The following is a 72,089-nucleotide window of genomic DNA, read 5'->3' as shown; positions in this document are numbered from 1 at the left end:
TTTTTTTAATCTTTTTATTTATTTATTTTTAATAAAAATATCTTTATTTAAACACCTTAATTACAAACATGATTGTTGTTGGGTTTCAATCATAAAAAAATCACCCCTCCTTCACCAGTGCAACATTCCCATCACTAATGTCCCCAATCTCCTTCCTCTTCCACCCCTACTCCCGCCTGTATTCAAGACAGGCACTCTACTTCTCTCACTCATTAACATTGTCACCATAGTTGTCAGTGTAGTTATTTCTCTAACCGCACTCACCACTCTTTGTGTTTTTATTAAAACCTATAGATGAGTGAGACTATTCTGTGTCTCTCTCTCCCTCTGACTTATTTCACTCAGCATAATAGATTCCAGTACATTCATGCATAAGAAAACTTTATGACTTCATCTCTCCTGAAGGCTGCATAATACTCCACTACATAATACATAATATTCCGTTGTGTATTTGCATCACATTTTCTTTAAATCTTATTTTTTTAAGTCTTATGTTTTATTGTTTACTAAACCTTTCTAATTTTGAACTGAAATTTACAAATCACCTTATATTGACTTAGTACTACATGGAGTATATATGATAGTCCTATTATTACAGAACTGTCATGGAATCAAGACAGAAAGAACTGGTTTTTCTAATTCTTTCCATCAAAAATGGCACAGAGGTGGGGCCAGAGTGGTGGCACAGTGGTAAGGAGTTTGCCTTGCACAAAGCTGACCTAGGACGAATTTTGGTTCAATCTCCGGTGTTCCATATGGTCCCCCGAGAATTTCCAGGAGCAATTTTTAAACACAGAGCCAGGAAAAACCCCTGAGCATCACCGAGTGTAGTCCAAAAACCGAAAAAGAAATGGCAGAGGGGTAGGTAGCACAGCAGGTAGAGCGTTTGCCTTGCTTTGCATTCCATATTTTGACTATTAATTCAATTATAAAAGATAATATCATACAATGTACTGCAATATAGATGTATCTTAATTAAGAATATCAAGTTGACTGATCTCCCTGCTGTCCCATCAAACGCAGTCAGTTCCTCCTCCAAAGTCTTTCCATCCTCAGCCCTGTTCGCCCCAGTGTCTCTCAATCCATCTTAGGTTTCTCTGCAGAGAAAGGAACCCTGTGGCTTCTTCCATCAAACTCAGAGAGTGCCACCTTCAAAGTCTTTCCCCCAAGTTGCTTCCATGTCTACCATCATTCCTGATCTCCCTGATTTCTTTTGTTCCATCTCAGATTTGTCTGCAGAGAAAGGGATCCTCCAGTCCCTTCCAGGAACCCTCCTCTTCCCTAATCATGAGTACGCTAGCAATTCCACATGAAGACATTTCAATTTATCTCAGTTATTTTCAGGCAGATTAGACCTAGCACTTCTTTATCTTATAATATATACAACTCAAAACTCAGTTGAACAAAACAATGAATTAGTTGGCAATATTTTATCATACTTAGATAACTTCACGTGTTTAGGAAAATAACCTCTACACCAGCTATACCTCTAGCTACCTTTCATACCAATTCAATATATCACTTTGCTCCAGCATTACAACCTACTAAATGCAAAGTAAAATTAAAAAAAATTAAAGAAGACAACTGCAATTGGGGATATAGAGAGAATCCTGGCAAATTTCCAAGCCCACTAAAACACCTGAGCATTATAGATGAGGACCTAAAATCAACACTTAAGGTTTTAACAATAGAAATCAAGGAGTCACTAGCCTGAGAAACTAAGCAATTTATAAATGAAAAACTTAACCAACTCAAAGGAGAAATCTTCCAAAAGATGATAAAATCCATGCAAATGAAACCAAAGGAACTAAAAACCATGTTAATTACAAACCAGCATTGATAAAGAAGTCAAAATAGAGAGATAAAACAATGGAAGAAATTGTAATGTACTTAGTGAACAAAGGCAAAAGAAATAATTTATTAATTATAGGTATACCAGAAAGATAGAACAAGGAAAAGGGAAGAACAAGTAATGATGGAGATGATAGCAGAAAGAGATGATGGTAGACATGGAAGCAACTTGGGGGAAAGACTTTGAAGGTGGCACTCTCTGAGTTTGATGGAAGAAGCCAGAGGGTTCCTTTCTCTACAGAGAAACCTGAGATGAATTAAGAGACACTGGGGAAAACAGGACTGAGATGGAAAGAGGCTGCTATACAAATCAAAGAAGCAAAAAGAGCACCAAACAAAATAGAACCTAACAGAACAACAACAAGGCATATAGTGATCCAAATGATAAAAAAAAAAAAAAGAGTTTTGTTTTTGATTTTTGCTTGCATAGGCACAGTAAGTATTGGGGAAATTAGAAAAGAAATTCCCTTGGCCTAAGAGATACAGGGTTTCTCCACCCTTGAAGCATACTGTCATTTGGATCAACTACAGGCTCCAGATATATTCATTGTCAAACCCCCAGATCTTTTTATGGTGCCAGGAAACATTCTGCTCAGTTGTGGTTGTCAAAGTCAATCCTGTGTAATTAGAGATCTTGACTTTGCACAAATCCTAGTATAAAGTCTAGGATAGAGTTTTCCTTTATGGTTCCAGAAGTTCTGCTCAGTCCCAGTTGTTGTAGTCAGTCTTCTGTAATTAGAGATCTTGATTTTTGCACAAATCAATGGATGAACTGTCTTCTGATTTCATCTCACTGTTAGGAAATAAGGTAGGGCAATCTTCCCTTAGATCAACTTGTTGCTATTTCCTCATGGTCAGGATGTCATAGGAACCTAGATGGTAGATACTTCGAATATCATCGATGCCAGGGTAAAACGAGGAGAAGTGATCAAATCAAGCAGAAGAGGAGAAACTCAAAGCCTTTACTCTCTTATACCACAAAGAAACTTGCAACAACAGAAACAGCTGTTTAGATCGAACAAGTGTTCAATCAACCTCTCACTACAAAGGCTTATAATAATGTTCTAATGTTTTTATTTTGGTTTCTTTTGGTTTTGGGCCAAATCCGGTAATGCTGGGGGATTACTCCTGGCTATGCGCTCAGAAATCGCTCCTGATAGGGGGCCGAAGAGTTAGCACAGCGGTAGTGCATTTGCCTTGCAAGCAGCCGATTCAGGACAAACGGTGATTTGAATCCCAGCATCCCATATGGTCTCTCGAGCCTGCCAGGAGCGATTTCTGAGCATAGAGTCAGGAGTAACCCCTGAGCACAGTCGGGTGTGACTTATAAACCAAACAAAACAAACTAACAGAAAAAAGAAATCGCTCCTGGCTTGGACCATATAGGAAGCTGGGGGATTGAACCACGGTTCGTCCTAGGTTAGCATGTGCAAGGCAAACTTCCTACAGCTTGCACCACTGCTCTGGCTCCAATGTTCTAATGTTTTTATCCACAGAATCGGGTGCAGAATATGATTGGAAGCCAGGGACTTCCACTGCCATGATTACTATTAGTATGTTTTAATGCCTTAGTTTTATTATAATAAAAATAACTCTTCAATTTCTTTTCCACAGGTTTTTGGAGATATAAGTTGGATACCCTAATTTTGCAATTCAATGCTCTAACATATTAGACTCCATATTACAGTGCTCATTATGACAATGTCTTGATAAAAATACTCCAATTTGACTATGTCTTCTACTATGACATAAAGCTTATGGCCATTGAGACCACTGAAATAGGCAATTGCACACTATAGACTTATGTTACAGATCCCACTCATTGAGTATGTTTTTACAAATTAGTATTTTGCTTTTTCTTTTCCTTCTCTCCTTTCTCTTTTTTAATTTAAGATATGCTATTATATCATAATGTGCATACTATCAGTTTCTTTTCAGGAAAGGAACCTCAATGCACAAGTGATGGTGGATGATAGTATATAGGGTAGACTCCTCTTATAGTGCTCACTACCATATTGTTTAGTACTCTAAAATGTATGTCTATCCTAAAATGTTCCATGCACAATCTAACCCTGAAAGCTTCATTTAGAGGAATTCACCTCTACAATTGATGGAGTGCCTAGAAATTAGAAAACTTTTTCCCTCTGAGGTGCCCGCCCAATTAATTTTTTCTTAAATTTTTCTTCTTTTATTTTTCTTTTTTCTAATCTATTTTTTATTTTTCTTAATTTAGATATTTTATAAATGCTCTGACCCATCCCATAATGGTCAGGCCTCCAACTATAACCTATAAATAGATCTCTAATGTCTGTCTATAAATGGGCATGAGTTGTAAGCAGTGGATTCCAGCATAGATATTTTTATTAAAAATTTTAGGCAAGCTGTGGGCTTTGGCACATGAAGACATTGTAAACTGCCTCCTCTTCTCTGCTGTGTCCTGGATCTTGAACCACCTCACTGAGATCATTCCCTGAAGGCATGTCTTCAGAGATGAGCTGTCCTCTCCCACAATGGCTTTGCTTCAAAGCTACGCACCTATCGCACATATCGGTAGGCAATGAACCCCAGAGCAACAAGTAGAAAACACCACACTACAAGTGTGACAATTGGGAAACAATACAGACCAACACCATGCATAGAGACTGAAGATGGCAGCTCTGATGGCCCAAAAAGTGCCAACCACCTATTTAGCCTCTCAGACAAGGAGTTTGGAGAAGAAATATGAAAATCTTCATAGAAATCAAAGAAAGCATGAATTGAGCTGAATGAACCACAGATTTAATCAAGAGGATATAAAGATAAAAATAAGAAAACTCTAAACTGAAATAACAGAACTTAACTTGGTAGAAGAAATGAATACCTCGCTGGAAAGCCTCTCCAACAGAGTAACAGCAGCTGAAAGAGAATCAGTGAGCTGGAAGATAAGATGCACAACTCCATACAAGGGAACAGATTAGAAAAGAGACTTAAAGTGATCAGACAATAGAAAAAGTCCTCAGTAAATGTGAACAGATGAAAACAGAAGTCTTTGAAAAATCAGCATAAAAATCACTGGAGTCCCAGAACCCCAGAAAAAAAAATCACCAGGAAGAATCAACAGTCAAGGACATCATTACAAAGAAACTCCCAGAGTTAAATACTGCATGCAACCAAATCCTGAATGCCCAAAGAGTAACAGCTAAAAGAGATCCAAAGAAAAGCACCCCAAGACACATCCTAGTCACAATGACAAACCCCACAGATAGCAATAGAATACTGAAAGCAGCAAGATCAAAAAGAAAAATTACTTTCAAATGAGCATTTTGGGGCTCTGTCAAGAGGCCCCCTGACGAGTCCAATGCAAGGATGGAGAGTCCCATCCAGCCAGTAGCCTGTGAGGCCAGACTTGGGAAGATGAGGGAAAACTGCGAGCCACAGACCACTCACAAGTAAGTATTGTCTGACAATATTGTCATTTATTGAAGGCAAATATAGGGTTTTTAAAGGCAAAATTTAGGAGGGAAATAAAGTGTGGTAATACAGCATTACATTAATAGGCATTACAGCAACTAGATGGTAGGTGAATACAGTGGTCACAAGGTACATGGCATTATTAATTCAGATGGTATGTAAGAATAGTAGTTACAATGCTCATGGCATTATTAAATCAGACGCTATGTGAAGATAGTGGTTGCAATGCTTATGGCATTACTAACATACATAATTTGTAAGGACAGATTGTTTTGACCTGGATGACTTTCTCCTCAGCTCATCCTGCAATCATAACAGCAGGTAATACAAGTCTCTGAACAGAGACATTCTTTTATATTCAATGCAAGCTTGCAGGAATCCCCGTATTTGCCAGCTTCCTTCCCGCCCCACATCTCCATCTTTTTTCTTTATAAGAACCTAGTGAGTTATGCAGGAGGGATTGGGGAACTATGGGGTTTGTGTCTGTATTAGGTCATTCCAGTGATTCCTAAAGGATGTCCCAGAATCTTACACATCATTGACTACCAAACCAGGTTATGGGTTTCTGCTGACATAACTTAAGTCGCAGGCTGTCCATTTTCGGTTTGTACTGTTAACTCATTTACTACATTAGCAAGCAGTACAACGGTGTAAAAATGGCTCTTAATTATATCTGTGGGAAGTGAGGCCAAGAAATAAGGGGATTTCTGCAAGCTGGCCTTGAAAATAAAAAAAAAAAAAAACTCTCTTGTTATAGACTTGTGTCCCTGCTGCTTTGAGTGCAGGAGAAAGTCATTCATGTCAAACAACCTGTCTAGGCTAATAGTGCCATAAGCTTTACAACCCTATCTTTACATACTTACTGACTTAATGATGCCATGAGCATTGCTACTCTATCTTTACATTCTTCCTGATTTAATGATGCATGAGCATTGTAACCGCTATCACTGCATACCATCTAATCAATGATGCCATCCATGTACTTTATGACTGTTGTCTCTGCATACAATCTTGTTGCTGATTACAGCATTAGTCTAAACTGTATTTCCCACATTCTGTTTCCCGTCTAAAGTTTACCCTTAAAGTCTTGTCCTGACCTTCAATAAATGACAATGCTCTAACAATGCTTCCCTGCGAGTGGTCTATGGTTTGTAGTCTTCTGTTCCTTTCCCAAACCTACCCTCCGAGGCTATGGGCTGGAAGAGACCCTTACCCACCTTTGCATTGGTGGGCCATCAGAGGTCCTGGAGCCAAAACTCTACAATGGCCACCAGATGATTTAAAATACAAGGTCCAAAAGTAATAATAATCAAAAAATAACTGTCCTGCCAATGGAGATAAAAGGGAAGTAATCAAAGGGAACCAATTAAACTAATTTTGATACCAAGATGATCCTACCTCCAACCTTGATTTTGAATCTATATTTGTTCTAACAATTCAGATATGTTTCTTGTAAATAGTAGAATATTGGATTCAGCTTGTTTTGTTTGTTTGTTTTGGGGTCACACCAGGCAGCGCTCAGGGGTTACTCCCGGCTCTATGCTCAGAAATCGCTCCTGGCAGGCTCAGGGGATGCTGAGATTTGAACTATCGTCCTTCTGCATGCACGGCAAATGTCTTACCTCCATGCTATCTCTTCGGCCCCTTGAATTCAGCTTTTTGATACATTTTGCCACTCTGTGTCTCTTAACTGGTATATTTAGTCCACTGAGATTGAGAGAGATAATTGTCATGGGACTTAATGTCATCTTTATATAAGAGTTTGCTGTGTTTGTTGGTCTGTCTTGTCTTAATGTAGACCTTTTATTTTTTTATTCTCTCTCTCTTTATTTTTTAATTTTTTATTTAAGCACCATGATTACAAACATGATTATAGTTGGATTTCAGTCACAAATAGAACGCCCCCTTCACCAGTGCAGCACTCCCACCCCCAATGCTCCCCCTCCCTCCTTCCCATCCCCTGCCTGTATTCGAGACAGGGCATTCTACTGCAGTTATTTTTTTTTTTAAGTTCAGTAAGCGTTTTTTTTTTTACTTTCTTAAAGGATAAGTGTTTTTAAAAAAATACAGTAGTAAAGATGTGAAAGTGGCAATTGCTGTTGTTTGCATAGGTCCAGCAAAATATGGGAAAACGGGGGGGGGGGGGGGAATCCTTGGCCTGATTATAAGAAGGCCTCACCCCAGAAGTTTATTGACATAAGACCGACTCGGCTCCAGGCATACCAGTCTGTTCAACCCCTGAGTTGGTCTCGGTGAAACTTTTTTTCACTTTAGCTGTTGTTGGTGTCAGGTTCCTGTATTTAAAGATTCTGGATTCTGTGCATTTCCTTCATCAAAGTCAGGCTGATGTGGAGCATCCTCTAGTTTCACCTAACCATTAGATGAGCAGAGACCTGCCCTGCAAGCAGGTTGTTGCTAATTCTTCTGGGTATTGAGAGCCTTTTAGTTTTTATTCTAAGGCCAGACCAAGTTGCTTCTATTTCTGAAGTTTCGCTGTCCTCATAATATGCATGTGATCTCTTCCCTCCCCATGATGAATCCAGAAAGGAGGCTGTCTCCTCTTCTCTCCTCCTAGATCGTGATACACACCTCAAATAGACCCTGAGACACACACACACACACACACACACACACACACACTCTCACTCAGTTGTTCATACCTACCTATAAAATGTGAGCTCTTTATTTGATTTTGGGGCCACAGATGGTGGTGCTCAGTCTTAGTTCTGGTTATTTTCTCTGATATTACTCCTGGTATTGCTCAGTGGACCATATGGGACACAGGAAAATGAACCCATGTCACCCACATGCAAGGCAATCACCCTTCCTGCTGTATTCCAGTCTAATGTGAGCAGTTTCAAGAGACAGCACTGAGGGATGGCTCTAGCCTGGCACACACCTAACCTCAATCCCAATCTCAGGCACTAGATTCAGTCCCCTAAGCACCATGTGGAATGAACTTTAAACAGGAGTACCTCCTGACACTCTTAAGTAAAGCCCAAAGCTCCCCTGAGAAAATGCAAGACTTTTAAGAGCCAGGATGGGCCACTGCATGTATGAATTTGTTTTTGATTCTCTTGAATTTTGACTCTTCAATCTAGAAGTTGAATGAACACACATGAGCTCCCTGACTCCATTGGCTCCCAGAGTGTTTACACCCCCGTGGATTGGTTATTACACATAGTTCCTGATGTCATGCCAGGTGAGGAGAGCAGTGCAGGTTCAGCCCCAGCAGAACACTCGTGAATGCACATTGTTATTATGCTCCAGAGCCCCTACCGTATTTTCCAGCATATAAGACGACTTTTGAAACGAAAAAAGTCAACTAAAAATCGGGGATCGTCTTATACGCCAAATATATCCTGAAAAACATTTTGATATGCCGCAAGACGAAGTCTGGATATTGCCACGAAACGAATTTTCCAACCCGATCCTGCACCAATCACTGCAAGGCTGCTCGGACAGCCTCTCTAACTCAGCCAATCCAAGCAGGCTTTTGATGCATGCAAATTATATAATATTCTGTACCCAAATCTACACTGTAAAAAGCCTGCTCAGATTGGCCAGAGTCAGAGAAGAAGTCTATTACAGTATAACCTTTGAGCCTTTGCTTGTTGTGATTGGCTCACTGTGATACATACAGTTGTAGCACAGGAACATTCTGTCTTATACAACAAATATAGACCTAAACCTATGTTTTAACTGTAAAATTAGGGGGTCATCTTATACTCTGGAAAATATGGTACTAAGCGCAAGTCTCCATGTAATCCCTACCCTGAGGACTTTGGGTTTAATTAGAAGCAGACAATAGTGCAAAAGGGCTGGAGTGGGTCTCAAGAAAACACAATGGGGTGTTGTTATGGAGCCTGAACATTGTGGAGGGGAGGGTTGAGAGAGAGTAAGAGAAAATGATTCTGGTCTTTAGGGTTATGAGGGATGTTAGGTTTGGTTTAGGGGCCATGCCTGATGGTGTGTAGAGGCTGTTCCTGACTCAGTGCTCAGAGGCCCATGCAGGATCAACTAGATCTTTGAACTGTCTTCTGGCCTAAGGGTTGAATGTGGGACCAGAGAGCCAGAGGCACCTTAAGGCATAGCCAGAGAGCCAAAGAGTTGGTTTCTCTGGAACACCACTTCTTAAACTGGGGGGCTGTTACACTCTATGGGGTCTCCTCTCATGCATCTCCTCTCATGACACATTGGACCAGAGTGAAAGTCTTTGGCTACATAACAACCAAAAACTGCATCAAACCCAACTTGATGCCAGCACAATTACTGGGCTGAGTAGCTCAAGAGAGAAGGGGCAGCTGATGGGAAAATCTGGAGGGAAAGGAAGGAAGGGGTGATTGGAAAGTCACAAGAGGAGAAACTGCAAGGCTGCTGGGATGCAGGGACCTTCCCAGGGAAGCATCAGACACCAAGGCCATATTAGGGCTGTTCTCCCCAATTCCTGACTTTCTCTGGGAGCATTTTTTTCAGCCTGCTCTCCCTTTGAGCTGCCTTTGTACCCAAGTTAGTTCTTGGGAATAGTCTGTTTCTCCTGGAGAAGGTCCTGGTGCCAGGAATTCTGCCTCCCTCAGGGACCAGGAAGGGTGGTGAGAAGACAAAGAACATGGCAGGGTCACAGCACTGGGGTTGCTGGTGCTGAGCATACAGTCAGCATCTGCAGTCTCCTCAGAGTCTCAGGGTTGGGAACTGAGACATTACTAGGTCTGGGCAGGGAAGATGCTGCATCTGCAGAGCCCTGGGCAGCCACACCCCTTTTTCTGGGATCTGCTGCTGGGATCATGGGCTTCAGGGCTGACTCATTCCTCAGGACTGGGCATGAGCCAAGAAATCAGGATTCTCGAGGTCACACATACTGCCCTTGGCCATGCCAGCTCAGCAGAGGTCCTCAGCAAGGATTGAGGAGCACAGTGGAGACCTTTCTGTAGGGCTGCACAGAAATGCATTCCTCTGTGCAGGAATGCATTCTTCGTCCAAGCATGTGCTTTCAAGCAGGCTGCCTGCCTCTCTGAAGGCTGTGGGCAAGTCCTTCTCCAGTTAAGAGTGCAGGAAGGGGCTGGGGCCTAGGCAGCTGGAAGAGTACATGTCTTACATGTTTGAGGCCATGGGTTCTATTCCCAGCACCACTATATCTAAACTAGAACCCCCAACCACTGCTGAGAGTGACCCCCACATCTAAGAGCAAAAGTGAGCAACACAAGGAAGATTCATACATGCACATTATGCCCAGGCATATATTCTTATACCTATGCACACATTTGTTGATGAGCACTTATGCTTATTCACATGTGCACATAATCCCATGCGTGAACATGCACCGCACTCTCCTATGCAGATATGCCCAGGCATACATATGCGTACATATCTATGCATGCTCACATACAAACATTCCTGGACACATGTAAATATATATGCTAGTATACTTGCTCATGTGTAATTAAGTGTACATGTGTGTATACATGCATACAAACATACATACCCATACCTATGCACACAGCATAGGCAGGTTTGTCTGTTCCTGATATGGTATTTGGGGGGGTTGGGAGGTTGGTCTTTGGCTCATACTGGGCAGTGCTCAGTGTTTACTCCTGGCTTTGTGCTCAGAACTTACTCCTGCTAAACTCCAGGAACCATATGGGATGCCAGAGATCGAACCCAGGTCAGCCACATGCAAGGCAAATGCTCTCCCTGCTGTGCTCTGGCCCCAGCTTTTGAGTTTTGTGGCAGCCCTCCTCACCATTGTTCCACACTTGCTACAAAGTCAGCCTTAGACATATGGCCTCTGTCCCCCTCCACCCCCAGTTCTGACTCACAGTCCTGGAATCAGCTCCTATTCTGAGTGGCAGGCAGGCAAGGGCACCTTTGTTCTGATATTTCCAACTTTGTTCCTGGTTCCAGGACAAGGTCTCAAATCACTGAGCACTCCCTGCGCAATTGGCAAGTCTTTGTTCTAGTGAGAGGCTCTGGCTGCATGATAGCATAAGAATGGGACTACTGCCTGGAAACACAGAGTCATGCAACACACACACACACCTCTTCTTCCCATCCTGTCTGCATTCTCAAGAGAGAGGCACTGGGGGTTGACTGGCTCCATCACACTAAAGCAAGAAAGGTGCCATCAAAATCCAAAAACTGGAACTGGGGTGTTTGAACCAGGGGACTGAACACATGCTTTGCATCTGGGTTCCATCCCCATCACTGCTTGGTCCCTGAGAACCAACCTAGGAGTGATCTCAATGACAGTGCTCAGGGGCTTCTGAGCTAGTGGATGTGCCCAGCTCCCTCAGGGCCAGAAATTCTGGTGGGACCCTCCAACTCACATCTCCCTTCGAACACCCAAACACACATCAGTACCCTGTCATTTCCTGATCATGGACCTAAGCAGGATCCTAAGCTCTGATTGACCTGGGCTATAGTGGGAAGCCCTGAGCTGTGGCTGACTCAACCAGGTCAGCGGGGACAAGTCCCATAAGTCTCTGGTGACTGATCAAGGAACATTTGTAGGACTCAGCCCTTCCTCTCACAGGCTCTGATGCTGATTGAGCCCCACTTTCTAGTATCAGAATCAAATTCAATTCTAGGACACCCTGTGAGTGGGAAGAGGGGAAAAGTGTCTGAGAGGGTGGGAATACACACATGAGCATCAGAAGTATAATGAGAGGGTCAGAAAACTGTTCAAAGGATTGAGTACAGGCTTTCGCGTGAAAGGCTGGGGTTTCTCTCTGGTATACATGTGCCCCTGAGTACTACTGTGAAGAGTAGCCCCTGTACACCATTGAGTGTGGCCCCCAAACTCCCGCAACCCAAAGAAATGTCATTTTTCTTTTGGAGATTGGGGGCATTTGGCCACACCTGGCAGGCTGTGAACCTTGATGGCTGCATGCAAGACAACACCCTCCCTACACTACAGCCTTTGCCTTCTCCATCACAGCCTGGCTGCCACTTCTCTCCACAGGGTGCCCCTTTTCCCCAGGGCTGGGGTCTCTCCTCTGCCAGGCATCCTGATCAACTTTCCCCCACATGCCCAGATCCTGCTTCTTCTGCTGGGGATCCTGGTACTCACCACCTCTATCACAGACACAGCTGTTTAGGATGGCACATGTGGACACAGCCCTGGGTGAGGGGGGTGCTGAGGTGTATGGGGACACAAGAGCAAACACTATAAGACAAGATGTGAGTGTTCAATCCTTAGCACTTTATTAAGAGTGGGCTATTGGCCCCGCAGCAGCCAACTCTCGCGTATACACAGTATACACATCTGGCCGGAACCCACCGGCCTTCTGTGGTCCATGGAATGCAAAAGAACCCAACTCCAGATGCTCCATCAATGACAGTGTCTAGAGCCTCCTGGAGACCCTCCCGAAGCTTTCCCCTGTCCTCAGCTCTCTTTGCTGCTCTCTCCTCCAATCAGTGCACATAAAAGCCACAGAAGTGGGTCCTTCAGGTCCACGGTCCATGGAAGAAGTTGCTAGTGCCTTCCAAAATGTTCTTCTCCCACAAACATGAGTGACCACCTGACACTTTGGATTCCAACACCCAAAACTAGGCTTAGAAGCTTGGCCCTGCAGAGCTGGATGGATGCGTCTGACGGTTGCACAGAGCAAGGCCGTCGAGTTGTCTAGGTCATTTTTCTTTTCCAAGGAAAAAGAAACAGAAAATCCTAGTGACATGAAAGGGCATGGAGTCCCAGCTTGGATCAAGAACAAAATGGAGAGCCAGGCAGGTGTCCCCCCGCTCCCCGTATAAGGCCCTGGGTTCCACCTCCATTACCCCCAAGATAAGAACTTGCTAAGTTGTTCATCCTTGAGAAAAGAATAAAGCCAACTGGGCTCTGGTCATACTTCCTGCCCCACCCATGTCCCTGTACAGAGCACCCCAATTACATACTCTTCCCAGAACACTGGAGCACCAAGCACAGGATACAGTGCTGTGTCAATTATGGACTCCCTGAGGACCCCCTCTACCCCCACCATGCAGGCTGGTCTAGCACCCCACATGCTCTGGGCATTAACCCCACCTCTGAGGCTGTCTGGTTAACCAGGAATGAACAAGATAAGAACCAACACTTAGAAACATGATACAAACAACATGTGTGAAAAATAAAAGTGTAATGGCACTACAGACAATGACTTGGATTGGACAAACTAGTTTGCCTGGAGCCTAGAGTTGGTCTTATGCCAGGAAACTTCAGGGGTAGGGTCTTCTTGTATTTAGGCCAAGGCGTTTCCTTTCCATGTCCCTCATATTTTGGTGGGCCTATGCAAACAATAATTGCCACTCTAACACCGTTTTTACTGTGCTCCTTTGACTCTAATCCTTAAGAAAAACAATCCATTAAACTTTTTTTTTTTTTTTTTTTTTTTTTGGTTTTTGGGCCACACCCGGTGACGCTCAGGGGTTACTCCTGGCTATGCGCTCAGAAGTCGCTCCTGGCTTGGGGGACCATATGGGACGCCGGGGGATCGAACCGCGGTCCGTCTCCTAGGCTAGCGCAGGTAAGGCAGGCACCTTACCTCGAGCGCCACCGCCCGGCCCCAATGAAGAAATTGCTCCTGGCAGGCATGGGAGATCATATGGGACCTCAGGATTCGAACCAACCACCTTAGGTCCTGGATTGGCTGGTTGCAAGGCAAACGCCGCTGTGCTATCTCTCCAGCGCCATTAAACTTTTGAGGTTAACGTAAACTAATATGAATGTGCATGGAAATGTAAAAAAGTACTTTGCCTTCAATGTTTAAGGAGTTACATAAGTTTTATGTCTTTAGATTGCTGCTAAGAAATATTATGTACTACAATCTGGGGACTTGAGGGACAAAGTAATTGTACATGGGTTCTGTTTTATTTTTCTTAATGTTCTTTGGCTGAAAGTTCAAAGTTAAGATATCAGCAATGGGACTACTGAAAATTTTGTTTATGGGTGATTGTCCTTCCACTGTAACTTTACCTTGTCCTCTGTCTTTGTATCTTTGTTCTCATAATTAAAAATAAAAAATTAATTAAAAAAAAAGAAAGAACCAACACTTAGCTGTCACCTCCTGGAGTCCAGGCCTATCACCTGCACCCCAAGATGGACCATCTGGTACCCCACAGAACCAAGGCTCTCCAGCCCCCAACAGTTTCACCTCACAGCTTTTGGAGCCCGTCTAAGTTTCTGCTCCGCTAAAACACGGCTGATATGGAAGTTTCCAGCAATTCCTGTTGGGGGCTGCCCAGAGCCCCTGAATGGGAAGCAATACTGTGCTCCTCCAAAAATCTGTCCCCAAGCACCTTGGGACAGAGACCCTGTGTGTGTCTAGAGCCTCAGCGGTGGCAGTTTATGGGGTACACTGCCACCCCTATAGAAGTGTAGCTCAGTGCACAGATGACAGCAGCTGATGTCAGGGGGAGTTGCTGAGCACCGGGATCCCCACACCCCAGGAGCCAGAGCAGCTTCCAGAGAGCAGAGCCTGAGGTAGCAAACAGTGAACCCACGTCCAGCTGCAGAACTGCAGGGCTCATGGGCAACACCCAGCATGCCCCAGGCAAGTGGGAACACTGAAGGGCCCTCCTCTCCATTCCCATCAGTGCCCTGGGTGTAGCACCTCCCGGATCACCTCTCACACCCCTGCATTAGCCTCTAAGACCCTCCCAGGCTGCAGCCCCTCCCCAACACTCGGATCCCTTGAAAAGACAAAAGAGCCCTGGTGCGCCTCAACTTCCACGGTCCACACCCCATGCCATACCCCAGGGTCCACAGATCCAGGGAGCAGAGGGCCCAGCTAGTCCAGAAGAGGAGAAATCTCATGGATCCTTGTCCCACAGCCCCAGCAGTCCATGAAGCCGCCAGCTCCATGCCCATTAGGAGTCACAGGGACACCCGGGCCAGATTTGGTTCTGCAGCAGCCTGAATTCTCCCGTGCCAGGTGCAGTCCCTGAAGTTCGACCCGAACAGTCTGTCCTCCAGGTCCCTCTACAACTGGGCCCACGATCCTCTGCCCAGCGCCATCACCCTCAGCTTCACCCAAGACTGAGCTCTGGAGGAGTCGGGCATGAGGTAGACTGAGCCTGAGTCCTCGGCATCCCCCCATGTGGCTGGGAAGAAGGGGCCTCTCACCCCACCCTGGTCCATGTCCCTGCAGGAGGGAAGCACCATGGCCCTCTGCCCTCTGCACCCGTCAGGCTCCTGGCAGCAGCCAGGGACACTGAGTCTGGGAAGGAGCACGGTGGCTCAGCACGGCCTTAGGAGGCAGAAGTCCAGCTCCTGAGGTTTCCTGCGTAGGTTGCATTGGTCACGGGCCAGCAGCCTCCCACCAGGGCCCAAGCATTTGAGTGGGCGCCGCTTAAAACCACGGCCACAGCTCTTGGAGCAGGGCGACCAGGCCCCCAGCTCCCAGGCTGGGCAGGGCTCCCCACAGGCCCGCGTATCCACCGGCCGGTGGGCTGAGTTGCAAGCTGAACCCGCACGCTGGCCTGGGGGGCCCCGGCAGTCCACTGGCCTCCGCTGCAGGCCACTGCCACAGCTGCTGGAACAGGGACCCCAGCTGCCGGCCACCCAGCGTGCTGGTATATGCTCCTCTGGCTGCTCCACGCGGTTGGACAGGCTGTTGTGGAGCTGCGGGGGGTCCCGGGGTGGCTTGGGCAGGGCGGCCTTGTCCTCGCGTGGATCCTTGGGCAGGTAGAAGGAGTAGCGTACACGGGGTGGAGTCATCTTCCCCACCGACAGCACCTCAACCGTGAGGGGTTCAAGGATGGGCCGTGATGCCTGCAGGCTCTCCACTGCTGTGCCGCTGCCACTGTACCGCATCAGGCTGCCCTTCACTAGCAGGTCCCGCTCCACAGCCGACACCACAAAGTGCCCATTGAGCAGGTACTTGCCTTGGCTGTTCTTCAGGGCCAGGTAGTTGTCATCGCCGATCAGACCCTTATAGCCTCGCTGTCGGATATCAATGCTGGAGGCTCCGGCGGGGATGGACACCACGAAATTGTAGCCGTGCCTGCCATGCAAAGCAGAGGGCGCTTAGCAGACCTGCCCGACCTTGAGAGCCCGGCTCCCCTCTTTCCTAGGTTTGGTTTGGTTTGGTCAGCAGTGCTCAGGGCTGACTTCTGGCTCAGTGCTCAGGGATCACTCCTGATGGGGCTTGTGCATTATCAGGAAACTGATGAGAGTCAGCCATGAGCAAGATAAGTGTCTTACGCCCTGCACTACTTCTCTAGCCCTTCCCTCATTTTTGTGTGTAGCCGTGAAGGCAGATGGGGCCCCTGAGGTGCTGAGGGGATAAGGGACAGGTTTCCTGTGTCCAGTTCTGGGGAGAGGGCAGAATACCAGGGATCTAACCAAAAGCCTCATACTTGCAAGGTCTGTGCTCTGTCATCTGAGCCACACCCTGGCTCCCTGCTCTCCCTCTTACGCTTTTCATTTTTTGAGTTTTGGGGCTCTATCCCGCGGTGTTCAGGCCTTACTTCTGACTCTGAACTCAGGAATCACTCCTGGAGGACTCAGGGGACCGTACAGCATGCCAGTGGTCGAATGTAGGTTGGCTGTGTACAGGGTAAAGGCCCAACTCACTATACTATCGCTCTGGCCCCAATCCCCTCCTAAGTTATGACATTCCCTCACACTCAGGAATGAGTCATGAAATGGCATAGGACATGTGAATCAGGCTGATCCTTCAGCCATGTGTGGAGAGGCCTGGGGACCCCAAATTGCAAGGTAGGGCACAAGACTGTGCTCAGGTCACCTCCAACAAAATCCACCTGTGTCTGGATCTTTTCTTTGCATTCTCTGGGGGTTTCAGAGAATTGGAGCCAAAATCACCCCCAAATGTGGAGAGAAAGGAACTCTCATTCACTGCTAGTGGAAATGCCATCTAGTCCAGCCTTTATAGAAAATATGGAGATTCCTCAAAAAAACAATGGAAATTGAGCTCCCATATGATCCAGCTATACCACTCCTAGGGATATACCCTAGACACAAAAACACAATACAAAAATGCCTTCTTCACACCTATATTCATTGCAGCACTATTTATAATAGCTGGAATCTGGAAACAATCCAGATTCCCTTCAAGGGATGAATGGCGAAAGAAACTATAGTACACAATAGAACACTAAGCAACCATCAGGAAAACTGGTCATAAAATTTTACTATACATGGATGAACATGGGAACTATTATGCTGAGTGAAATAGTCAAGGGGAGAGAGATAGACACAAAATAGTCTCACTCATTTGTGGGATTTAAGAAAAATAAAAGACATTATTATAATAATGCCCAGAGACAATAAAGATGAAGGCTGGAAGGACAGGCTCATGATATGAAGTTCACCACAAAGAGGGTTAAGTGCAGTTAGAGAGATGACTACACTAACAACTATCATGACATTGATAATAAATGAGAGAAGTAGAATGCCTGTCTTGAATACAAGCAGGGGGTGAGGAAGGCAGTAGATGGAGGTTGGTGGTGGTGGGAATGTTGTACTGGTGAAGGAAGGTGTTCTTTTTATGAGTGAAACCCAACTACAATCATGTTTGTAATCATGGTGCTTAATAAAGTTTTTTTTTTAATCACCCTCAAATCTACTCAGTTTCTCCATCTATAAGATGAATTGGGGGCTGCAGAATCACAAAAGTTGTGTCCATGAAGAGGATCATAGAAGAGAGGGTAGCAAGCGGGGAAGGCATCCCAGACTAGACTGGGAGATACCTTCAAGTATAGATTCAAGGGCCTGCAGCTGGGAGGAGCAGTTCTCAGCACTCTGGACTCTAATGTGGCCACATGGCCCATGTGCATCGACACACAGATTGATTCCCTGGGGATGCATCAAGAAACCTTGTCCTTTCACAAGGAAGCAAGGGACCCCTTTCGTCCCATCTGGCCCTGCCTTTGCAATGGGAATAGCCTAGAAGCCCACCCTTATGCCAACTCCAGGGGAGTTACCTCCAGGGGAGTTACCCCCAGGGGGTCAGCAGAGGGTGCTGTGTCTGAGAGGCAGATGGGGTTCCTGGACTCCCCAAAACACTCTCTCCAGGGAGACCTTGGGCTCTGCCCACTCAACTTCCTCCAGAACTAGGTTAGTCCCTGTCCAGGATCACAGTGACCTGAGCAGAAAAGAGACATGCTGGACTCTGCAACATATGAGCCTTTGATGATGTTGCAGGCTACAGAATCAGGGAAACTCCATGATGGAAGACCTGGGCTCAGCACTCCAGGATTGCCAAAGTTACAAAGAGACATCTCCTTAGTGGATGCTGACCCACCTGTCAGGAAGAGGTCCCATAAGAGGTAGCTAAGCTTCAGTATGAAGAGAGCTCCCAAGTGGTTCCCAGGGGGCCAAGGGCCTCTCCATATTTCTCTGTCAAGCAGGTCAATACAAGGACACTGGGATGTTGTTCGGCTCAGGCCCTGAAGTTCTAAAAATTACCATGTCAACCTTTTTAGTGCTCCTATGCCTCCAGGTTTGCATTCAGTGATGCTCAGTGGATCACACAGTTGCTGGGGCTCAGTGCAAGGCGAGTACCTAAACTGTTCCCTTAGTATATATCTGGCCCTGAGAGGGCATTTCTGATGCACAGGGTACTACTACTCAGAATAGTATCTAATCTTCACAACAAGTATGAAATATATTAGCATCATGCTGTGAAGTTAAGGTGATTGAATTGGAGACATTGACTTCAGTTGCTCACGGACATCGAAAATACAAGAAACTGAGATTTGAACATGAATTTTCAGATAGAATTCAACAATTCTACCATCTTCCTTTTACTTCCTGCTACATGTTTTTTTCTTTGATTAATAAAGGAATGGCTGGATACATAGAGGATAGGTTATGGATAGATGGATGAATAAATGGTTGTATGGACAGAAGGATGAATAAATGAATAGAGGATAATTAGATGAATGATGTTGGATGGGTATATGAATAAATGTTGGATAGATGGTTGGTGGGTAGATGGTGGATGGTTAGTTGGATGGATGGATGAATGAATGGATAATTAGATGGATGACTAGATGGATGGGTAGATGGTGGATGGATGGATAGTGGGTAGATGGATAGATTGTTAGATGTATGGATGCACAGATGGATAGATGGATGAGTAGATGGTGGATGGATGGTAGATAGATAGATGTTTAGATAAATAGATGGTGGATAGATGGTGGATGGTTGGATGGATGGTTGGATGGAAGATGGTGGATAGCTGGATAGATGGTGGTTGGATATCTGGATGGATGGTGCATGGTGGGTGGTCAGATTGACAGATGGTTGGATGGATGGATGGATGGATGGATGGATGGATGGATGGATGGTTGGTTGGATGGATAGTAAATGGACAGTGGCTGTATAGAAAAGAAATAGGTGGATGGATGAACAGTGAATGGATAAATAGATGGTTGGATGGATAGATGATAGATGGATGGGTGGATGGATGGAGAATGAATAAATAGATGGTTGGATGGATAGATGATGGATGGATGATAAATGGATGGATGAATGAATGGATGAATGGATAGTGGATAACTAGTTGGATGGATGGTTGAATGAGTGGATAGTGGAGAGATGGATGAATGAATGAATGATAGGTCATAGATGGTGAATGAAAAGATAGATAAGGATCCTGACCAGAACTTGTCATATTCTCCAAAGACATCCAAGTTTCTTTTTTTTTTTTTTTTGGGTTTTTGGGCCACACCCAGTAACGTTCAGGGGTTACTCCTGGCTATGTGCTCAGAAGTTGCTCCTGGCTTGGGGGACCATATGGGACGCCGGGGGATCGAACCGCGGTCCGTTCAAGGCTAGTGCAGGCAAGGCAGGCACCTTACCTTCTAGTGCCACCGCCCGGCCCGACATCCAAGTTTCTAATGCCTGGAGATGTATTATTCTCCTCACCCCTGGACCCACCCTCTATTCCCAAACCCTGTGTCCAGCACTCACATGGGTTTAGTGAAGAGTCCAGTCACCTTCTTACAGCTCTTGTTGTCACCTCCACACACTCCACACTTATCAAACTTCTTCTTGGAACCCAGGTTCCCATCGCAGCCTGCCTTGATGCACTTGCCTTGGACGCAGACTGAGGTAGAGTCAGGTGTGCATGGTGTACCATCCACCACCTGCAGCATCCCCAGCAGGGGATAAAGACAGAGGGGGCAGTTCAGCAAGTTGCTTCCCCAAATATCATGTCCCTCCATTACCTCCACACCAGACTGGCTCACCTTGGGTGCCAGCACATAGAAGTAGCCAGTGCCATTGGCTCGGCAGATGAGCTTACACTTGTCCTGGGGAGAAACACCGGAGTACTTGGGTACCCAGGCCACAGCAAGTGTCAGCCGATTGGTGCTGTGATTGTAACCATTGAAAGCCTCACACTGCTCCTCCCGGAAACTCTTGCCAGAAGCTGAGGAGGAAGAAGAATATGCACAAAACTAAGTCTGGGGAGAGGGGCACAGAGAGACTTCTTTTGGATTGCTCAGTCTCCCATTATCCTCAAAAACTTCCCCAAAACCCTTAGCCAAACAACCCACATCACTAAAAATCACCCCATCTCCAGGGATAAAGAAAGTAGGACACTTGCCTTGCATACAGCTAACCCAGTCCAGGTACCCCCATATAGTTCCCAAAATCTTCCAGCTGGCCCAGGTTCAATCCCTAGCATCCCATGTGGTCCCCTGAGTACCACCAAGAGTGGTCTCTGAGGCACAGACCCAAGAGTAACTGCCAGGTGTGGTAAAAAAAAAAATCTTCAAAGAATAAGCAGGCTAAAACCAAAGGACGCAGAGGACAAAAAAACATTGCCCCAAGAGAGACAATGTTCATCCCAGAAATCTGGTCTAAAACTCATCCACATCAGAAATCCAAGAAGCTTATATGTCTAGAACCCATCAACAGTTCACAGAAGCCATTCATGCAATGCTATTAAATGCAGAAAATATGTCACATGGATCCCAAGAATACAGCTTATTTTGATATACAAGTCCCAACAGAATTTGAAATGAATTTGGGAGTTCTGTGTATCCTTCTTGAGGCATTAAATCAAGATTTAATCACAGGGGCCTGGAGAGATAGCACAGCGGTGTTTGCCTTGCAAGCAGCCGATCCAGGACCAAAGGTGGTTGGTTCGAATCCCGGTGTCCCATATGGTCCCCGGTACCTGCCAGGAGCTATGTCTGAGCAGACATCCAGGAGTAACCCCTGAGCACCGCTGGGGTGGCCCAAAAACAAAAAAAAAAAAAAAAAAGATTTAATCACAAGTTTAACAACTTCTGTCATTCTAAACTAGTGAGAAATTGACAACCACCAAAAGATATGAAAAGTTTAAAAAAAATAGATGTCAATCTATATTTTGTATCAAAATAGCCATGATTTCTAATGGGGACCAAGTTACATGTTCAGCTAGTAGTACAGTCCTCAGTTCTATTTTCTATTAGTATTAATGTAAATATGATATTTGAGACAGAAAGTTTAATTTTTAAAAAACATTATATTATTTTTTTTTGTTTTTTTGTTTGGTTTGGTTTGGTTTGGTTTGGTTTGGTTTTTGGACCACACTCAGCTATTCTCAGGGATTACTCCTGACTATCTGCTCAGAAATAGCTCCAGGCAGGCACAGGGGACCATGTGGGATACCTGGATTCGAACCAACCACCTTAGGTTCTGGATTGGTTGCTTGCAAGGCAAACACCACTGTGCTATCTCTCCGGCCCCAAAACATTATATTATTAACTGGAGAGATGAAAGATTGTTTAGAGAAACATTTAGATAAGGATTACTAGCAAATGTAAAAATGTAGTTGGGAGCCATCACCTCCCAGCTGTATTCAGCATGCCCACTGGAGAGTCTCAGTTCCTTGTATGGAACCCCTGGTCTGTTTGATGTGGTGATGCTCAGGCACTGAGGTGTCAGCAATTACCCAGGTCACCATAGAGATGCTCAGAAGCCTCCAGAACTCCACCCAGTGATACTTGAGGGACCATATACTTGAGGGTAATTGGGATCAAATTGGGGTCAACTGCATGCAAGGCAAGGGTTTTAACCTCTGTACTATCTCTCCAGCCCCAACATGCAGTTTAGTCTCCTTCCCTCTCAAGTCCATAAAGCTTGGGAAGGGGCTTCCTGCACTGGAGCATGAACTTGATGATGCTTAATTAAGGAATTTGTGTCATAGTCTAAGCATCCCCATAACATCCCTCCCAAGAGGGAGGGATGTAACCCTCTGGAGGTTACAAACCCCCCAAATTGGCCCCAGGAGGTCTGTGTACTTTACAATGTTCATGGGATCCGTTGGGTTTAGCCTCCATGGACCCCACCTCTCACCTGAGCTGGGGCAGGGCTCCAGGTTGCAGGATCGATATTTCACCCTCACGCCTTCACAGTACTTGCCCCCATTGGTGGGAGCAGGATTGGTACAGCGCCGCCTGGCCAGCTGCACACCACTGCCACAGGAGCGTGAGCAGGTGCTATAAGGCTCCCACTTGGCCCAGGAACCATCCACCTGCAAAAAAGATCCAGTGATGCCCATGCAGAAGTCAGGGTGCCACATCCACACCCTGAGCCTATACCATACCCACAAGACACACACACACACACACACACACACACACACACACACTGGGTTTAGTGGCCACAGGAAATCACTTCACTTTGCCTCCCCAGGGTTAGCATAAGGACAAGCCAGCAATCAGAATCTGGGGCCATTCACCTTGGACCAGATTCACTGGAAAATGCCATGTGCAAACACCATTGGCTCTCATAGACCAATGAGGACTTTGAGACCAGTCAAGTCTCTTCCCTCTTTCACTGTTGGTCTTGAGCAGTGAAAGCTTTAGCCATTTCAGGGTCTTCAAAATCCAGAGCATGAGGTCAGTTGGGAAGTTGCAGTGTAGATGAAAATTCCTAGCACCCTGCTCACACCATGCCAGAGTCCCATTTCCTTTTATTGAGCATGAGTATAACTGAGATATATATATCTGGTATATATTCTCTTATACACTTATATGAGGGCTTGTCTCAGTGCCGGGCATGGCCCTTCTTCGTAAACTGCACAGCTAAAAACATCTGAGTGTTTCTACTGAAGAATGTTCACAGATTCAGTCTGGTGCTCATCTACATCAGGTGTTGAATTTGAGACCTGTTTCTCTAGAAGTAACTTTAATGTTCACACTAAGAGGTGAGAGAAAGTAAGCTCTTAAGCAATCCTAAAACTCTATTTGGCTCTGGGGTGAATTTTGCAGTTTTTCTATTTTAAGAGGGTGGAAAGAGATGCTTTGCATGTATGAGGCCATGGATTAAATTCCCAACACCCTACAATAATAGGGGGTAGAGAGGGGATAGATATTTCTAATGTCCCTAGTGTTTTTTATAACAGTAAAAGTGAGGGGTTTCTTTATTATTTTTATTGAGACCAATGTGAATTACAAGTCTTTCACAGTTATATTTAAGGTACATAGTGACAATAAATTAGGGCCATTCCCACCACCAGTATTGACTTTCCTCCTCTACTGTTCCCAGCATGCATCCCATACCTCCACCCTTAGCCCTCTGGACAGCTAGTATAACAGGTCCCTTTTGTGTATAGCGTGTTTTAGTTTGGGTTTCTTGATTCTATTGTCATTGACTTTGGATTGGGTATTTAGGTCGGCTAAATTTAGACCAACAGGGAGTTCTTTAAGATCTTTGAGCCAGTGGTGGCGAGGTTGTAGAGAGAAAGAAACCTTCATCAGCTGTTGGGGGAATGTCATATACTTTAGTAGCTATAAAAAGCAATATGGGGGATCTCTCAAAAATTAGAAATCAAACTCACATATGACCTAGCAATACTACTTCTTGGTATTTATTCCCCCAAACACAAAAACATTCATTACAAAGTATCTTTGTACATCTATGTTTACTGCCACACTTAACACAATAGCCAAGATACACAAACAACCCAAATTCCCAACTATGGATGAATGACTGGATCAAGAAGATATGGTACTAGAGACACAATGGAATACCATGCAGTTCTGAGAAAGAACATAATCATACAATTTGCAGTACCTAGATGAAACTAGAGGAGATTGTGCTGAGTGAAGTCAGCCAGAAGGAAAGGGATAGAAACAGAATTCTCTCTCTTGTATGGCCAAAGTCAACACAACAATGGAAGAACTAATCTACACAGCTGAATTGGTAGTGGGGAGGGCATGTTAAAATGGAAAGGTGTTGGAGTCCTTGGGGGAGGGACATAAGCACAACGGTGATGGGTGTGGTGTTGGGGTTATATGCAAGGGAAGACATCATAATAGCACTGTGATTTGAGATTTGATCACAAAAATCTCAATTAAATTGAATGGCATAGGAAAAAACAAGAACTAGCTGTGTGTAGCAAAAATATTCAAACTGATATTGTTGAGTAGCCCACTGAATCTCTGACCTTCATCTTTTCCATTCTGGAAAATACTTTTCTTCCTCCTTCCTCCTCTTTCTTCCCACTTGCACCACATGCCAGTCACTTGTCCATGCTCTGAATACTCATTGGTCCTCACTTTGATGCACTAAAACTGTATTTATGTTTTGGAGAAGTGCTAAGCGAGTGAGGATAAGAAAATGGAGAAAGGCCTACTCTGCATTACAGATCATGGACATGCCCAATGCAGAGTAAACTTCTGTCCCATGGTCTGGAAAACATAAGTGAGTCACAAAGACATTAGGACAGAGCAGCCCCAGCAGAGGAACAGGAGAAAAACTCTTAGAATATTTCAACAACATAAGAATAATGGAACCAGTAAGTACAGGTCTGGGCTAGTTCACTCAGACAAGGAGAGCCTTTGAGCCTCTGAGCATCTGAGCATGAAATGAGCATCCTATTTTCTTTTCTTTCTTTTTTTTTTTTTTTGTTTTTTTTTTTTTTGTTTATTTTTTTTGGGGGGGGGGTGAGGATCACACCCAACAGCACTCAGGGATTACTCCTGGCTCTGCCCTCAAAAATCGCCCCTGGCTGGGGCCGGAGAGATAGCATGGAGGTAAGGCGTTTGCCTTTCATGCAGGAGGTCATCGGTTCGAATCCCGGCGTCCCATATGGTCCCCCGTGCCTGCCAGGAGCAATTTCTGAGCCTGGAGCCAGGAATAACCCCTGAGCACTGCCGGGTGTGACCCAAAAACCACAAAAAAAAAAAAAAAATCGCCCCTGGCAGGCTCAGGGGACCATATGGGATGCCGAGAATCAAATCACTGTCTCCTGGATTGGCTTCATACAAGGCAAATGCTGTACCGCTGAGCTATCTCTCTGGCCCCATCCTATTTTATTTTCAATATGGGGGAGGCCTGGAGGCCATTCCCAGTCAGCCAACCAGGTCAAGCTGTTCAATGCTTGATCTCAGGAAAAAGATCACTCTTAGGCCCAGAGGTAGGGACAGGTAAAGGGGAGATGGTTGGGTCAAGAGATGCGAGTTCAGATGGGATTGAAGACTTGTTTGTATCTTTTTGGAGTCCTGAGGAAATAGACACTGTGAGGAGCTCTTGCATCTCTCACTGGGACATGTGCAAGGAAGTTGTATCTTGACCTTGGCTGGAAGGATAGTGCCCAAACTGAAGGACTATGTGGTGAGGGGACTAGTCAAAAAGAGGTTGAGGATATGGCATTTGATCTGCTAATGGAAAGACTGTGGGCATCCAGATCTCAATTCCAGTACCAAACCTCTTGGCCTGCACATTCAGCTTCCCAAGAAAAGGACCTGGCCATTCCTAACCTGTTTTCAGAAGCTTCTAGTCTGACCACACCACTTGGGGGCCAAGACAGCTACCATCCAGTCCAGAACTTTCTAGTAGTGTTGCTAAGAGGGTCTGACTCTCCTAGTCCTTCTCAACAGAAGTCCATCTCTACCCTCCCAAATCAGTATTATCATCCTGTGCCCAATTCTCCTGAAATACACTTGTACCCTCTCATGATGCTTATATTAGTTACATGTCCAATGTCTCTACCAGGCTGCAGAGGTCAATTCCATGTCCTGTTTTCTAACTGAACAACCCACCCTCCTCCTGAAGATAGTAAGTCCTGGCCTGCTCCACAGTTCCAGCTCTCACTAACCACATATGCAGAAAACCCCATGAAGACTTTATAGGCTTCTGTGCCAGTTGCTCAGGTCAAGTGACCAGGGCTTGGTGGAAGCTTTTATACCATATTGCCTCTGTAGCTGCAAAACCACTATACCCTACAACCAGGCCCAGGAAGAAAAGAGACAACCTAGCCAGAATCCAAAAACTCCAGAGAAAAAAATTCCAGAAATGTCTTGATCCATATATATACTATACCAACCCAAGATAATGTTCAATAATGGAGAAAACAATATTTCATCATATTTAAATATCACCAAGGACTCTGGATCTGTTCCTGCTTAGTGGCTGTTCCTATTTATCCAGAAAAAAATAGCTTATGTTCAATTCTATTTCTGCTGTAAAAATCAGCAATCACGAAGAACATGAAGCTCAAGAAATACAGAAGGAAAGGAGCTGATGACAGAGGAATGCCAAAAATAAAGGGTTTGTTTTTGTGTCCTCTGCCCCCTACCCAGATAGAAAAAAGCATTAAGCCCATGGAGGGACCCTAATCCTGTTGACAGACTTCCTCCACCTATCTACAGATCTTCCCAAGATCTCAAATCTACTACTATTTTCTTTCCTATCTGATTTCAGAGTCAAGGAGGGGAGCAGAAGTACCACCAGGGAAACTGAAGCACAAAGCAGCCATGCCGTTCAAAAATAGTCCCACAGTGAGTCTGTTATGTGGAGACCCCAGGACCCAAAACCCTACCCCCTATGCATTCCCATGGGCCCCAGACCACTCACCTTGTATGTATTGAGGTCGTGTCTCTCCACACATGTACCCTTGAGGCAAAACTTGCCCTCTCCACAGCTAGTGCCATCAGCCCAGGGGAAGTGGCGGGTCTGGCACACCATCTGGCCCTTGGCCTTGCCTGTACACCAGAGTTTGGTGCAGTACTGCATATAGGGGCAGGGCTTGGAGCCCACCCCAAAGGCCAGCTCACACTGCTGGCTCAGGGAGTAGCTGGAGCCTGGCAGGTCCTCAGGCAAAGTAATGGGCTTGCTGGGCTGGTCCAGAAGACAGTCACCTATGGAGAGGCAAGGGTGTATGTTGGCATAAATGGAAAAGAGCAGCACACAGGCCTGAAGACACCCAGGGGAGAGAATAAACCAGGGGTCAATTTCAGAGCCCTCTTATTTTTTCTTTGGTGGGAAGAAGCATACCAGTGGTGCATAGGGCCTACTCCTGAATCTGCACTCAGGGATCACTCCTGGATGTGCCATGAATGTGGAGATGAGGATTGAGACAGGACCAACTGCATGCAAAGTCTGCCCCACATGCTACTATCTCCATAGACCCCCAGAGTGCTGCAGAAAACAAGCACAGAGGGTTGGTTCTTCCCCCTGTGAATCCCCTACAGCACCCTCAAAACGACTGGCTCACCATGCCCACTGTCCAGGAAGTCGGTGATGATGGCTGCACTGCAGGCTGACCAGGGGTTGGTCCTGTCAATCTGGATGAGCGTAGGGGACATCATGTGATTAGCCCGGAGCTTTCCAAAAACCTCCTCACACACCTTCACGTTGTCATGGGGCATGTTGAACACATGACCTATGGGGACAGACAGGAAGACTCAGAAGGCAGAATAAGGGTGGTCCAGGCAAGAGTAGTAGATTCCAGAAGAGGAAAGGGAGTCAGTGGAAAAGCAGAGAGCCAAGTCCACACAACCTGGCTGATAATGGCAGCCACTCTCCACTCTACCCTGTAAAGGTTCACATGTCCATCAGCTGAGGTCTCTGCAGGTGTGTTACTAGCTCATAACTGCTGAGAATGTTACCATAACTTAAACCTAATCAAGCCCTAACCTTGACACATAACATAATTCTAATGTTAGCCCTAACTCAAAAACTAAACCAAACCCTAACTATAACTCTAACCCTAAACCCTAACTCTACCCTAATACTAACTTAACCCCTAACTCTAACCATAACCTAACCTCTCACTCTAACCTTACCCTAACCCCTACCCCTAACCACTGCCCTATTTCTAACCCTAACCCAACACTGTTGGCTAGCTAACCAAGTGCAGGCCAATGGGCACAATCAAGCAAAGCCAAGATAAGGCTGACTCTGAGAGAATCTCTAAGGCTTTCAGGCATGGAGAGAAGTACTTGTGTCCACCAACTGCCCAAAAAAGTAACCCAGAAAGACCCCGGAGGGCTCCCCCTCTAGCCTTACCCAGCTCGTGGGCAGTGGTGAAGGCGGACGGAAGCCCATCATCCTCAATCACAGAGCAGCTTCTCTTGGGATCACACATGGTGCCCACGTCCGCCATGCCCAGAGTGTCACAGGTTGTGGCCCCACACAGGTCCTGCAAGGGCAGGGGAGAAGGAGACAGTGACCACAAGTGAGACAGAGACAGAGGAGACCTTTTGCCTGAGGGTTCCTACACTCTTGGCAGAATCAACCCAGGGGAGGGAAGAGGCTGCAGAAAGGTGCAAAGGTGCTCTGTGGAGCTCTGCAAAGATTCCACCCAAGCAGTACATCTGCAGCAACCCCCAGTGGGCAGATGTGCAGTCATAGTGTGTTCAGGTTGGCAGAGTGGCAGGCCAGCATATGGTTCCCTCAATTGGAGAATTCAGAGACATGCTACCCAGGCATTCTTCATCACTGCTAAGGACCTGGCCCAGCCAGACTCTGGGATGGAATGAAGATGCTAGTGGGAGGTGGATACCAGGCCCTGTCCAAACTCAGCCCAAGAGGCTAGAGAAGCCTCCCCAGGACCTACTAGATTTACTACTGTGTGAGGGGACAGTGAGAATAGGAGTCAATAGGACCAAGATAAAGGAGGATATAACCAAGAGGCACAGTCCCAGAAGTCCCAATGGTCTAGATGCTGGGGTATCGATCCCCACAAAGGTATTGTGGAAATTCTTACAAGGGTACCAAGTATAGAGGGCAACTTTAAGATACAAGAATTTTCCACTGCCCCCAAACCACCAGACATTCTCTACCCACCCACCACATAGTCCCTAGTGTGTCACTGGGGTGACCCTTAAGGTACCCAGCACTATTAGTTAGGCTCAAGCATCGGATAATAGGCCTAAGCATCCTGCCCTGTTGACCTCTAGTACTGGTCCCTAACTCTGCTTGGGGGAACTTCCCAGTAAACCCCAGGAATTTTGCTAAGAAGAAAATTTGCTAAGAAGACCTAGGATGGGGTGCCAGTCTATCACCCTCAGGAGCCCATTTCTCTGTAATAGAAGTTCTGCATGAGAAGCTGAGCTGAAACCAGGCCTTTATTTTTGGCTGGCCATCTGCCTTTTCAGCACTGCTAGGACTGGACCAGAAAGAAACCCCATAATGAGAGCATCTTAGAAAGCCCATCTTTAGCCTCTCATCTTCAGGTCCAAGTTGTTTATTTGATTTGGTTTGGTGTAGATGTTTGGGGTTTTTTTGTGGGGAGCTACACCTGGTGATGATCAGGGCTTACTCTTGGCTCTGCACTCAGGAATCACTCCTGGTGATGCTCAGGAGACCAAATGAAATGCCAAGGATCAAACCAGAGTCAGCCACATGCAAGGCAAATGCCTTAATTACATCACTCTGGTCCCATTTTTTATTTGTTTTATGTTTCTGTTTTTGTTTTATCTTCTGGCCCAAGTTGTCTAGTGAATAAAACTCACTAAAAATTGAATCATCTCTAAGGTGATATTGGAAATTGGCCACACACCCCCCCAAAAAAAAGAAAGAAAGAAACCTGAGACCCACCTCCTGCAGCCCCAAAACTCAGCTGCTTTGAACTGCCAATTAAATGGAAGATACTGGAAGGTTCTGGAAACTCAGGGTCTCGGGGCCAGGATGGTTCATTCTCACTGGAACTGAGACAGCCAGCTGCAAGCCTTTCCTGTCCAGGAGCAACCTGTTCTTTCCATCAAGAAATTCCTGCTCCCAGGATCAAACAAGAGGAAGGAACCAGGGAGAAGCCAGCAAACTTCCTAAGGGTCATGGTGCAGCTGGGAGCAGCAGGCTGACTGCCACCGTTGTCAGCTTCTTGGGAAGACAAACTGGTTGGGGTCACAGGATCTGCCCAGCCCTGTCCATACTCTGATGCACAAAACTGGAACTTGGGTTCTGAATTCCCAGGAGCAGTAGTACAGCTGGAGGTGCCTCGTCTGTGGGCCTGAATATCTCCAGCTTTCTGGAAGGAACTTTCCTGAAGGCATTCAGACAACCTCAATCTCTTTTTTGTGGGCATAGATGTTCTTCCTAGAGGTGCAAGTGCTACCTGTTCAGCAACCCCCTGCCTGCCTCACTCTGTCACAAAATTTCTCTTGCCCCCATTATTGGGGGCTGCTTTTCCAAGTGACCCTGTCATCTGGCCAACACCTTAGCTTTCCTTGATCCTGCTTTCCAAACTACCCCCTTGTAGGAATCCATTCCTTATCACCACTGTGGTCCATGTCTACCACAGACCTCCCTGCTGTCCTCTCCAGAAACCTTCCCACCCCACCCTCACCTTTACCCTACCTAAACTGCCTGAACTTCACAACAATGTCTAGAGAGAGAGAGAAAAAGAGAGAGAGATCCACATAAATCAAGCCTATTATTTTGTTGATATGGTCAAAGGCTTAAAGTTGTTCTTGAGGAGCTCTTGCATACCAAGATAACTGAGCTCCACTTGCCAGCCATGATAGAGGACCCTAACAGGACAGTCACAGAACTACAGGATCATCTTCTCTTTTTGCAGGTAGGGAAACTGAGGCCACACAGCACTGAGACCACTCACCAGTAATGACCCCCTCAGTGAACTGAGGCTTCACTAGAAACTGAGGAACCCTTGAATGGGTTTCCCCATCATTCCTCATTCAACCCCACTTTTATTCACTCAAATCCACTTCAGCTTGGAAACCTTAAGGACAGGGCCTTGCCTGGCTAGAAGAGAAAAGAAAATGCCTGAGCACTTGGACTAGGCCAAGAAAAGGACAATTGCATCCCACTGCCAGGATGCAGTTTCACTGGGAGAGAAATCACTCCAGATTGCCAGAAAGATATCAGGCCAGAAACCACAGTCCCCAGAACCACAAGGAATACCTCGAGGAGGAAGAGGAGGCTCTGGAAAGCTGCAGAACAAACATTCCCACAACCCTCACTTCTGAAGAGGTTCCAACCTGAGAACTGCTAGCACAGTTCTTAGAACTTAGCATACTAAACCTCACCACCACTGTAGGAGGGAGAAGCCTGACCCTTTATTAAGGAGACCCCAGAAGATAAGATGCTAGTTACGAGTCAAATAGGGGAACATTTGATTCCTATTTGACTCCTTTGAACAGAAGATAAGATATTAGCTCCAGGAACAGAGGAGCTGAGAGAAGATAGCCCAGGCAATGCCAGGCCAGTCTCCTCCTTCTTGCCTCCACACTGCTTCTGAATCTCAGGTGCCCTGGAAGAGAGTGGTCCTGAGTTCGCAAGAGACAAAATTCTCCAACCTGATCCCAGAGTCAAGAGGCAGGGCAGGAACTGCAGCATTAAGTGTCTACACGGTTGCCTACACAGCCCTACCTCCTGGTTGTATAAGCTCCTGGCTGCCAGCCCCACACCTGCAGTGAGGTATTGACCCCATCTCAGCCGTGCACCCTGTCTGTTGCCAGACAAGAACTGATGGCAAAGGGCCAAGATGAAATACAAGAAGAACCCAGGTCTGGCTAATGATTACAACTGTGGGGAGCAGACCAGGCTCCCCAGCTCTGTGCTTTCCTTTCCCTCTCCCCTTCCCTCCTTCCAGGACCCCATTCTCAAGATCACCCATATTTCTGAATAGAACCCCCTTCCAGCCCCCATCTAGAGTAGTATATGAAGCAATCTGAAGTTTCAGAGCACACACCTCTCTCCAAACCTCCTCCTTCCGATCCTCCACCACTGATCCGGTGTAAGGAAAGGGGGGAGCAGTCACCCCCAAGTCAGGGAACAGCTGCCTTCCGCTCTTTCCTCACCCCCATCACCCGCCTGCCTACCTCTTTTTGAAAGAGCTGGTGTTTCCATTCTAGGACAAGGCAGAAATGCTATTAAATATCCACTAACAGCTGCTAACAGCTTCCTAGGCCTGACTTTTCAAAAGATCCTGCACCATTATGAGCCTTGGTACTGCATGAGGAGATAGGTATAAAATGCCTATTATAATTTCATTATAAATTTTGATTTGGAGCTATACCTGGCAGTTCTCAAGATTTACTTCTGGCTCTATGCTCAGGAATTACTACTGGTGAAGTTTAAGTGACCATATGAGATGCTGGGGATTGAACCTGGGTCTGCTACGTATAAGGCAAACACCCTTTCCACTGCACTCTAACTCTGACCACTATTACTTTGTTGTTGATGTTGTTGTTTTTGTTGGATTTTTTAGGGGGAGGAAGCAGTATCAGGAATTGAATTCAGGGCTTCACAAATACAAGGCAAGTGCTCTTCCATGAACTGTCCAGCTTCTATAAACTTTTTTTAATCTAAACACAACACTTTATGATCCAGCTACCAAAGTTTTTTTTTAAAGATAAGAATGAAACTATATTTGTCTTAGCACTAAACAGATCTCAATAATCATGGGTATAATTGTGTGGTGTGTGTGTGTGTGTGTGTGTGTGTGTGTGTGTGTGTGTGTGTGTGTGTGTGTTTTCAGGGGCCACTCCTGGCTCTGCGCTCAGAAACCACTCCTGGCAGGCTCGGGGGAACATATGGAATGCCAGGAACCAAACTAGGGTCCGTCTGAGGTTGGCTACGCACAAGGCAAATGACCCACCACTGTGCTATCACTCCACTCACCACCAACAGTTTTATTATAGAAAGAACTAGCTTTATTTCCAATGAAAGGAATCAGAAAAGAACACATGGTTCACATATGTGAGACTTATGGTCAATACAGCACTTCAAAAAAAACAAACAGTCAAAATTATCCATTTAGGAGCCAGAGTTAGTACAGCGGAGAGGGTGCTTGCCTTGCACAAGGCATACTCAAGTTTAGTTCCCAGAACCCTGTGTACCATCAACAAGAATTCCTAAGTGCAAAAATCAGGATTAAGTCCTGAGTGTGGCCCAAAAGCCAAATAAAAATAAAATTTAAATACCCATTTATTTCTTCTCTGAGAGAAATGCACAAAGGATCTTGGTGTTATCAGGAGGGTGTGGAATATTAAGGAAAGGAATGGATTGGGGCCGTAATGATAGCACAGTGGTAGGGCGTTTGCCTTGCACGCAGCTGACCAGGGACCAGATCCAGGTTCAATTCCCGGCATCCTATATCATCCCTCAAGCCTTTTGGGAGTGATTTTTGAGCACAGAACCAGAAATAACCCCTGAGAACTGGCTGGTGTATCCAAAAAAAAAAGACAAAAAATTTAGTAAGATTATAAATCAAGGATAAATAGACCAAAATATTAATGTTATAGCCAGAGAGATAGTACTTAGGCACTTTAAGTACTTACCTTACAGGCCCCTTACTGGGTTCAATCCCTGGCACCAAATATAGCTCTGCAAGTACCACCAAATGTCATCCCTGACATAGCCAGATGTAGTCCCAAAAACTTTTCCCAAGCAAGGCTCCAGAAAGCTATTTGATACTGAGCAACTTCAAACACCTGCACATCCTATCCAGGACATTAGAGTCTTCAGATCCCTCCAGGAATCTAAGCGCAGAGCTCTGGATGAAGCAGAAAACTCAAGTCTGGGTGAGAAAGAAAATAAAGGTGAGGAGGAGACTGCTTGGATAATCATAAAAGAGAAATAAGAGCAGGTGGAAGAAATTGTTCATGAGGTTGCAGAAGAGTGGTCCAAAGCATGAAATGAAAAGATATGCAAGAAGCAGCAGCCCCAAATGCCTTAATTTCAGTGTCCAAAGCAAGACGAGAGCCTTGAGGGCAATGATTCCTTCCCTGTCATTGTCTCCCTGAACAAGGGCATCCTGTGTGCCAGCCTGAAGGAGAAGGACTACAGTCTGGGCTGCAGACAGAGCAGGGTCCAGCCATTTCCTTGTAACTGACTCGAGGAAAGCCTGAGAGCCCAGAGGCCACTAATATGAAAATCTCCAGCACGTAGGAAGTTTCCAGGAAGTAAAGGGGTTAAGGAAGAAATCAAAGAATCTGGGCTGGGAGGCATAGGTTGGTAGACCAGTTCACGCCATGCCTATGGAAGGCCTGAGTTCCAGCCCCAGAAGCACCAGAAAGAAGAAATTAAATCAAAGATTGCATGACTGGGGCCAAGCAATGAGGCTTAGCAGTAGCACCAAAAACTCTGATCCTTCCAATGCCCCTTTGCCAGTGATACTCTCTGAGCTGGGATCATCAATTGGAGCACTTGGCCAGTGTGTCTTGGTTCAATCCCCAGCACGGAAAAAAAGAAGATTTGTAGCAGCCTGGTCCTGAATCTCAGCATTAAATTGGGGCTCCAGCTGTCCAGAAGAAAATTGCGGAACTTTGCACCAGACAGGATGGTTTTTCGTTCTCCCAAGGTGCAGGGCAGCCCATGAACACAGGGAGAAGGAAAGGGCAGCCCAGCAGTTGTATATTCAGCAGTGTTCCAGGGGTATGCACATCCTCAAAGCAGAGCCTAGAAACTGATGCAGAGCCATTCATTCTCCTAGTGGACAGTGGATGGCAGAGGGTCCTCCTGACCATGTCTTCCCATCTCAACCTCCCACCTCTCTCCAGCCTCAGGACTGAAAAGTCTCCTAGCACGGCCTGGGTCCAAATTTGTACTCATATTCAGAAGCTGTGCTGGATGGTATGAAGGGAAAGCTTCTGGCCAGCAGGTCCCACTGTTTGCTCAGCTATCCCAAGTCACCCTGGCACCAGAAGCCCTATAGAAGTGACCTTAACAATGTTGCAGGGAGAAGCACAGTCCAGCCAAGGGTCCCTTTGGCACCTGGCTGCCCTATGTCCACCAAGAGAATTATTTCCCAGGGGTTCCCCATGTCTGTACAGAAGAAAACAAGCAATGGATGACTGTGGAGGTTTCCATCTGTGCCCTGTCCCTTACTGTATTCATTAACACTATAAGCCCAATTCTAAAGACCTCACCCTCTGTGAGCTATCACAGACTTTCAACAAAAGAAAACATTTCTCTCTCCCCCCCTCTCTTAACTTTCTCTCTCTCAGAATAGCTGTAGTTTGCTTTCATCCAGTCCTATGTTTTCTTGGAGCACTCCAGACACAGCTGCTCCTAAACTCTGACAATGCAGAGGCCCGAGACTGTGCTGGTGAACTTGGGGAGATCGGGGAGGAAGGGGGAGTTTGCTGCCAAACACATACCTGCCAACAGCCTCCTGCTCTCAGGCATGGCCCACTGCAAGCTGCAGGTATGGCAACTTCTCAAAGTCCCGCCTTGAACTCCACCGCTCGCTCCAAACCCAAGTAATATCCAGCACAATCCACAGAGCCCCCTGCAGTCATGCACACACACCCCAACACACACATGCCGCCAAGCTATTTTCTCGCTTCTCCTTCCAAAGGCGGGTCCTGCGAGGGCAAAGCATGAGTCCATTTCCTAGGCATGTTCCCAAAGGCAGCCTCGTCAGCACAGCTGCAGAGACTGAGGTCAATGACATGAGAGCCAGTGACAGACCCCCACAGGCCCAGCAACTGAGCTGCCATTTGAGACTGCCTATTTTTGGCCTAGACCAATGTGACAGCCGGTCTGTAGGTAGAGTTGTAGTCATGTCCCTTGCTATTTTGCCGGTGATTCAGGCAGTGCTTGTAGGTCCAGGCAGCTCCGCAGGCTTCCTTTGGAAGAGTGAATGCAAGGAGACAAACTCAAGCCAAGGACTTCCCCAGAGAAACTAGGTAGTGGGAGGGGAGAATGCTGGGAAAGGAAAAAAGAAACTCTAGGAAGGGACTGGCTGAGCCAAATGGGTTAGTGTGGAAGGCTCTGGCTCCAGCCCCACATGAGCCATTAGGAGACTGGAATGGGGAGGGGTGTTGGAACCCCACAGGTCACCAAGGATTCCACTCAGCCCCGGAATACTACTACCATCACAAAAGAACATAGCCCAGACCTAAGTCATAGTCTCTAGCTTTAGGTCACCATGGTGCCCCTTCTCCTCCCATCTCCAGAGGCCAAACCATTTCAAGAATCCAGAAACTTCCCAGGACCTTAGCATACCAACCTCTGTGAAATCTGCAGCACTCCATAGCTAATTGGGGTTAGACTAGCATATCTCCAAACAGCAGGGATGCTTTCCTAATCTGGTTGTCTTCATTCTTAGGATTGGGTGGTGTTCAATGGGCCATATAGTGGTTCGTATAGACTAAACTTAGGTCTCCTGCATACAAAGTTGCGTTTCTATCTTTTAAGCCATCACTCTAGCCCATGGTTTTTGCTTTTGTTTTAGGAGGTTGTTTTTGGGGTGAGTTCATCAGGGTTATTTGTTTAGTTTGGAGCCTTCCTCTCCCATTTTTTGAACCATACCCAGCAGTGCTTAGGACTTGCTCCTGGCTTTGTACTCAGAATCATTTCTGACAGCCCTGGGGGAGACCATATGTAGTGCCAGGTATTAATTCCAGAGCAGCTGAGTGCAGTCTCACCCTCCAGCCCTTCTGACTTTGTTTAAATCCTGTTACTTGGTAGCTTCCCAACCCCTCCGTCAGCATCCTGGCCACTAAACTCACACCTCCACACTGTTGGAGCCAGGGCTGGAGGCTTACAGTCCCCTGGGGTAGGAGGAAGTTTGTTGGTAAGTCAGATTAGGAGCAACCTTGCTTACTCTGCTCTGGGATTCATAGTGCAGGGTCACCTCGGGCCAGCAAGACTGTGAGAAAACAAAGACTGATTTTCCCATCTTAGACGCAAGCAAACCTCCGCTTGAAACTTCGAACAAGTTCACTAGCCAGGCAGCCTGCTTTCAAAGAAGAGGAAGCCTTGAAAGAGAAGCCGGGCCCAGCACATCAAGCTAGAAGAGAAGCAGCCACAGAGGGAATGAATGTCCAGGATGTTTGAACGGTTCCAGGGTGTGTGAAGTTTCCTCGCTCCTGGGTTTCTCAAGTGAGAGACAGAGAGAAAGGATAACCAACTCAAAGTGCTCCCCATGGGAGATGTAACCAGGAGTTGAAATGGATCCCTTGGGTGGCCGTCCACTTATTGCATCAGAGAAAGGAACCCGTGAAACGACACCCTACTGCTCTGAAGTCTTTCAAACCCTTTACAAACACTATTCTCATAGTGCCTCCTATAGGCTCTGGAAGTAAACTGCGGCTGGGGCTGCAACTTCCAGGGTTCCTGCCTGTTGAAGAGGTTCTGATTGGCCACGCCAGGCCAACCCCTTCGCGCAAGCATGGGGAGCCCAGCCTGACCACGTGCATCCAGATGCACGGGCACCCTGAGCTGCAGGACCAAAGGTGTGGAGTTCTCCCTGCAAGATTTCCCGCCAGGAATTCTCAACTCAAGGACAGTGGCTGACTTGGCACAGAGGAAACCTGGAACAGTAAGAGCGGTGGCCCCTTAGAAAGTCGGGTTCCGGGGCCGGGAAGGTGGCGCTAGAGGTAAGGTGTCTGCCTTACAAGCCATAGTATAGGACCGACCACGGTTTGATCCCCGGCGTCCCATATGGTCCCCCCAAGCCAGGAGCGATTTCTGAGCGTCAAACGGGTGTGACCCAAAAACCAAAAAAAGAAAGAAGGAAGGAAAATCGGGTTCCCTGAACCTAAAGAGGTGCTCACCTGCCTGGTGAACAGGATGGCGGTGTCCCAGTACTCAGGGTGTTTGTCGCTCACTTTGTTCAGCTTCTTCTGCCAGGAGCAGAAATTGCGCAGCGTCAAGGCCGCGTTGCCCGTGACCTTGGGCCCTGTGTCACGGTCTCGGAGTAGCAGCACCTTGACCACGACGATGTTGATGGGATTGAGGATGCTGGGGTGGCGGTAGAGTCGCGCAGCTGTGGCCAGCAGCGTCAGCAAGTAATGCTCCAAGTCAGCGCCGTGGAACTTGACCATGGACTCGTCGGCCACCACCAGCGTCTCCACGTATCGTGGAATAGACACGAAGCGCTTGGCGCGCCCGGAGCGGCGCCAGATGCCGCTATCCCCTAAGCCGGTTCGCCTTGGCTTGTAGGGGTCCAGGGCCCGCAGGATGGCCGGGTTCCAGCCCGAGGCTACCCCGCAGCGAGATGTGGGATCTCCCGGAGACGCGCCGGGGGAGCCCCTGCGCTGCAGAAGGTGCGCGCTCAGGCTGTTGCGCTGCGCCCTGAGCGCACTGGCGTTGGGCATCGGACTAATGACATACTCGGCGCCTCGGTAGCCGAAGGCCCCGCGCAACCCCCCGCACAGACTCACAGAGGCGAATGAGTCGGGCTCTGCATTCACGTCCCCCGAGTAGAAACAACGTCGCAGGTCTAGAGAATTCTCCAGCAGCCCCTGCAAGGGTGCTCCCAGCTGCTCCGTGGCGAAGGCGGGCGCCAGGAACTGAGCATCCGGCGCCAGGTGCAGGTAAAAGTCCTCCTGGAAGGCCGTGATCTGAAAAATGACACCCTGGTCCTGGGCGTCCTGGGGGCCCCGCCGGTAGTAGTGGCGGCCGTTGATGTCGGGGTCCAGCCGGATGGGGACCACTACCTCCTGTTCAGGCTCCGAGCCGCCGGCTGGAATCCCGGAGAGGGCCAGGGTCAGGATGCCCAGCAGAAGCATGGCGCCGGGCAGTGCACGGCAAAGCTCGGCCCGGCTCCCTGGTGACCCGCGCATTCTCTGGAAGCCGGCACAAGAGCCCTGCGGCACTTCGGAGGGGCCCACGGCTCCCAGAAAGGAGAGAGAAGCCGGAGAGGTTCCCGGGAACTTGGAGAAGCCAGCGGGCAGCCCGCGCCTCCTACCTATGCCTTGCCAGCCCTGCGCGCCCGGGAGTTTCAGAGAGAGAGAGCAACCGCTGTCAAGTGCAAAGACCCAGAACTGCAGCCGAGAACCAGAGGGAGGCGCCGGCCGCTTCTCTCAACTTCAGCTGCTCGCTCCGTGCTGCAAAACCCGACGCTGGGCGAGCCTATTAAAGGCCCCCTCCTCTTCGGACGGCCCCGTCGGCGCCCCTCCCTCTCCTCCTTCCCAGCCTCCCCCAAGCTTGCAGCCCCGAGCCTCCCGGGGCCACCAAGAGCTCGTCCCGCCTCCACGACCGACCGAGAGCCACTCCGAGGGGAGGGAGTGGCATGGAGCAGGAGGCGTGGGCTGGTCAGAGCCACCAGCGCGCGAATCTCGGTTGGAGTTAGTCCCCCACCCACCCAAGTTATGCCCCAAAGCTTGCAGCACAGCTGTTCCTTTGGTCCCCTAAGGTCTGAGTCTACAAGGCCTTGCAGTGAGAGTTGGGAGTGGAGCCCTAGTCCACACTCCCTTCCCAGGACCACCTTTGTCCTCTGCTGTTTCTTCATCTCTCTGACCCCTAAAACACCCAGACGAGGAATGACCTCTTATAAATGTCCTAATGCCTGTAGGGCAGCTTTCCATGAGCACTGAGAACACTGCTGGTCCCCCAGTCCACGGGGTGGAGGGACAGGAGAAGGCGGGGTGACCCTCTAGTCTAGAGCGTGGGTGTGCTGCTTGCTGGCTGCACGCAGGGGCCATTTTCAGGAATTTTGCCAGTCAGCTGTTCCACACAGCCATTAGCAATAATTAAATTATATAAACTTAGCATTATAACTTATGGTCTCCAACAATCGCTATCACTTCCTCTCATTTGCTTATCTTGACTCTTACTTTATTTTATTTTATTGAAACCACTGTAATCTATAAAGTCCTTCATAGCATTATCTTGACTCGACTACAGAGCCCGCAGTCTACTAAGACAGCCCAGGGCTTTCAGAAAAGGGAGCAGAGAGAAACCTTTGGAAAATTCACATCCCGTCCAAAAAGACACCCCTCTGAAGCCTAGAAAAGGGTCTGGTAGGGGATTGATACCCCCAACACAGACAGTTGCTACCAGCAGGCCTGGGAGCAGTGGGAGCCCTTAAGAAAAGGAATCATGGGCCCGGAGAGATAGCACAGCGGCGAAATGCGGCGTTTGCCTTGCAAGCAGCCGATCCAGGACCAAAGGTGGTTGGTTCGAATCCCAGAGTCCCATATGGTCCCCCGTGCCTGCCAGGAGCTATTTCTGAGCAGACAGCCAGGAGTAACCCCTGAGCACCGCCGGGTGTGGCCCAAAAACCAAAAAAGAAAAAAAGAAAAAAAAAAAGAAAAGAAAAGGAATCATGCACAAATGCCTAAAGGTTACCTGGCTGCCAGCAGATGGCTGGGGCATTTTCAGACAGTGGCAATACAGATGTTTCCAGGAGTTACCCCCATCCAGTTCCCTGACTTGTAAGTAGAGAAGCTGAGTGCCAGCTGAGAGGATGAGACCATGAAGCCTTAAATTTCTATCAGATTTGGAGGGAAATATTGTGGTCCTCAAGTGCCTTCTCATCTCTCCATCAAATCCACTACCTGCTACTGCCGAAAGAGAGTCAAGTCACAAAAAGAAGGCTTGTGCTGGAGGGGAAGTATAGCCCAAAGGGTGCTTGCCTTGCACGTGACTGACCCAGGTTTGATCTCCAGCTTTCTAAATGTGAAGAACCACTCTCTGGTCCCCTGAGGACCACCAGTAGTGATTGCTGAATGCAGAGCCAAAATCTAAGTACTGCAAGGTATTGTCAAAGAATAAAAATAAAAATAAAGGAAGTCTTTTATCATCACTCTAGATACTCAGACTCTAGGACCAAATTACATTTAGCCAAGACTTGTGGGAAGAATGATTTAAAGGTCATTCCCAACAGTCCTTGGGAATCATAAAGTACCAAGAATTGAACCTGGGGCTTCCACATGCAAAGTATGTGTTTCTACCCTTTGAGTCATTTCCTTATCTTGTTGGCCCTAATAATTCATCTTTAATCTAAAAACTTTTGGGGGGGCACATCTGGTGGCACCTACTGGCTCTGCACTCAAAAATCATTCTGGCAGCCTTGGGAGACCATATGAGATGCCAATGATTGAACCTGGGTTGGCCACGTGCAAGGCCCATGTCCTACCCGCTGTGTTCTTACTCCAGCCCTGAGCATATTATTAATCAAATGAGTGAGGAGAGGACAGGAGAGGAAAGTAGGCTGTGATTTTTTGTTTTGTTTTGTTTTTTGTTTTTGGATCACACATGGCGGAGCTCAGGGGTTACTCCTGGCTCTACGCTCAGAAATCGCTCCTGGCAGGCACAGGGGACCCTATGGGGTGCCAGGATATGAACCACCATTTGTCCTGGATCGGCTGCATACAAGGCAAACACCCGATCCCTGTGCTATCTCTCTGGCCCAGGTGCTTTTAAGCATAAAAAGGTAGTGGTGAGAATCTTCAACAGAACGTGACTGCTCAGATAAACAATGGATGTTGAAGGAACAAGACAGTTCTGCCACCAGTTCAACAAGGCACCGCAGCTCTTTTTGCCAATTATCTGCTCTCCATAAAGGGTCCACCTACAAAGAACAAGATGAACAGAAAGACTACGAAGGTGCTCACCAATCTTTCAGGGGGCTCTTTCCTGGGGAGGCAGTAGGCTGAGATTCACTGGGTAAATGATTGTCTGCAAAAGAAAGAGCATGGTGGGGGGAGGCTGGGCCACTATGTGTGAGAGAGGGGCCTGTGTGAATGTTTGAAGAGGGCTTGTAATCGAAGGGAAGCTCACATAATTAGGAAGCCCCTTACTACCACCAGGCAATTGTTTTCCTTACTCTACAGCTGTTTTCACAGTGAGTTCCGAGTTTTCTAAGGATGTCTCATTGTCACTGTCAGATTCACCGGGGGGATCTCCTGTCTATCTAGCTGAGAGGCCCCTGAGGTGGAAGTCTTCTCCAACCCTGAACTCAGCTCTTACTCTGAACCCCCATACTCAGTCATGTGGATGTCCTCAAAGGCATTCATCTACCTGGAGTGCAGACTGAACTCAGCAACAACCAGACTATTACGTGCATTCCCTGGCTTAATGGGTCTCTCTCCCCTATTGGGGATGCATGCAGAGTTTTTGGTGTATTTCCTGATTTAATGCCCCCCCCTCCAGGAAATTTGCAATTCTGACTATCAAGCCTGCCAGGGAATGTGTAGCATGAACAGCGTCTCCTGCCCGAAACATGCTAAGATGAAACGGAAGGAGCACTGGAGTCAGTTTCCTCATAGACACGCCATCCCCAGTGCTGGTCTGATTCTCTGCACCCAGTTTCTTGTCAAACGGGCAGGGATTGAGCCAGGGAGGTAGCTCAGAGGTAGATGTCTGCCTGACATGTTCAATAGACAACATAGCAAAGATGAGAAGGAAATAGAAAGGGAGAGGGAGAGAGAATTGTCTTAGATTAGGGACTTTAATCAGACCATGATTGCATTAGGATTCACCATCCAGGACAGTTTCCAATGTGAGTGATTGTAAGTCCAGGTTCAGAGGACCCAGTTCTCTACTGTGCAACCCTGGAGAAGCCTAACTTCATTGTTATTAAAATTAAGTTGGTGGGGCCGGAGAGATAGCATGGAGGTAAAGCGTTTGCCTTTCATGCAGGAGGTCATCGGTTCGAATCCCGGCGTCCCATATGGTCCCCCGTGCCTGCCAGGAGCAATTTCTGAGCCTGGAGCCAGGAATAACCCCTGAGCACTGCCTGGTGTGACCCAAAAACCAAAAAAAAAAAAAAAAAAAAAAAAAAATTAAGTTGGTAATGGGCCAGAGCAATGGTACAATGCGTTGGGAGTTTGCCTTGCACACTGTCAACCCAGGTTTGACCTCAGATAATCCCATAATGTCCCTGAGTCTTCCAGGAGAGACCTCTGAGAGCAGAGCCAGGAGTGATCCCTGACCACTGCCAGGTATGACCCAAAAACCAAAGGGGAAAAAGAAAAAATCTAAGTTGATAATACTACCCACCTCCTATAACCTGTATGAGAAATTTATCTTATGGAGCTTCTCTCGATGATTGGAGGAGCCAGGCTCACTCTTATCCATGCTCAGGAATCACCCATCCCTGCCTAATTTAAGGTATTTTCTTATGGTTCTAGGCTTTGAACCCAGGGCCTCCCACATGCAACACATGTGTTCTATGAGTAAGCCACATCTCCATTCATCCCTCACCCCATAGTCTTAAAGCCTTTAGATTTTCTTAAGAAATTCATGGGGGGCCCAGAGAGATAGCACAGCGGTGTTTGCCTTGCAAGCAGCCGATCCAGGACCAAAGGTGGTTGGTTCGAATCCCGGTGTCCCCCGTGCCTGCCAGGAGCTATTTCTGAGCAGACAGCCAGGAGGAACCCCTGAGCACTGCCAGATGTGGCCCCAAAAAAAAAAATTCATGGGGATTGGGGGCCAGCAAGATGGCGCTAGAGGTAAGGTGTCTGCCTTGCAAGTGCTAGCCAAGGAAGGACTGCAGTTCGATCCCCCGGCATCCCATATGGTCCCCCCAAGCCAGGGGCAATTTCTGAGCTCTTAGCCAGGAGTAACCCCTGAGCATCAAACAGGTGTGGCCCAAAAACCCAAAAAAAAAAGAAATTAATGGGGGCCGGAGAGATAGCATGGAGGCAGGGCATTTGCCTTGCATGTAGAAGGATGGTGGTTCAAATCCCGGCATCCCATATGGTTCCCCGAGCCTGCCAGGAGCGATTTCTGAGCATAGAGCCAGAGTATCCCCTGAATGTTGCCAGTGTGACCAAAAAAAAAAATTTCTTCATTCAGCCACAAAAAGAAGGGGAGTGCACAGAAAACACCACTATGACAATGATAGTTGGGAATCATAACCCTGGACAAGAACTAGATGCTGAAAGGAGGCAACATGACATGCATGATGCCCCTTCAGTAACAGTATTATGAACCACAGTGCCTAAAAGGAAAAAATGAAGAGAGAGAATGAGAGAGAGAGAGAGAGAGAGAGAGAGAGAGAGAGAGAGAGAGAGAGAGAAGAAAAGTGTTTGCCACAAGGCAGGTGGAGGTAGAACAAAGAAAACTGGGAACCTTGGTGGAGGGAAATGTGCACTGGTGAAGGGAATATTGTATAAGTGAAAGTCAGTCATGAATAACTTTGTATCTAAGCATTTCACAGTGATTCAATTTTAAAAAGTGATTCAAAGTAAAAGTTATTCATTTAAAAAAAATTCATCCATTGGCCCCAAAATTAAAAAATAATGATTCTCATCTTGTTCTGCCTCATGAATTGAGGGGGACTATTAAAATGAACAGTACCAGGATCAAACAGCCGAATGGACATTGAGTGGAATTAAAAAATGATCAGGGGCCCGGAGAGATAGCACAGCGGCGTTTGCCTTGCAAGCAGCCAATCCAGGACCAAAGGTGGTTGGTTTGAATCTCGGTGTCCCATATGGTCCCCCGTGCCTGCCAGGAGCTATTTCTGAGCAGACAACCATGAGTAACCCCTGAGCACAGCCGGGTGTGACCCAAAAACCAAAAAAAAAAAAAAAAAGATCAGACTTAAACATCAAACCTAAAGTCAACAACAGAATCGATACCATAGCTACAACAAGCTATACACAGAGGGGAACAGTTATATTAGCCCTCAGGTGGACAAAGGCAATATATGAGACACATGCTGCGAAAAGGGGTGGAGGGAGGACAACCTGGTGGTGGGAATGTCCCTGATTCATTGTCACTTTGTTCCTTAAATGTTACTGTGAAAGATTTGTTATTCACTCTTTGGTCACAATAAAAATTATTATAAAATTTTTTTAAATAATGATTCTATAGAGAGACAGAGCCAGGGAGACAGCACAATGGATTAGATATTAGAGCACATTCTTTGTGTATAAAACCCTGATTTGAACTCTGGCCCAGTGTGATCCTCTGAGCACTGTCAAAGTGACTCCCAAGCTAGAAATAGCCCCAGGTGAACTCCTGGGTAATTCTATATAATCCAGTTTCCCCACTTCTGAGTCTTCGCTTAGAAGGTCTCAACACTCTTTTGATGCGATTGATGAAACCCCATGTTCATTATTGTAGCATTTTCACAACAGCCAAGAGCTAAATGCTCATGGATAGATAATTGGATAAAGAAGAAGTAGCTTCCAGACTCAGCATCAAAAAAGGTGAGATTATACCAGTGTCCACAGGTGGGCAGACTAAAGGGCTGAGGAAAGAATGAAACTAGACCAATGAAGGAAACTCACGAGATTTCACTCAGATATGGAAGAACAGAAACAGTGAATGCACAAAACCTAATTAAAACAAGCTAGGAGATAACACACAAAAATGCTGATCATCAGAAGGGACAGGAGAGAGGAGTCAGGGAAACCCAAGAAGTGCAGTCAATGATAAGGGAAAACAAAGTAGAAAGCAATTTCTCAGTCACCCATAGTCTCTTGTCTTGGCCCTTTCTTGGTCCCTTCCAACAGCCAAGCCTTTCCTGATCTCCCAGTCTCAGTCCAAGGACCACTTCCTCAGACACACCTCACCTGAGACACCCCAAATTTCCATCAGGCCTCATCTTTTTTTTTTTTTTTTTTTTTTTTTTTGGGCCACACCCGGCAGTGCTCAGGGGTCACTCCTGGCTGTCTGCTCAGAAATAGCTCCTGGCAGGCACGGGGGACCATATGGGACACCGGGATTCGAACCAACCACCTTTGGTCCTGGATCAGCTGCTTGCAAGGCAAACACCGCTGTGCTATCTCTCCGGGCCCCAGGCCTCATCTTTTCTCTGCAGCATCTACTCCTGTATGGATCTTGTCTTTCCACTGAGCCATGAACTTGAGAAACATCAGTCCCTTATATGTATGCACTGGCAGACAGGGGTACCCCATCATCTCCTAAATAAACACATCCACAACCTGTTTTCATCTCAGCTCAGTCCCTCACAGGCTAGGAACATTCATCCATGGAATAGGGAGCATTCTTGGTGTTTGGGAAGGTGAGTTCCCACCACACAGCTCCCACAATTGCTCTTTACCTACAGTTCTGGATGTCAAGTTCCAAGCCTCTTCTTCCATCTCACTATGGAGGCCGTTGAGTTTCTGAGAAGCTTCTTCATGTGTTAAGGCCATCACTTCAATGCTTTGCTTTCTTATAGTCACTTCTCTTTGCCCATTTCTCAAAATAAACCTGATGCTGGAAAAATTCACTCATCTGACAACTTTATTTAGAAGCTATGCTTTCAGCCTGAAAGACCTGTAAGAGGGGCCAAAGAGATAGTACTATGAGGAAGGCCCTTGCCTTGCATGTGGCTGATCAGGGTTTAAACCGCAGAACCATTTATGGTCTCCTGAGCTTGCTAGAAGTGATCCCTGAGTGCAGAGCTAGGAGAAAGCACTGAGTAGAGCCAGATATGCCCCCAAAAAATATCCCAGACAGAAAGCATTTATCCCCAAAAGGCATCTCTCTATCTCTGTCTCTCCAGCTTTAGGAAGCCACTTGGTTCCATTCCTGTAACTCTAAAAACTGCTCTTTTTTAGTTCCTCTGCCATCTTCATATCCCATTCCCAAGACTGGAATATTTCATTTGGTGGGCTTGCCCTCTGCTGATGAAATGTCAAACTCTTTCTCTGAGGTGAGAGGTCATCTGTGCTGGACAGGAAATTTATCAGAGTCCAAGGCTCCCTCATTTCTTGTGTTGGTCCCCAGGCCTGTGGGCACAAATGGGTCTGTCCTGGGGATTGAAAAACTGGCAGCTCCAGGTCCATCAGCACTAAAGAGTACAAAAGTGAGGCTTAAATAAGGCTCCCCAATGGTTTATTGTGGAAACCCTCACTTCTTCTGCTGCCTGGTTATTGAGTTACAGCATGCCCAAAGAGGATTTCTGCTCCCATAAAATCCTGACTCCAGCATTTCCTTCAGTAAGAGCAAAATTTTGACTAGAAAAGAGTCAAGAGAAGAAACAATTTCACCAAGTAACTGGACAATCTCCCATTTCCTCCCACTATAGGGCAATTACCCATTGCCAAATAAGGATGCAGATTTTGTTTGACACCAGAAATAAATTTCAAACCAAATCAGTTTGGGGACCCAAAAGATAGGACAGAGGTTAATGTTGCTTACCTTGCCTGCAGCTGGCCCCCTTTCATATCCCCACCAGAGAGGTCACTCCTAAGCTCAGTCATGAATAGTTCCTGAGCACCACTGGGTGTGGACTAACCTCTCCCCAATAAAAGGCTGATCTTTGTGTCTGTTTGACATGTATCCCCTGCATGATCAGAGATACCTCCACTCCCTACCAATGCCCCCAGATGTTTTCAATCTGTTCTTTGTGCAGATGGTGTCACAAAGCAGACAGCAGGGGTCGAGGAGCCATGTGGAGAGTGTAGAGGAGTGTTCAGTCCTTGAGTTCCAGCACCCCCTCTCAGGCTTCTTTGAGGGCTGGTGCCCCTCAAGAATCTTCTCCCAAATGTGAAGACAGCTACAAAACAGCTGGAGGCCCATCCTAGGTTTATGAATTATAGCTCTGGGTCTGGGTCCATAAACCTCTCTGCTCAAAGGAAACATTTAACTCTATTTTTGCCCCCCTCTAAGCCTCCCTCTCTAACTTTTCAGAGACTAAGGATTTCACAGAAGTTTTGTGACTGCTTAACTCTGGTCATCAAAAAGGCCAGATATATAGTACAGCTGGCAGGGTGCTTGCCTTGCACAAATAGACCCAGGTTCGATCCCCATGAAGTCTCCTAAACCCCACCAGTTGCAATCCCTGAGTACAGAGCCAGGACGAAGCCTGAGTACTGTGGGTAAGGCAAAAAAAAGTCTTGTCAATTCTCTTAAGTAATCATCATTGCAGGCTGCCTCCTTCTTATGCCCTATCTGCTCTCTCCAATGCTCCAGTTTAGAAACTGAGCAGTTGCAGTTGACCCCATGCATGGGAGTTCAATATCTGGTGTGTTATAGGGTCCCTGGAGCAGGGGTGTCCAGGATGGAGGCTGAACAATACACACAGATGTTCCCAACTTATAAAGTTTAACACTCAGAAGTTGGAGAGATGAAGCAGCAAGTAGGGTTCTTGTCTGGCATCCAGCTCACTCAGGTTCAATCTGGTACTACAGGAGTGAGTGAGTGATCCCTGAGCACAGAGCCAGGAGTAAACTCCCATATGTAGCCCCAAACAAACAAAAGGATGTGCCTGGGGTTGAATTTGGGTCTGCTGCATGCTAAGAGCAGGCTAAGTCCTTTGGGTCATTTCCCCACCTGAGATATTCTCTCTTTTTTTGTTGTTTTGTTTTGAGATCACATCCAGCATTTCTCAGATCTGATGCAGTGCTGGATGTCAAACTGAGACAACTGTAAGCAAATACCTTAATCCCCTGCAGATTCTCTCTGGTTCTTTAGAGGAGAAATTTCAATTCAACCATTGTAGCCATCTGTTAGAGTTTACCTTTATTGGCCTTAGAGTTCGTGTTTTAGTTGGGAGGCTTGGGCTGCAAGTAAAAGAAAATAAATGAATAGATAGATAGATAGATAGATAGATAGATAGATAGATAGATAGATAGATAGATAGATAGATAGATAGATAGATAGATAGATAAAATAAATCCTGGTTTATTTCCAAGTCTTTTGCTTTGTTTTGGTTTTGGTTTGGGGACCACACCCAGTGACTCAGGGGTTGCTCCTGGCTCAGTGCTCAGAAATTGCTCCTAGCAGGCTGGGGATAAGGAATGCTGGAGATTGAACCTGGGTCCATCCTGGGTTGGCCGTTTGCAAGGCAAATGCCCTACCACTGCATTTTAGCTCCGGTCCCCATTTCCAAGTCTTTGGGACTTACATAGTCCCACATAACAAGGCCACACAAAGTGGGCTCCAGAGCTTGTTTTGTCACCATCTCTGCTCTGCCACCTCTAGTGCTAACTTCATTGTCAAGCTGGTGGCATGATGGCAATAAATATTTTATGAACCCAGCAGACCTAGCAGCAGTCAAAAAAAAAAAAAAAAGTGGGGGGGAAATCCAGAGAGATAGCACAGCAGTAGGGCGTTTGCCTTGCATGCAGCTGATTCAGGACCGACAGTGACTCAACTCCAGGCATCCCATATGGTCCCCCAACCCTGCCAGGAATGATTTCTGAACTCAGAGCCTGGAGCTTCCCAAAGACTGAAAAAAAAGAAAGAAAGAAAGAAAGAAAGAAAAGAAAAGAAAAGAAAAGAAAAGAAAAGAAAAGAAAAGAAAAGAAAAGAAAAGAAAAGAGAAAAGAAAAGAAAAGAAAGGAAAAAAGTAGAGCATCTTCTCTGCCTATGACAGGCTTCATCAAAAGAGCCCAGGAATCATCTTCTTGTAATATTTAGGAATGAAGTGACATTTGTGGCATTAATATAGTGAGAGAATGTAGTATTCTATTGCTTCTCCGTTTTCAGAAAGTTTTTTATTTTTATCTTTTTTTCTGCTTTGAATTTTGTCTCAATTAAATGTGAGCACATTTGTAAAAAGCTAAGGTTACAACTTTGGATGATTCATTATTCTTAACTTTTATATGTATGTGGTTTTTATATTTTCACAATGAATAAAGTAATTTTTATAGCCCAAAAAAAAAAAAAAGGAAAAAGAATGAAGCTCAACATCTAGACCAGGGGTGGCGAACAAGTTCGACACAAAGAGCCAAAATGTTAAACTGTGAGAGTCAGAGAGCCACACCACGCAGTGACCTGCCAAAACAGACAAAAACTCACACAAAAGCATCTAATTTGAAAAATAATATATTAAGTACATATTGCATTTTGCCATTTTGAGTGAGAGTAAAAATCCTGCAGTGGTGGTGAGGGTATGCTGTGTCCTCCACACTAAGAACTAACGGCAAGATGTGACCCAACATGTGACACACGGGTCCCCCCGCTCGCTGGCCCGTGCAGTTGTTTCCGAGAGATGGGAGACGGCATGACGCAGCCTGGGGGCGGGACTCCGCAGTCGGAGATCTCTCCTCAGAGGTCCCTCCTTAGAAGCAGCATAACAAAATCCAAAGGTGGCAAAGAGCCCCAGAATACAAAATAATGATAAGAGGCAAAGAGCCGCATTCATTTTGGCCTGGAGCTGCGTGCAGCTCGAGAGCCACGTGTTAGCCACCCCTGATCTAGACAGTGCAAAATCCATGGGCCATCTATGGGTTTTAAGAAAAATGAAAGACATTCTTGCAATAATAATTTTCAGACACAAAAGAGAAAAGAGCTGGAAGTTACAGCTCACCTCATGAAGCTCATCACAAACAGGGATGAGTTTAGTTAGAGAAATAACTACATTTTGAACTATCCTAATAATGAGACTGTAGGAGGGAAATAGAAAGCTGAGGGAAATAGAGTACAGGCTGGGGTTGGGTGGGGAGGAGGGAGATTTGGGACATTGGTGATGGGAATGTTGCACTGGTGATGGGTGGTGTTCTTTACATGACTGAAACCCAAACACAATCATATATGTAATCAAGGTGTTTAAATAAAATATATTTTAAAAAAATCCATGGGCAGTCAGTAGACATGGGCTTCCGATTTTGAATTCAATCTTTCCCAGCACCCCATCTGTTCATATTTTCAAAGGGTGCTATGGAGGGTCATCAAACCTCTGCTCCCTGTCAACCCCAATATCTACAGACAGTTTCAGTTCTAGTCCAGTAGTCAATAAATTATGAGTAAGCACCTATTCCTTGGGGGTTCACCTGGAGTGCACTCCCATCCCACCTGCTATACATACTGCTCACCCTTTTTCTGTTGCCCATGAGCTATTTTAGCCTTTATGGAGAAAATGAATGAAGGACTTGAACTAAGTTTGCTCAGGGTCTGTTTCCAGCTTTTCCAATTCCTTCGATTGTGATTTTCTTTCCCTGAGCACAGAGCTGAGAATAGCTTTTGAGCACTGTCAAATATGACTCAACAATTCCAAACACTTCCTTTCTACTTTTCTCTCTGGGCCTCACTAAGAGTATTTCTATCTTATTCATATCATCCTATTTTATCCTTTGAAAGAACCAGTTCCTAGTTTCATCACTCTCCTTGCATCTGGTTGGTCCATGTCAATTCAAAGACTCGGAGGAGCCTGAGCCATGTTCTTTGATGAGAAGTCCCAGGCTCATCCCTCACAGGCAAGCACTGTCTGTTTAGACAGGAGCCCTCCTTGAAATTCATTTTCTTTCCTTCTTTTCTTTCCTTTCTTTCTCTCTCTCCTTTTCCTTTTTTGGGCTTTACCAGGCAATACTCAGGGGTTACTCATGGCTCTTCACTCAGGGATCACAGAGGACCATATGGGATGCCAGGGATCAAACGCATGTCGGCCATGTGCAAAACAAGTGCCCTACTTCTATACTATTGCTCCAGTACTCAGTTTGCTTTCTTTGCCTTCTGCTGTGGCACTCCAGGAACCCCAGATTTCAGCATATATATTCACACTAATTTAATGATTGTTAGCCTGAGGGGCACAGCTAGTGCAGGGAGAAAGTCATCAACATAATGAAGGCTAATCCAGGAGAGGTACCAAGTGAACACACATGTGTGCGCAAACACACATACACACAGTCTCTTGTGTACACACATAAGCACACAAACACTCACATTTATAGAAACACCCTACCGTATCCTCACACACATTTATTCACAACTACACTCACAGCCACACTCTCTCTCTCCTTCCCTCCCTCTCCTTCTCTCTCCCTCTCCCTCTCTCCCCTTTTCTCCCTCTCTCTTTCTCAGTATAAAATGCTCCATCAGATGCTCTGAAGGCCAACAAGATTGTGTAGGACAGAAGGCACTTTCCTGTATGTGTCAGTGGTTCCACTGCACCACATATGGTGCATGGTCCCCACCAGGAGTGATCCCTTGGTACAGAACAGGGAGTAAGCCCTGAGCACCACCAAGTGTGGACCCAACACCTGAAGGAAAAAAAAATAAGATAGAAAAAATACCAAATGGTGAGTAGACTCCTCTTACAGTGCACACTACCATATTGCTTAGTGCTCTAGACATGAAAATTGATTGTTCTAAAAATGCTCCACGCACAATTTAAACCCAGAAGTTTTTATTTAGCAAGAGATTATTCTCACCATTGGTGATTTGCCTAGAAACTGAAAAACCTTTCCTCTTGATGTGCAGACCTCACAATGTTAAGTGCTCTGACCCATTCCTTACAGTTCTTCAACTGCAATCTATGAATCCTTCTCCAATGTCAAAGAGAGAGAGAGAGAGAGAGAGAGAGAATGTATGTAGTACGCCTGTATGTTGTATATAGTTCCTGTTATATATAACCCCTCCTTTTCTTCCTCCCCTACCTACTCCTCTTCTATCCTCTTACCCTTTCAATCCTGATTCATTATCTCTCCCTATTTAACACTCTACCCTCAGTTCTTAACTCCTGGGGAACCAGAACTGCTGCAGACATCTTGCGTCCCTAAGCAAAACCTTAGTGGGGTCAGAAAATCCTCACTGGAAGAGAGCGGGTACATGAAGTGGACAAATATGAAATATGAAATAATGATATTTCATTTTGTGTGGGTCAACACATTTCTGGCAGGAGTGTGACAAATTTAATCTTCAGGCAAGAGAGTATGTAAAGGGAAAAAGAGGCAGTCATAACATGAAAGAAATGCAATGTACATTGTTTGATTTTAGAACAAATACACATAGCTTTAGGTGGTTTGTAACCTTAGAATAGAATAGGTTTTAGTTAGGAGTTAGAGGATAAAAGGAAGGCTAATTTCTTACATATCAAAGAAGTTCCTGGCTCTACCTGTCATTACTAAGGTAAATTAAGGGATGGGGGGGGGGGGCAGGAAGGTGGCGCTAGAGGTAAGGTGTCTGCCTTGCAAGCGCTAGCTAAGGAAGGACCGCGGTTCGATCCCCTGGCGTCCCATATGGTCCCCCCAACCCAGGGGCGATTTCTGAGCGCACAGCCAGGAGTAACCCCTGAGCGTCAAACGGGTGTGGCCCTAAAACCAAAAAAAAAAAAAAAAATTAAGGGATAGCAGGAATTCTGGTTTACTCCTGATAACAAATATTCTTAATCTAAGGGAAATAGTATTCTAGCTAGGGGCTAAGACCCACTTCCTATGATCTGGTAATAGAAAGAGATAACACTAAAGAAAGGGGTACATAATTATACCTAGTAAAATAGCCTAATTCTACACTGACCAAACCTGTTTGTAAGCAGGTATTCAAAGTGACAGGGAAAGTCCCTGAGGCAGAAATCATTTGCTGTTGTGCTCAAAGGCAGGGAGAGAAGACCACTATCTTGAAGATGCTATGTTTTGACTTGGCCTTCAGAAGTAAAAAGGCTGACAGAAAGAGAGGTAGCTGGCTGGACTTTGAGTTGCAAATATACTAAGCCAGCAGGGAACTTCTAGCAGTTATCTTTGGTACTGAAATTTCTTTATGACTGCAGGATAACTAAGGCTGAATTTCTGTAGTATAGCAGAAACAAATTAAAGGGAAATGTTAAGTCACTACCATGTAAGAAAAATGACAGAAATATCACCAGTGATCCATGCAGGGGTTTGACTTCTCCAACAGGCCTTCTGGCAGAGATATTTCTTGGGAGGAAAATTAGGCACTGCACCAGGAAAGCCAAAAGCCATGTCTGGTGCGTGCTTCCCTAATAAATGGAGTCATGCATGCTGCATGCCTCTACACAGAACTTTTCCCCCTGCCCCAGCAAGCTGCCAGCCAACTTCCAAAGTGAAAGGACAACTGCCCAGTCTGCCTTGTCTTGGCCCAGGAAGAAGCTGCAGCCACTGCTACTACTGACTCATCCTATATAGCCCCTTTTTCCCACCTCTCCTCACTGGACTGTGGCTTGCTACCAGATTCAGCTTCGGGGTGAACCTCAGCTCGAGGACATTACCTGATCATGACAATTTGCGAAGCATTTCTCAGACTCCACAAGACCACGGCACAGGATAAAACTATGCTCTAAATTTTTATTCTACCCTAGACTATCTCAAAAGTCTTAAAGTGGATATCTATATTTCCTTTGGATATTTCTGTAGACACATTCCCTTAATAGTTATAAATCTTAGTGCATATTTCCATATGTTGAGGTAACTTTCCCCCATCCCTTTTTTGGATCCGCTTAGTAGGAAATTCCAGTAGATAAATCTCTCTTGGGATCTGAGTTCAGGTTAGAACCAAATTATAGAGATTGTTTAACTTGTATTTTTGCTCCAATAAGCACCAATAGTATCCTGTGGCATTGTTCCTTTTTGCATAGGCACATTAAAATGAAGAAACCTACATATAGAAAGAAGTTCTTATCTAATAGGGATAAAAACTCATAAACTTTTTAGTGCAGGGCACCTTTCACCCTAAACTTTTGTCATAGTGACTTGATTTACTTCAGTTGAATGGACATTTACTATCCAACCCCAAACCTTGGATCCCATCCTTGAAACCTGCATGGTTTTCTGCACCAGCACCAGGAATCAAACTCCCCCCACTCTGAGTGGAGGTCCTACTGCCACCCTGGCACGACTTTTCCAGGGCAGATTTATATGACGCCGTGATGACCAAGAAATAGCAACAACTTTCTCTAAGGGCAGGTTTCCCTGCCTTACCACCTAACAGTAAGATGAAATCAGAAGACACTCCATGAAACCCTGGCTTCGACATAGGATCTATGCAAAAACCAGGATCTCTAGTATTACAGAAGCCTGACTGTGACAACAGTGATTGAGTAGAACTTTTCCTGGGACCATGAAGAAAGACCTTGGGTTTGGACAATTAGTATGCCTAAAGCCTACAGTTGGTCTTATGACACCAACTTCGTGCTTCATGGATAGAGACACCCTATTTTCTTAGGCCAAAGGTATTTCCTTTCTTTATTTTTTTTTTAATTTTTTTTTTTTTTTTTGGTTTTTGGGCCACACCCTGTGAGGCTCAGGGGTTACTCCTGGCTATACGCTCAGAAGTTGCTCCTGGCTTCTTGGGGGACCATATGGGACGCCGGGGGATCGAACCGCGGTCCGTCCTAGGTTAGCGCAGGCAAGGCAGGCACCTTACCTCCAGCGCCACCGCCCGGCCCCAGGTATTTCCTTTCTAATTTCCCTAACATTTGCTGTGCCTATGCAAAAAATAAAACACTTGACACTCCACTCCCCCCTTTTTTTTAAATTTTATTTGTATCTTCCATATAGGAGGTCCTACCTTTTTCATAGAACCTTGGACCATGAATTACTTTGTTTCACCTCATATTTCTGCATCTTTCTACAAATTGAGAAAAGAAAAAAAAGTGAATGGGGCTCAGGGGCCAAATGGTCTCAGGTGCATTGATTAGGGGGAAAAAAGGTTATAACTTAATACCCAAGCCAAAGTCAATAAAAATAGAATAAAGAGACTCAAACTATAACAATCTAAACTTAAAATGGACCTGTTAAACTAGCAGGCCAGGGGACTGGGGGGGGGGGGTATGCATGCTGGGAACTTTGGTGGAGGGAAATCAACACTACTGGTGGGAATAGCCTAACTCACTGTCACTTTATGCCTAAAATACAACTATGAAGAACTTGTAATTCACAATTGTCTCAATAAAAAAAATTTAAATGAAATACCCCATGAGGGCCAGAGAGATAGTAGAGTAGGTAGGATGTTTGCCTTGCATAGATGTAGTCAACCTGGATTCAATCCCCTGCACCTCATATGGTCCCCCAAGTCTTGAGCAAGGAGTACCACCAGTGTGGCTCAGAAAAACAAACAAAAATTATCCCATCAGATGGGCTGAGTCAGCCCTGAGTCTGACACACCTCCTCCCTGGCATAGCTAAAGATTGGGGGGAGAAAGGCATCTTGTTCAGCAATTTTCTGCCTTTTTACACCTGGAGAATGAGTGAAACTAGGAGAAATTTTACAGATGGTCAAGGCAGAAATAAAAGACATTATCTAAAGCCGGGGAGATGCTCACATGGTAAATCGCATGTTTGTATGCTCAAGGCCCATATTCAATTCCTGCCACTCCAACCCCCAGTATGCACAATCTCCACTACCTGAGGGCTTATTCTTGGCTCTGCACTCAGAAATCACTCTCTAAGGGAGTGAAAGGACCATGTATATGGGATGCTAAGGATTGAACCCAGGACAGCCACATGCAAGACAAAAGCCCTACCCACTGTGCTCCAGCCCCATGAATAAACCTTATTTTTAAAATAGACAGACATCATCACTGTTAGGACCTCAACACTGCTAGGCCTAAGCTAAATTGCATCAGGGAGCCTGAACATTATATTACACTCTGCATCTCCCACAAGTGACCCCCAGGTTCTCTAGGCATTAAACTCTCTCTGCATCCTGAGAGGGCCCCAGGTCCCCTGAGCACTGCTGGGATGCCCTACCTTCCATAATCTTTTTTTTTACATAATGGCATTTTTTTTTTTGGCTTTTGGGTCACACCCTGCAGCGTTCAGGGGTTACTCCTGGCTCCATGCTCAGAAATCGCTCCTAGCAGGCTCAGGGGACCCTATGGGATGCCAGGATTCGAACCAATGACCTTCTGCATGAAAGGCAAATGCCTTACCTCCATGCTATCTCTCCGGCCCCCATCATGGCGTTTTATGTGGTATTTTTGTTTGTTTTTGTTTTGGAGTCAAACCCAACAGTGCTCAGTATTTACTCCTGGCTCTGCACTAAAAGGTCACTCCTGGGAAAGTATCTGGGGTGCCAGGAATTAAACTCAGGTATACCATATGCAAGGCCCACTTTATCTCTCTGACCTCTAAGTATTACTTTTTTAGTGTAATAAAAAAAATTTATTAAAGAGATACAAAGTTTTTTTTAAAATTCATGTTATTAGATGAGATATGTTGATAGTTGAGTTTCAGCATACAATGCCCAACATCTGTCCCTTCATCGGTGCTCTTTTTCTACCACCAGTTTTCCTCCCTCTTGCCTCTCATATGCCTCAATGGCAGACACCCTACTTCTCTCTCTCTCTGATAAAATTAATTTGAACCCAACTGACCACATGCTGAGCAACAATATTTTTCCCTCCTCCAGCAGCTAAGAAGCAGCCATGAGGCTCAGCGCCCTAAGGCAGGTGCTCCGTCTGGGACCTGTTCTAAGATCTGAGGTTGATTTACAGAGGAGCCTCGTTAAATGGGCCGTCTCTTCCACAACCCTTGACCTTCCTGTTCATTTGTGGGGTTTGGGTCCTCTAGAAGGAATTTCAGACCATTGGGACAATCATTGCCTTTTGTCAGTAAGACCTGAAGACCAGTCTAACTTTCTAGGGAGAGAGAGGAGTGGAGGAACAGAGACAGCCAATAAGAAAATTGTAATTGAAAAGAAGATGGAGACCCAGGGGAAGCTCCACTGCTCAGACTTTGCCTGGCAAGCATAAGGACAAAAGTTTGAATCCCGGTGCCAACCCATGTGCCAAGTGCGGACTTGGCATCTCTCCTGTTTGAGCCTGGCAGTTCTGGCAGTTCTGCTATCTGTGATCTCCAGCTGCATTGCACCAGGAGTGGGTAAGCACCACTGCTAAAGGGGCACCACCCCTGAGAGCACCACAGAAACGACAATTGCAGAGAATTGTGAGCCCAGACTTTGTGCATCACAGCGCCCCCTGGTGAAAGCCATGACTAAGAGGTGTGGATCCCAGCACATAACAGCAAATGTACAATGTGTGTATGCATGTTTGTATGTATGTGTTCATGTAAATATGCATGTATGTGAGACACCCTCGTCGCCTCATTAGCAACAACTACAATGAAGGGAAGCTGAAATGAATAGACTTAAAAGCAATAAAACATAACCCTGGGCTCTGAGCAATAGCACAGTAATAGGGTATTTGCCTTGCATGAGGCTGACCCTGGATGGACCCAAGTTCGATTTCCAGCATCCCATATGGTGCCTTGAGCCTGTCAGAAGCGATTTCTGAGCACAGAGCCAGGAGTCATGTCTCCCTCAGCTATCTCTCTACCTGTAAGTCCCAGCGACCTCCTGAGGGGCCTGAAGCTATCTCCTCCTCTCTACATACACATGTGTTTCTTTGTTCCCATGCCCAACCCCTTTTGCTTCCAGAAACACTCAGATTCATTTTGCATTCGTGTCTGGTCATGGTACACACATCTTTGTGGCACTTTTTTTTGGGGGGGGGCACACCCGGCAGTGCTCAGGGGTTACTCCTGGCTGTCTGCTCAGAAATAGCTCCTGGCACGGGAAACCATATGGGACACCGGGATTCGAACCAACCACCTTTGGTCCTGGATTGGCTGCTTGCAAGGCAAAAGCTGCTGTGCTATCTCTCCGGGCCCTTTGTGGCACTTTTATTGACAAACCCCCCCCCCCCATCCCTTACATTGAGTGATGCAATCCCAGAGGGGCTGTGACACACAGTGGAAGGGCCAGGCTCAAGTACAAGGCAGAGGGCACTTATGGCTCCCCGTAGCGATGCCTTAGTCCCCTCATCCCTGCACTCAGCCTCCAGCCCAGGTTTCCACCAGAGACTTCAAGGAGCTTGACTCAACACTCTGAGTGGCTCTGAGTCTCACAGCTGATCTCCAGGGTTCAGCTCCCCCTTCCTGGCCTCTGTTTTCTGCTGATATCCTCCTATTGCTCTAGTGAACTTTCTAAGAGGCAACTATGTTCAGGAGGATGAGTGCAGTGATGAAAAAATTTGCCTTGCATGCAAAATGTTTAATTCCTGCCATTGTATTGCATACGGTTGTTGAGCATTGCCAGGTACAGAGCCAGGAATAATCCCTGAGCACCCCAGAATATGGCCCCAAAAACAAACAAAAAGGGCAATGTGATCCTCTCAACTCTCTACATGAGTCTGAATTGAGTCTGTGAAGCACTCAATAAATGCTGGAAGTGGAGGAGCAAACTTATCCTCAGTAAATTTGGTCCCCACAAACTTTTCCAGCCTCAGGCCTGAGGATCCAAAGCAGCCCCATTGATCCAATTCTGCAGAGCCCTGATCTCCTCCCCTTCCCCTGTGTGGAGCATGAGTAATACTCATGAAAGCCTCATTCTTCCTGAAATGGTTTACCCTTGTTGTGCCCAGCAGTCTCCTCTAATTCACTTGAGCCCAGTCAACCCACACTCACACAGAATCATGCCCAGCCTGCCCTTTGCAGGCATGACATGAAAACCAGCTGTTAATATTCAAAGATTCAAATACAGATGAAAATGCTTTTTTGGGCAAGGACACCAGACTATCCCAATCCTCTTGGCTCCTCCACTGCCACTACACACCTTCTCTGAGCCCCACTATCTTCCCAATTCCCCTGAAGCTCCATTTCTTCATCACCTCTTGGTGCTTCAGAGACACCTTTGCATGGAGAGAGATTGAATTGGGTGTAATGGCATTTATGAAGCTCTAAATAAGATGGATTCTGGAAGCCAAAGTGATGGGACAGTGGGTAGAACATTTGTCTTGCACACAGTTGGCACAAAATCGATCCCCAGCATCCTATATGATCCCTGAGCCTACCTGTACTGCTGGATGAGACTCAAAAATAACTAAGTAAAGGCTGAAGTGATAGTACAGTGGTATGGCATTTGCTTTGCACACAGTCAACCCAGGACAAACCTGGGTTCAATCCTCTACATCCCACATGGTCCTCAGAGCCTGCCAGGAATTATTTCTGAGCACAGAGTACCAGAAAGTACCAGGAGTACCCCCTGCGTGCCACCAAGTGTGGCCCTATAAACAAAAACAAAAAAATAATAATAAATTATGTTGGATTCTTCCATGATGGGAAGTTCTTGAGGTTATTTTGGGGGAGAGGGTTATTTGTTTATTTTTTGTTTGTTTTCTTGTTTGGTTGGCTTTTGGACTACACCTGCCAATACTCAGGCTTTACTCCTGCACTCAGAAATCTGCGCTCAGGGGCAGGCGAGGTGGCGCTAGAGGTAAGGTGTCTGCTTTGCAAGCACTAGCCAAGGAAGGACCGCAGTGTCCCATATGGTCCCCCTAAGCCAGGAGCAATTTCTGAGCACTTAGCCAGGAGTAACCCCTGAGCATCAAATGGGTGTGGCCCGAAAAACAACAACAACAAAAAAATCTGCACTCAGAAATTACTTCTGGCAGGCTCAAGAACCATATGGAATACCAGAGATCAAACCTAGGTTGGCCACATGCAAGGCAAATGCCCTACCCATTGTGCTATCACTCCAGCCCTCTTGGGGGTTTTAGGGTCAGAGGGATAGCACGACCAACAATACTTATGGGTTACTCCTGGCTCTTCACATAGAAATTACTCCTGGTTGTACTTGGCAATATACAATATACATTGTATGCTGAGGATGGAATTCAGGTTAGTCATGTGCAAGGCAAGTGTCCACCCCACTATGCTATCCAATCCTAATGGAGGGTGTTGGAATATTGTTTATGTAATGTTCCAGATTAAGGTCAACAAACTGCAGAAAATGCTTGGAGATCTACCTATTGCACTGCACCAGCACAGCAGGTTCTGCTGTCCTCCAACCTGATGCAACTCTACAACTTAGGTCATATGGCTCTAATCTCTGAGCTGTGAGAGAGAGAAGGATTTGATAGGACATGGAGGACACTTTGGGCTATGAGCCATTTAGAGCCAGAAGCTTCACATTCTCTGTGAGACTTTCAGAGAGGAACATCCTTGCCCCCCAATTGCCTATCTGTAGAGTGAACAGAGGTTGGCAGCTCGAGCTTCTGCCTTTGGTTGCTCAGGTCTCCACCCCTCTCTGAAGGTCTTCATTGTAGACCAAGAGAAACTCAAAGAGCTGGACAGAGGCTTTGTTCTCTGGTAGCATCTCTTTCGGTGAGAACTTCTGCAAGCGAGCTAGAGGGTCCAAGAGTAAGTCCCAAAGCACACACAAGTACAAAACTTTCTTTTTTAGGCTACATTTTTGGTGGTGAACTTAACGAGATTCCAGAAAAGCCTACAAATAAGAACATTCTGGCAAGAGAACTTGCTTCTCCCCCTGTTGTCTCAGAAAGTAGGATTGGAGAAAACTGTACAATTTTTACTAGGCCTATAGGTCATAAAGAAAGAAGCACGCTAATTGTTTTTAATCCAGGATCAAATGAACACTCATTTCCTCTATGTACACAAAAATCCTGTTTTTTTTTATTGTTATATTTTGTTTGGGGGCCACATCTGATAATGCTCAGGGCTTATTCCTGGATCTGTGATCAGAAATCTATCCTGGTGATGCTCAGGGGACTGTATGGGATGCTGAGATCAAACCAGGGTTGACCACATGCAAGGCAAGTAAGTACATTATCTGCTGTACTATCTCTCCTAACTCAAGAATTCTTGAAGTCAGACTTGTTAAGGGACAGTAGGTCTCCTCTTGCCACCAGAACTTTAAATACACTCTTTTTATTTATTTATTTATTTATTTATTTAGGCCATACCCGGTGATGCTCAGGGGTTACTCTTGGCTGTCTGCTCAGAAATAGCTCCTGGCAGGCACGGGGACCATATGGGACACCGGGATTCGAACCAACCACCTTTGGTCCTGGATCGGCTGCTTGCAAGGCAAACGCCGCTGTGCTATCCCTCCGGGCCCTAAATACACTCTGTGACTAAATCATTATTGCATGGAAAGTAAATGTGGCAAGACTCCCACCTGGCGGTGGAAATTAATAATGACCCTTTGAGAAACAACAAGACAGAGCCAAACCAGCTCTGCCATGAAGCGGTCAAAGGCTCTCCAGACATCTCTGCTTGTCAACCTGATCATTTGAAAGGAAAGACAGGCACTGATGTGATGAATGCCAGAAATCCAAGCAAAGAAATGATGATGGGAAGAACCAGAGCATGAGTTGTGTTAAATACGACCACACACACCTTTCACCTTCTCCAGTGACTGGTTATAAGAAACAAAAGAACATACAGCCTATGATTTGTGCATTTTCTAAAGGTTGTTTGTTTCACACTTGCCCACCATGCTAGAGATTTTGAATATGTGGGAAAGGTGTTTCTGTGAAGTAGAAGGACAAAAACCAGAGGTTGGGGGAGGAGGGATGGTGTCATGGAAGATGCAGCTCCCAGGTGAGAAGAACTAGATGCCATATTTTTCTAATTCAAAATTAAAACATGTGGCCTGATGAAAAATTTGAGAATGATTATATTTTAAAAATTTATGAATAGGGCCAGAGAGATAGCACAGCAGTAAGGTGTTTGCCTTGCACGCAGCTGATTCAGGACAAACGGTGGTTCAAATCCCGGCATCCCATCTGATCCCCAAGCCTGCCAGAAGCGATTTTCTGAGCACAGACCCAGGAGTCACGTCTGAGCTCCCCTGGGTGTGACCCAAAAAAATGTATAAATAAAATTAAAATGCTATGGGCCGGAGAGATAGCATGGAGATAATGTGTTTGCCTTGCATGCAGAAGGATGGTAGTTCGAATCCCGGCACCCCACATGGTCCCCCCGAGCCTGCCAGGAGCGATTTCTGAGCGTAGAGCCAAGAGTAACCCCTGAGCGCTGTCGGTTGTGACCCAAAAACCAAAAAAAAATTAAAATGCTAGTACACTAAAAAAAAAAAAAAAAGTGCGAACTCTGCCACCTACTGGCAACAAGATGCTAATGCCATCATGAACTAAGCTTCCTGTCATTGTGACCATCATTATTGCATGTAAGAGCAGTTGTGATATCCAACACAGATAGAAATCTCAGATCCACTCCATGAGGAGCCCGGACAACAAACATATTGGGAGGATCAAAAGGACTGAGTGCTTCTCTGCACATCAAAATCAATTTCTGATGGAGTTCTAAGCCTTGATTAATGTGGCACTAAAGTTTGTGATCTATCAGTTCTAAGGGATAAGAATTACAGGTTGGGGAATGAACCTACCCAGGTCATGTCTGTTAACACAATAAATTGCTAGAGGAAAGTAAGAGAAATAATCAGTCACTGTTTAGCAGCTTCTGGAGGAGAAGCAAGTAGAACTTAAAGCAAAGTAGCCTTGGGAATGAGTTCCTGGTTGCCCAGATTGAATGAGTTCCATAGGCTCCAAAAGATAGACAAGAAAGAGTTAGACAACTGAAAATGCACAGGCAATCTTGCATTAATTCAAATAGCAACTACAGTAACAGTATGCAAAAGCAACACAAGATGGGTGTCCACAATGCAGAAAAGGCATCTGCACTACTATGTTCATTGCAATACTATTCACAATAGCCAAGTGCCCAAGAACAGATGAGGTGGATAAAGAAACAATGGTACATTTACACAATATTACAAAAGGGAAATTTATACAATACTCCTTCAATAGCACTATTGCAAACCACAGTGCCTAAAAGGAAAAAAGAGTGGGAGAGAGAGAGAGAGAGAGAGAGAGAGAGAGAGAGAGAGAGAGAGAGAGAGAGAGAGAGAGAGGTGTCTGCCTTAGAAGTAGACTGGGAGTAATAGTGAGGAAGGGAAATTGAGGAAATAGTGGTGAGAAATGAACACTGGTGAAGGGATGGGTGTTGGAACATTGCATGACTAAAGCTCAAACACCAAAACCATTTTAATTCTGTATCTCACTGTAATTAAAAAAAAAAAAACATGGGCATCACAGAAGTGATGTCAAGAGTCTTATGTAGTGGCTAGATAGAGATTAGAGCACTTGCTTTGCATTATGACCAACCTGGGTTTAATCTCCAGCACCTCTGAATCTACCAGGAGTGATTCCTGAGTAAGATCCAGACACGAGAATAAGCCCTGAGCACTGCCAGAGTGATCCAAAACTGTTCTGTCTTGAAAAAGTTATGTGATTATTGAGATGGGCACCTGCAGGACTGTGGATTAAGAGCCAGCAGGTCACTGGGTTGAGTGCAGGTATTACATATTAGAGGCCCAGGTTCGAGCCCAAAGTAAAAAAGAAAATTAAGCAGAATGCCAACCAAAGGAGGTATTGTTGGGCTTAGAACTAAAAAACCATATTTACAGAACAGTGCTGACACAGGCTGTTGAGAAACTCGGATGAACCCAGCCATGAGATCTTCAAAGATGAAGCATCAAGTCCCTTCCAGACCTATCATGTCATGAGTTAATCCTGGGTCATAAACAAAGGAACGTAAATCCAGCAGGGACTATTTGTCCAAAAAAAAAAAAATGCTGCACTGAATTGGTCATTAATAAATATAAGAATCCTATTTTCAAAGAATAACCATACTTGGGCCAGGATATAGCTCAATGAGAAAGGTCTGGGTCTGATCCCTGGTTCTGGCCACATGGTCTTCTAAACTCCACTGGGTGTAGCCCTAGAAACTCCCAGCACCACCTGGGAAGGTCCCCCTCCAAGTAATCAAAAATCAAAAGAAAAAAATATTTAAAAAAATAACTGTTGCCACCATTTGGTCCCTAAACTTCCAGTTAGCCTATGACAGTTAACCCAGGTGCTCTAAATCCCATCTTGCTCTCAGGGTGTCTTTTTCACAGGTTTGCATGGTGATATATTGGAATAGCATTTGTGATTTGAGCTATTTAGCACAACCTCTGGTCCATGGGAAGGCTCAAAAAATGGACATGACTCATACAGAGGATGGGATGAAAATTAAATTGAGGGGTCAGAGCAATAGCTCAGCGACAGGGCATTGGCCTTGCATGTGGCTGACCCAAAATGGACCCAAGTTCAATTCCAGACATCCCATATGGTCTCTTGAGCCTGCCAGGAGTAACCCATGAATGCCGCCAGGTGTGGCCCAAAAATAAGAAAGAGAGAGAGAGAGAGAGAGAGAGAGAGAGAGAGAGAGAGAGAGAGAGAGAATTAAATTGAAATAGGCCTTTCCAGCAAGTAAGCCCTGCATTGTAATGAAAAGGTGCTCACTCATTGCAAAAGAAATGTGGAAAGCAATAATTTCTATGACCTTGAGCAGGGAAGAACCATGATACTTGGCTGTGGGGGGAGTTTATCAGAAATTGTGTCTTTGGCAAAGCACTAGACAAATGTCTAATGCCATGATTTTTCTCTGCAGGATGAGAATAGCAAAGGGTTAGATCTAGGTCACTAATGTCCTTTCCAAATGAACGAAAATTCTAGAGATCTCCAGACCTTTGTAGATACTATTCATCCTAATGATCACTCGATTAACTCTAGTTGTGAACCCTAGATACAACTCAGAGAGTGGGCTTGTACTTCCCACGTGTAAGGCCCTGAAGAACATCCAGCACCTAAAAAAAGAAAAATAAATAACTAGATGCCATTAGTACACTTGAATTAAGAAATGAAAGTCCAGCACGGGTGAAGGAGCGATGTTCTTGTTATGACTGAAACCCAACTACAATTATGTTTTTAATCACAGTGTTTAAATAAAGAAACTATTTAATTAAAAAAAAATGAAAGTCCAGGCCAGAGAGATGGTATACCACTATAGTATTGCCTTGCATGTGGATGTCTCAGATTTGTTCCTAGGTTTGTCCCCTAAGCCCCACCAAGATTGACCCCTGAGTGCAGAACCCTAAATACTACCAACGTGGCAGGAAGGAAGGAAGGAAGGAAGGAAGGAAGGAAGGAAGGAAGGAAGGAAGGAAGGAAGGAAGGAAGGGAGGGAGGGAGGGAGGGAGGGAGGGAGGGAGGGAGGGAGGGAGGGAGGGAGGGAGGGAGGGAGGGAGGGAGGGAGGGAGGGAGGGAGGGAGGGAGGAAGAGGGGTTGGCGAGGTGGAGCTAGAGGTAAGGTGTCTGCCTTGCAAGCGCTAGCCAAGGAAAGATCGCAACTGCGGTTCGATCCCCGGGCGTCCCATATGGTTCCCCCAAGCCAGGGGCAATTTCTGAGCGCTTAGCCAGGAGTAACCTCTGAGCATCAAACTGGTGTGGCCCAAAAAAGAAAGGAAGGAAGGAAGGAAGGAAGGAAGGAAGGAAGGAAGGAAGGAAGGAAGGAAGGAAGGAAGGGAGGGAGGGAGGGAGGGAGGGAGGGAGGGAGGGAGGGAGGGAGGGAGGGAGGGAGGGAGGAGGGAGGAGGGAGGGAGGAGGGAGGGAGGGAGGGGGAGGGAGGGAGGGAGGGGGGAGGGAGGGAGGGAGGGAGGAGGGAGTGAGGGAGGGAGGAAGGAAGGAAGGAAGGAAAGAGAAAGAAAGAAAGAAAGAAAGAAAGAAAGAAAGAAAGAAAGAAAGAAAGAAAGAAAGAAAGAAAGAAAGAAAGAAAGAAAGAAAGAAAGAAAGAAAGAAAGAAAGAAAGAAAGAAAGAAAGAAGAAAGAAAGAAAGAAAAGAAAGAAAGAAAGAAAGAAGAAAGAAAGAAAGAAAGAAAGAAAAGAAAGAAAGAAAGAAAGAAAGGAAAGAAAGAAAGAAGGAAGGAAGGAAGGAAGGAAGGAAGGAAGGAAGAAGAAAGAAAGAAAGAAAAGAAAGAAAAGAAAGAAAGAAAGAAAGAAAGAAAGAAAGAAAGAAAGAAAGAAGAAGAAAGAAAGAAAGAAAGAAAGAAAGAAAGAAAGAAAGAAAGAAAGAAAGAAAGAAAGAAAGAAAGAAAGAAGAAAGAAAGAAAGAAGAAAGAAAGAAAGAAAGAAAGAAAGAAAGAAAAGAAAGAAAGAAAAGAAAGAAAGAAAGAAAGAAACAAAGAGAAAACCAAAGTTTATTACAGAAGAGTCAGAGAGATAATCCAGAGGATGCACTCCAGATGGTTTCCCCAGTCACTTCTAGACATGATCCCTCACCACAAGGTATGGTCAAAACCCAAAAAACAATAATAAATAACTAAAATTCATGATAAGCCAAAGGTAGAAGGGGGCACAAATACTAAGTACCTTTTATATTAATTAAATATATACAAAGCATTTGTTATGCAGGCAATCACTAATTAGAGAATAAACAATTGCTCAAAGTTTACAGGAGATGTTTCAATGTTTAATATAATTTCCTTGGGAGCCATGGGTAGCAGGTACCTAACTCATGTGTTCCCACTGCGGACTCTGCATCTTGCACCTGCCCTACTGTAATTCCAGAGACCACATCAGCACCTGCCAGAATCTTCCAAGCCCAGTCTCGGGGCCTTCTGGCACTAGAGTAGACACCGTGGAAATGTCGGCTTCCCTGGCAACATCATATGGACACAGAAATTTGACTTTCATAGCCTTTGAGCACCGTGACACTTGATGGTCATTTCCTCTTTTTCCTTCTAACCTTTGAGACCTGTTGAATCCATGCTGAGCGAGTGGGTCCGAACTGCAGAGGGGACAGCGAATGGATAGCCCCTGCTGTCACTGTCTATTCAGAGAGCAAAGGAGTGAGGAATTCCAGAACTGGCAAGGTCCAGGCTTGGCTCTGAGGTACCTGTTTGCTGATACCAGTTTGGTTGTGTTTTGTTTGGGGAGGGGGGTTGTTTTGTTTTGTTTTGTTTTGTTTTGGGTTTTTTGGTTACACCCGGCAGCGCTCAGGGGTTACTCCTGGCTCTATGCTCAGAAATCACTCTGGGCAGGCTCAGGAGACCATATGAAATGCCAGGACTCAAACCACTGACCTTTAACATGCAAGGAAAACGCCCTACCTCCTTTGATCTGCCACCTTTAGGCTCTGCGTGCCCGCAGCACAACTGAGAGCTAAGGCTGGTCCCTGGCGGTTGCGCTGAAAATAGCAATGTGCCAACCTGAGACTCCAGCAATGCTACATCCCTGGAAAGGAGCAATCTGGAAGGCAGAGAGGAGCAGGCAGCCAGGCAGGCTTTCTGCAGTGAGCCGGTCAGTAGAGGTGGTGGTGGTAGAAATAGTGGTGGTGGTGGTGGTGGTGGTGGTGATAGTAGTAGTAGTAGCAGCAGCAGCAGCAGTAGTAGTAGTAGTAGTAGTAGTAGTAGAGGTGATAATGGTAGGTGGGAACAGTCGGGTAATAACAGAAGTAGTCACAGAACTGTAGGAATAGCAATAGCAACTGAATTGAGGCAAAATCTGGTGCTTACTGTAGTATAAAATAATAAAGAGGCCCTTTGGATGGAGCTGGATGGTGATGGGATGGAGGGGCCTTTCTTTGCCATACCAGCACCACGTGTCTCCAATCCCCTTCAGCCGGTGGGTATCTGGGTTCAGGAAAGCAGCCGGTAGAAAACTCACAGGCAGGCTTCTTCAGGAAATATCATTTTTATTTTCCCTGGCCAACTTGTGTGGCCTATCATAACCATTTACATTGGATCCTTATTCAGCCCTGCATCCTAATTTGTCTTTCAGCCATCTATCCTCCTGCTACCTTCTCCAACCTTCATCCATGCAAATCCCCCTTAACCCTTGAGGCCAAACCTCTTGTAACCGCCCCAAAATCCCTCCCAGAAATGGGAGGGTCCTTCTTGTAGGTAAGGTTACACTGGAAGAATGCGGGGATGGGGCTACACTTACTACTATGTCTCTGTGCAAAGAGAACTTCCAAAAAGCTGTCTTTGATCATAGTTTCCTTTTTTTTTTTTCTTTTTTGGTTTTTGGGTCACACCCGGCAGCACTCAGGGGTTCCTCCTGACTCTATGCTCAGAAATCGCTCCTGGCAGGCTCAGAGAACCATATGGGATACCGGGATTCGAACCATCATCCTTCTGCATACAAGGCAAAAAGCTTTACCTCCATGCTATCTCTCTGGCCCAATAATGCTTTTCTAATTTGTTCTTTGTTCTTAGGTCAACTCTGGCGATGCTTAGGGGTCACTCCTGCCTCTGCATTCAAGAATTACTCCTGGTGGTGCTTGATGGACCATATGAGATGTCAGAAACAGAACCTGTGTCTCACTATGCTGTTGATCCAGCCCCCCCCCCTTTTTTTTTGTTTGTTTGTTTTGTTCTGTTTTGTTTTGGGGTCACACCCGGCAGCGGTCAAGGGTTACTCCTGGCTCAGAAATCTCTCCTGGCAGGCTTAGGAGATCATATGGGATTTGAACCACCAACCTGCTGCTTGCAAGGTAAACGCCTTACCTCCATGCTATCTCTTCAGCCCCTCTAAGCCCCTACTTTTAATTAAAAAAAAAAATTTCTGTGGGCTGGAGAGATAGCAAAGACTTTTGCAGCCAACTCAGGACCAATGGTGGTTTGAATTTTGGCATCCCATATGGTCCCCTGTGCCTGCCAGGAGCGATTTTTGAGCAGAGAGCCAGGAGTAACCTCTGAGTGTCGCCAGGTATGGCCTAAAAACAATAAATAAATAAGCCCCGACTTTCTAGAACCTTCCCAACTGAGATCCAGAGATTCCAAGGATGCTCCCTGGCCAGGTGAGGTCCTATTTGCAGCCACTGACATGCTGGCAGGGTGGCAGGTGCCCATTTCCCTCTCCACACTACTGAAAGACTATGTCCTTGCTATTTGCAGATCAGGAGTTTGGCTCTGGAAAAGGCAACTCAGAGGCTCCAAAAAGCAAAGACCAAGGAGAGATTACAAGCATCTGAGAACTGCTTCTCACTGCCTGTCCTACTACAGAATTGATGAAGTGTCTTGCTGGCTTGGGGAAGCACAGAAGTAGATAAGTCTTTCTATACCCCGGTTTTCTAAAGCATTTCCCCAAACATCAAGACTCAGATTATTTCTGGAGTCAATCATTCAGGAAAGGGGCTCAGCATGGAGACTATAACAGCCTCCCCTCCCCCTTCTCATTCAAAGCTTCTTCCTGGGCTGCTGAGAGAGCAGAGTAAGTGTGTGTGTGGGGGGGGGGGGGTCCTGACAGCACCCTCTCCTGGAGTCTATCACTCCTAACATCTCTGCTGATTGTGGGACCCTTCTCTTCAGAGGTGACAAGCTCTGGCTCCTCCACAACCACTAAAAAGTCATGGCTGGGCTAAAGGGAAGTAGGCACTTACTAGGGGAGAAGCCAGCGTGACCTGGCAGAGGGTTTATCATGATGCAGGCGAATTTTTCACACTGATAGCTACAGCTTCGAGAAAGGGGGCTGGGGGAGTTTGACAGCGGTATATGTAGACCCCAGCCCAGGATCCAATCCAGACCTATGTCGTAAAGAGCTAGCTGTACAGACGCCACTAATCCTCTGTCACTCAGTACCCATCCCCTCTTATCCCAGAGAAGGCAGCCTTATCGGGTCTCCTGTATCTGTTCTCCAGCTCCTCAGCAGACTCTGTGACCCCTCCTGGAGACCCCTGGGGCCGAATGGCTTCTTGGAGAGCTTTCAGGGTCAGACAGCAGGTTCTGGGCATCACTGCCCCAACCCAAGGCCTGCTTCCTCCCAGACTACACCGCTCTTCTCCCTACCTCATTTCACAGGGTGTACCCCTGTGCTGAGTTGTCCTGAGCCAACAAGAGCCCTGGACATGACAAGGACCTGGAAGACCTATCATCATGACAATGATAGGGCAAATGTCACTCTGAATGAAAACTGGAGCGCTGCAAGATGAAGTGAGACCCAAGAGACTCTTTAAGTTAAGTACGGCAAAACATAATGCCTATATGGGAAAAAGGAAGCACTGGCTCAATTCCCTGACCTCAGACCCAATAATGATCCGTGAATATCACCTGGTGTGCCCTCCCTCAAAGATAACAAATATCTAATGAGTGTATCGACATTCAGGCAGTGAGTTAAAAATAATTTTCAATGAATACAGAAAGTCTAATTTTTTTTCCTGCAATAGATTACCCTTGCCTATATTACTTTGCCAAAAAAGAAATGATTAAACATCATTCTTATACTTTCTTATAGACAAAAAAAAAAAACCAACAAAAACTGGCATGTAGCTTAGTGGTAGAGCACGTATCTCGGTATTATGTAAATGAGGTCTTAGTGTCTTCCACCATAATAAAGAAATTAAATTAAAACTAAAGCAGCAAAAACACTCTACTGACTTCAAACCCTGTGACTGAGTATAACGTGCTTGCCTTTGTGTAACAACTTGACCGTTAAAAGGCATTGTGTGGTAAAACCCAAATGTTAACACTTCAAAAATCTTCTTAGTCATAAATGTATTGCTCCTGTAACTTCTCAAGCTTTCCATTTTGGGGTCACACCCAGAGGTGTCAGGAGTCCTGTGACCCTAGACTAATGAGATTTACGTGTAGTGGCGGACTATGAGGTCAAGTCAGATTTTCCTCCTCGTGTTGTGCGTGTATGATTTGTTTTTATTAATCATTACATATTTTTCACACTTCAAAAGAAAAAGGAAAAAGTGTCTGCCATAGGAGGGTCTAGAGGACGTTGGGTGGAGGGAATTGGGAGCATTGTGTGCCTAAAACTCAATCATGAATAACTTTGTAAGTCATGATGATTCAATACCAAATGTAAGGGGTGAGGCATAGACATAGGAGGGGAAAAAAAGAATATAGGACATAGGTCTTTCTTTGTTCTAATAAAGAGGTCATTTCTTCCTACTTCCAGCTTAAGACAAAAATGAGAAACTCTTGGGGTGCAGTGTGACGTGGATTTTAAGTACATGTTTCCTGCCCCCCCTTTTTTTTGGCTTTATCATTCACTCTGTAACCTTCTCCCCCAGGCCAAGGGGAGGAGTCCCCAGAGTAACGGAAGGGACCCCAACACCTGCGCTTTAGGCAATGCAAGAACCTCTCCAGAGAGGACGTGTCCTGAGCATTGGGGTGGGGCGGTGTCTGCCTCCAGGCCCAGTCAAGCACTACAGGAGATAATGCAGTGCGGGTTTAACGTGCGTTCGTCCGTCCGAGTGTGTCAAGCAAAGGGGGGAAAGTTGAGCGGCCACTGGTGGGGTGGAGGAGGGAGCGAGTCTGCTGACTCCTAGTTGGTTTTACATTTCATCCCAAATTTTTTTCTCTCTCTCTCTCACCCCTTCCCTCTTTTCGGCTTCCTCTTTGATCCCAGGGGAGGGGACAGGGGCTTGGGGAAGATCAAAACAAAACAAAACAAAAAAAAAAGTCTTCTGTCCAAGCCGGGCCCAGTACAAATACGAAGGAAGGGTTCGCATCCCCTCGTTGCGTTCCTGGCTCGAAGGCTGCAAGAAGGCTCCTTTGCGCTCGCCTGACGGTTCCTATTGGAGTCTCCTGCACCCGCACTTCAATCCAGGGTCGCCGCTGAACACCCCCAAAAAAGCACCAAAGCCGCTTTGTCCTCTTTTCCAATGAGGGAGCCGTCGGGCCGCTCCCTTTGCACCT

General features: G+C 46.1%; 1 protein-coding gene across 1 annotated transcript; it reads right to left on the bottom strand.

Annotated features, from left to right (window-relative positions):
• Positions 1–15,316: 15,316 nt before the first annotated feature.
• Positions 15,317–38,962, bottom strand: ADAMTS15 (ADAM metallopeptidase with thrombospondin type 1 motif 15). The gene is made up of 8 exons (XM_049778221.1): positions 37,990–38,962; positions 28,529–28,661; positions 27,735–27,902; positions 27,095–27,378; positions 22,589–22,766; positions 20,491–20,672; positions 20,213–20,388; positions 15,317–16,277 (listed from the first exon to the last, which is right to left on the bottom strand). The coding sequence occupies exons 1-8, from the start codon at positions 38,944–38,946 to the stop codon at positions 15,512–15,514; spliced, it is 2,844 nt and encodes a 947-aa protein (XP_049634178.1). The 5' UTR covers positions 38,947–38,962; the 3' UTR covers positions 15,317–15,511.
• Between the last annotated feature and the right edge of the window lie 33,127 nt (positions 38,963–72,089).

The sequence above is a fragment of the Suncus etruscus genome, chromosome 8 (assembly GCF_024139225.1).
Source record: "Suncus etruscus isolate mSunEtr1 chromosome 8, mSunEtr1.pri.cur, whole genome shotgun sequence".
Lineage (NCBI taxonomy): Eukaryota > Metazoa > Chordata > Mammalia > Eulipotyphla > Soricidae > Suncus > Suncus etruscus.
The sequence above is the reverse complement of the archived record's forward strand: the minus strand, read 5'-3'. Positions and strand labels throughout refer to the sequence as shown.

Excerpts from the sequence above, each read along its gene's own strand:
- ADAMTS15 (XM_049778221.1), bottom strand. The coding sequence starts at position 38,946 with ATGCTTCTGCTGGGCATCCTGACCCTGGCCCTCTCCGGGATTCCAGCC. Across the intron at positions 20,389-20,490 it reads TCTATGTGCTGGCACCCAAG|GTGGTGGATGGTACACCATG; the intron begins GTGAGCCAGTCT and ends GGGATGCTGCAG. Across the intron at positions 16,278-20,212 it reads GGACTCTTCACTAAACCCAT|GCACGGCTACAATTTCGTGG; the intron begins GTGAGTGCTGGA and ends TTTGCATGGCAG.